The following is a 57,809-nucleotide window of genomic DNA, read 5'->3' as shown; positions in this document are numbered from 1 at the left end:
ACACAAATAAATTGCATTGCACATTAATTAAAAAACATCATTTCATTTGCCTTTTGCAAAAATGAATTATAATTGATTGCAAGTCAATCAATATCAAGCAACAATATGCCTTTGTTTGTCTTTCTCAATGAAATCGATTTGTATTTATGAAGTTACCTCGATTTGTATCGCTGAAGTTACCTCAATTTATACTTTACTAAGTCTAAACATTGTGTCGATTTGTTTGTTGTTTTTCTTTTCTGCCTTTTATGAATCAGTCATTTTGTAAATCGCGATAGGACATATCATTCATATAGACAAAGCTCGTAAAGGCAAATCGTAATAGGATATTCAAATGGATTTGGTGGGATGAGATGTATTTGATTGTCAGATGGGTTTAGGTAGGGGAGTGATTGGATTGGGTTGGATGTGAGACCTATTTAGCTCTCATCAAATTTAAACCCAATCTAAACTATTATATATAGAGAGAGATACAAATTTACATATATATATTTTAATTAAATTTATTTGGGTCTCAAATGAACCCAAAAGTTATTATATTTAAGTATGATCCATTTGGAATTTAGATAGATCAAAAACTTATTATATTTTAGTAAAATTCACAGTACACTAAAATGATTCATTTAGATCATAAGTGAATCCAATTCTTTTTTTCTTAAGTAGGAGTTATTTGGACCTCGAATTGAATTCAGATTTAAACAAATTCATTTTACCTTCATGAGAACCATTTAGGTCTCAGGTAGATCCAAAAGCCTTATTTACTTACTGGAATCCAATTGGATCTCCAAATGGGTCTAAATGTTAATATACATAATGAGATCAAATTGAGTCTTTAAGTAGATTCGATATCTTATTTTCTTAGTAGGATCCAATTTGGTCTATAAATGGATCTAAAATACTTTTACATTAGATTAGATTTATTTGGGTCTTAAACGGATCCAAATCTCTTATAGGTCCAGTCCAAACCCTGATCTGAGTCTAAACTATTTCCATATCCATGATGGTCATGTATTGTATCTAAGCCAAACCATTGATTATGCTGTATTATAACTAAATACTCATATTTTTTGTAAATGAATGTGGTTGTAAATCACATCGATTTGTAGTTATGAAGTTACCGCGACAATGATATGTCTTTGTGAACGAAATCAATTTGTATTTATAAAGTTACATTGATTTGTATCATTGAAGTTAACTCGATTTGTTCTTTACTAAGTCTAAACATCGTCTCGATTTGTTTATTGTTTTTCTTTTTTTACCTTTTATGAATCAGTCATTGTGTAAATCGCGATATGACGTGTCGTTCACTTAGACAAAGCTCGTAAAGGCAAACCCAATCTAAACTATTATATATATATATATATATATATACACATTTACATATATATTTTTTAATTAAATTTATTTGGGTATCAAATAAACCCAAATTTTTTTTATTTAAGATGATCCATTTGAAATATAGATAGATCCAAAACTTAAACCCCAAACCCCAAACCCCAAACCCCAAACCCCAAACCCCAAACCCTAAAGCCTAAACTACAAACCCTAAAACCTAAAACCCTAAACCCTAAAACACTAAACACCAAACACCAAACCCTAGACCCTAAACCCTAAACCTTAAATTCTAAAACCCTAAACCCTTAAAACACAAAAACCTAAACCCTAATCGTGATAGGGCATATCATTCTTATAGACAAAGCTCGTAAACACAAATCACGATAGGACAAATCATTTTTGCTTTATGTTCATGGGTGTACAGATCGTGATAGAACACTTCTTCTATAAAAAACAAATTGTGATCTCTTATAGAACTGATTGCAAGCCAATCGGTATCAAGAATTATATATTAAAAAAAGAATTATATATTTATAGAATGTCACATTACAAAAAAGAATTATAGAATTACAACAAAGAATTATAGAATTACAATAAATAATTATCGGGATACAAAAATCACATAATGTTTATTCAGTAGCACTTGACGACTCAGATGGACTATGATATACAAATCGTCTCTTTCTTTTCCTTGGTGGACTCTCTTTTCTCGGTGGCCTCTTGGTTTCCTCGAACTTATTCAAACCACTGGTAATCATCTCTACCAGTGTACCATATTGTGATCGCATTTATCTCTCCAAATTCTGCACCTACTTCCGTAACTCCTTATTCTCTCTCTCCAACATCTCTAACCTTGTGACAAAGACTACCTTCTTTTTTGTGAGTTGTGTTTGCTCCTCACCGTGTACTACAACTGAGGGAATCGTTGTTGTAGGCAGAGGGACACGATGAACATTTTCCCAATATTTTCACGTTGCTTCTTCTCAATCTCCAGATTTTGATGCATGGGTTCCTAATATTTTTTAAAATAGTTGAGGTCATATTGTCGTTCTTTATAATCATATGCTATGTTACAAACACCTCATTTGTTCCAGCTATCCAATTGTTTCCTAAATCGTTCGTGCTAATTCTCGTTCCTGACCCCACCACTATTCATCTTCCTTCTCACTTCCACAAGCTGCTTTGGGGTAGACTGTCCCAAGCCAGCTTACAGGAGAACTTGACTACCATGCTGCAACTTGGCTTCAGATTTGCTAAATAGCCAAATATTGCAGCCAGACAGTCTCGCAGCCTCAGCAATAACCTCTTGGTCCTCGTCCTCCCCATCTTCATACAGTCTCCACACAACCTGTACATTGGAGATTATGGTTTAGGTATAGGCATAATTATTCATGCTAATGAATGCTAAATATTAAAATGATTTATAATAACGAGTGCTAAATATATTACAACGATTGTTGCTAATGAATGTTTTGTATTAAAATGATTTACACTAATGAATGCTACATATTACAACAATTTACAATAATGAATGCTAAAACGATACCGCTTTGTACTAACGAAGACAAAATCATTCAACGATCATTACTTAAGAATGTTAAAGATTATAACGATTTACACTAATAAAAGTTAAATGCTAAAGCGATAACGATTTATACTAAGGAATACAAAATCCTGCAACGATCATTACTTAATAATGTTAAACATTAGAACGATTTATACTAATGAATGCTAAATGCTAATACGATAATGATTTGTACTAACGAAGACAAAATCTTACAGCGATGATTACTTAAAAATGCTAAACATTTCAAAGATTTACACTAATAAAAGTTAAATGCTAAAGCAATAACGATTTGTACTAAGGAATACAAAATCTTATAAGCAATCATTACTTTAGAATGTTAAACATTAGAACGATTTATACTAATGAATGCTAAATGCTAATGCGATAATGATTTGTACTAACGAAGACAAATTCTTGCAGCGATGATTACTTAAGAATGCTAAACATTTCAACAATTTATACTAATGAATGATAAATGCTGAAACGATTATAAACGATTTTAAACCATTTACCTCATTTAATTGCAGACCATCTAAAATGAACTTAGCATTATCCTCCTTGACATTTATTGTAGCCTATCGGTCGATCTTGGAAAAACCATAAATCGCAGGGCCACACTGAGGACAAAAGGCGACAATATGCTCTCATGCTCAGGCCTACAAAAATAATATATTAGTAAGACTATAACCTTCAACGACATTAGTCTATAACTACCAAATATGTAATAAATAATTACCTTAACAAATGGCTAAAACCCTTCGACGGTTTTTGTACCCTTACTCACACGGTAAAGTTGACTGCATAAGAATGCAAGAATAGTATCACCCCATGCATAGTTGTCTACTTCATCGAAGTCTTTCAAGAACTGCAGCCATAGGTAACTTAACCTTGAACCAGACAAATCCGAAAATAGAGTAAGTCCAAAAAAATAAAGAAGGAAGCTGCGCAACTCTTGGTCAGCTCTTTCAGATGCATACAAAATAGATGGCAGAAAATAATTTCACAACTTTGCCACGGATATCATTAGAGCTGCCTCTAAACTGACACACTCAATTCTACTGCATCACGCTCTTGATTTTTAGCCAAACAAGGATGGCAGTGGACCAGGGAAAATAGGGCCTCATCCCGCCCCACCTTGCCTCATTTGAATTGGGGATGAAAGATATGAAATAGAGATAGAAATGGAAATCGAGGTTAAAATCAAAATCCATGCAAAAATAAGGCGGGGATGAAAGGCAGAATTTTGAGACGAGATGGGGTGAAGATCTTGTCCGCTTATCCACCCTGATTCACTGCCATCTCTAGTAGAGATGGCATTGGACCGGGAGAAAGCGGGGGCCCACCCTGCCTCATCCAGTTTGGACCGGGGATGAAGGGTATGAAACGTGGATGGAGGCGGGGCTGAAGGTTAAAATCCATCCCCGTTCGGGGATGAAGGCGGGGATGGACTTACACTTGTTTCCACCACACCTAGCCCCCGCCCCACCTCATCTCCGTTTGAACCGGGGATGGAGGACATGAAATGGGGATGAAGGCGGGGGTGGAGGTTAAAATCCATTGAGATACACCAACACATTTACATTTTGAGAGAGATGGTCCCAGTCTCCGATTTCTTGGGATCTGAATTTAAATTTTGTTTTGTTGTTGTGATGCGACTCAAGATTAAATAAACCCACCATCAAAGCATTATCCCCGGTCTCGAAGAAAGGGATTGATGATGGGCTCGTCCCGTAATCGATGGTGAACTGGTGGGGTCTGTTTTAGAAGTCAGAGGTGTGGAGTTTAAACTGTTTAAGAGAAAAAAGTTTGTTCGGTTCTGAGTGCCAAACGTGTAAGCCTGTTAGGTTATTAGTGGACAGGGTCACACGCATTTACTTTTTTTTCCCTTTTTTTCGACAGTACCATTGGGATTCGAACTTACAACCAACACAAGTGACGTGCACTAACTGCTCTTGCCAGATAAGCGGATCTCCCGTTGGTATCTATTTTTTTTCTATTATATTTTTTTATAATCCAAAGAAGAATAAAAAATCATCACCGACGGCAGATTGTCGGTCCCTCATATTTTGCTTGCACTCTGAGACTAGGCCATGGGTTAGATTTAGATGGTGCATTCATTTATGTGAATCCATTGGCATTCATAAACGATAGGACGAACTCGGTCTGGATTCAAGTGGGTCCGGCGTCCTACTCTGTCCTTGAGGGACCTTTTACCAGACTGGCTTTTGAGAAAGCTACGATTCCGAGTCGACCAGACGTTGGCTGCATGGATTGTCAAAGTTGGGCCGCATTTAAAAAATGTGACGTCTCTTTTTCTAGTCTTTTGGCTACGATGAAACAAACATTTAGCGGCGTTTTCTTGTCAAGGAATAGGGTTCTGCGGCACTTCTTTAGTGGATTCCTCTGCGGCGGAAACTAAATGGGACCCACATGAGAACAGTTTTTCGAGAAAAATGAGAGTTAAGTGTGTAAAATGACACACCCGTCGAGGCATTTTTCCATACGCCATGTTTGTTTTGGCATTGTAAGTTCTGCAGAAACGCACGCCCATCGATGCATTTTTTGCGAAAAAACTTGAATTTTCCATGACACACAAACACCCCCTTAAACATCACAGTTAAAATTGTCATGTTGGCATCGGTGAGTCTCAGTTTTTTTTTTGTTACCTTTTCTTTCTTATTTTTAATAAGCAAGATGGGGTTAGGCCGGCTCCACCCGTTACACTACATACCATTGGGTTTTGAACTTGCAACGTTCCATCACATGGTGACTTGCACTAACAGCTCCTACCAAACAAGCAGAGCCCCCGTTGGTTACCTTTTATTAATCCTTTCATACTTCTCTCAATTAAATTGAACTGGCAAGAGCTTTTAAAAATCGATGCCTATTTTTGTATGATAGATCATTCCCATCCATGAAAATGGAACAAACAGGTCTTTGAAATATAAAAAACATTATTTTTTGACAAAATATTATTATGTAATATTTACAAATTGGGGTCTCAGGTTCATGGCGTTATCCCTCAACTTGCTCATCAAACAGCAAAAAAAAATAAAAATAAAAAGACAATTCTCCCTCAATCAACACAGCTTATTTGTCTCTTCTGGTTCATTTTTATGTTTGTAAATGTAGCTATGAGAAACTCAAAGTTAACCAAGCAATGTGTCAAGTCAAGCTAGATGATGGGTTCAGGGCTAGTCAAACTCTTCCTATTTATTTCTTGTCCTAAGTAAGATTATGTTAAGACGTTGCCAAAATACATATTTGCTCCTAATTAAGTGAGTCATTAGTAGCCAAAGCTGTGTTGTTGGTAGGAGCTGTCAGTGCATGTCTCCTTGTAGTGGGAAGTTGCAGGTTCAAAACCCAATGGTAGGTTGAATAACTGATGGGGTCTGCCAAACCCCACCTTGCCTTTCAAAAAAAAGAAGTGAGAGCCATTAGTCTCTTAGCCTAGTTGATCATGTCTCATTAATTTATAACCTTAGGGAGACTGGTCATGCCCTTCAACGGACAAGATGGCGTGGATGCCAATTCCTTGGGTGGTAAGTCATGGATACAAATATAGTAAGTAGCAAGTCATGGAGACGTGGATTGGTAGCCCCAAAGGGTTTTGTGTAATGGAAGGGCCCTTGGCTGCTAGGCGGGTGGTTAGAGTTTCTCACAAATGTCAGCCCCTTGCATTATGAAGGGTAAGGGTATCATGCCTTTAGCTCGTGCCGAAGCAAGACGACTCCCTAAAGACAAGGTGTGTCTCAGGGGGTTTACACCGTGGTATCAACGGCTGAATGTGCGATATGCATAGCCAGCGCAGGGTCTGATTTCGCAGGTGGTTTCAACATTCCTCATAAAAAAAAGACTTCTTGATGTTTAATAGAGTCTTCCTTTTATATATATATATATATAGTTAGTTAGTTAGTTAGTTAGTGGAGATGTGCATACAATATATACATAGTTAGTTAGTGGGGATGTGCATACAATATTAATGAGTTGAAATGAGCAATATCTCATAGCTCGTGTTATTTTATGTGAATCTTTATAGATATGATCTACATGGTCTATTTGGTTGGGATCAAATTTTTTGTTTCATGGGAATCCAGTTTATGCAAGTGTTTTTTTTGGTGATTCAAAAATCAATGGTCACAAATGCTCAATTTTTTCATAGCTTAAAAAAAGTTTCTTTTGTTGAAAAAATGTGATCGATATAAAACTCGGTTGTTAGAAAAAGAACACCGTGGATTATCATGGGTTGTAGATTTTGGACCTTCTTTTAGTTGGACGGTCCCTCTTCCTATATATAGAGCACCTACTCCCATCTAGTAAAAGGTTTGGGTTTTCCAAATCTTGTAGTTTTTTTTTTGTTGATAAGACCTTATAAATGTGATCTATATGCATTTTTAAACAGAAAACAAGTTTTAGATCATGCGATTGTAATCATTGTATAGGTTTTTTAAGACCTTAAAAAAATCAACGGCCTAAAATGTAGCAAAGTTTCATGATTTAAAAAATCTTATTTTATGTCCAAAAACATGATCCGGACATGATTCTTATCAAATAACTATGTTGAACACGGAGTCCGATTGAGAAGATACTACATCTATGATTTTACTATGTGTGTAGGTAATCCCGAAGCAGCTTAGCATTACTTTATATATATATATATATATATATATATATATATATATATATATATATATATATATATATATATATATATATATATATATATATATATAGGAAGATGGGTCCGTGCTAAACCCATTTGGTGCTAAACCGCATGCTAAATGGGTTTTTGGGCTTCTTCGGTGCTTTTTATGCAGTTTTAGCTCTATAAATGTGTTGGGCATGGTGGATTTACTAAGGATCCACACCTGGCTCTTGTGTTTTCAATAATGTTTGGAGCCTAAAAATTTTACAAAGATTTTGGACCGTTGTTTTTTTGAACCTTATAAAAACCCACCCATATATTGGAATCAAATGCTTCAAGAGCTGATCCCTATAAATCAAGTACATAGATCACATTACGGTCAGAATTTAAAAGTAAAATGAAAAAAAGGACAAAAAAACCCATTTAGCATGTGGTTTAGCATCAAATGAGTTTAGCACAAACTCATTAATATATATATATATATATATATATATATATATATATATATATATATATATATATATATATATATATAACCTTGGTTCCATTCGCAGGTAGATCATAGATCAACCACCAATGGGGTAAAATTCTGAGGTCAAGACTTTCGCCCTCGCGCCTATGCTGGGCTTTGGCTTAAGTAATTCTTGTTTGATTAAATTTCACAATTTATCCCCTACTGTTTGGTGCACTGAAATCTATTGTCAAACAACCGAGGCATAGAAAGTAAGGTCGTAGCTCTAGATCATAGGGTTTTATTGTTGTTGTAACTTGCAATTAATGGGAAAAAATCACAATCACATTAGAAACGGTTGAAGGCATACATGTATACATTATGTTTACACTTTAAAGTGATAATTTCTTACTAAAATTCTAATATATGATACAAAAGGGCAGCCTTTAATTTTGCTCCCAATACATCACTAAGCCATGCCTGCGTATGTCAAATCGACCTCTTTCACTTTCTTACTAATATTATATTTCCATGCCTCTCTCTCTATTTGGTAGATTTTTTTTTCTATAAACTTGAGTAAGGCCCTGTTTGGAAGCTGTCAGTATGTGGCAGGAATGGAAATTTTTGTGTGTATATTGTTGGGGTTAAAACGGATGTACTGGGTCTCCCCATGAGTGTGAATTGATGGAAACAATACGACGATGACACTGGTAGAAAAATAAACCAAAACAAACCAGTAGCGAAAATAAAAACAGCACACAACGATTTACGTGGTTCTCTCTCAACTGAGGTACGTCCACAGCGACCAATAGGTCAACAACTTTTACTATCTTCAAACAAAGATTACAGAGTGGCCAAAAGGCATAAGCCTTACAAATACACAAGGTGTAACGAAATGAACAAGAGGATATACCTCACTGAGGAACAAAGAACGAATGATCTGAAGAATCAGCTTGACAAAGTTGTCTTGAAAGAAGTATCGTAGCACTTCTTGCTTTTTGTTCCCTCCGCACCTTTTCGGTGCCCTAAAAGTGTTTCTCACACTCTCTCCCTAATGTTCTGCCTTTTTTGCTCTCTTCCGCTGCTTTTGTTCTCTCATCCATCCCCTAAATAGAGGACGAGACTCGCATTAAATGTGGAAGACTAAACGTCCTGCATAACTTACGATGTGCCTGAAGCGCCTTATCACAAATCGCTATCCAGTGATAACCACAATTCGTCATCCAGCTGAAGCACATAACGTTAACCACAAATCGCTATGCAGCTGAAGGCACTCACCACAAATTGCCATCGACAACTCGCTGAACCTCAAACTCTGAACAACTAAAGCATCATTCAGCTGAGAGGACTTCTACAAATCACTATCCAACGAATACTCCAAATCGTCCTCGAAAAGATCAAGCATCGTGCTTAGAATTCTGCAGCGATACTGAATGTGCATCGAACCAATGGATCCCACAAAGGAGGAAACCCCAACAATTCTCCCCCTTCCCGACTTATATGGAAGCTTCTTCCATTCCTGCTAGGAATCGACACTTCTCATGCTTGTCCTTGGTCAGCATATCTGATGTATTTTTTATCTCTCCTTTTTCTAGCGAGGTTATCTTGGGTTCTGGTTCGGGAATCAAGCCTTGGACATAGCCCCAAAGTCTTTTTCTTTTGATGTGAGCTTCCATATTTCTGGCCCAAACATGATAGTTGGACCCATTGAGTTTGAACCCAAGAGAGAAATGAGAGTCTTTTTCACCTATTAGAGAGGAAAGATGATGAAAAACAATACGTACCTTAAGGGTTTCTCAAGTCTTTCTTGATAAAAGAGGCTTCTAAAATATTGCCCGAAGAAGATGATCCACTCCAAAAAACAATAGCTTGAAGGCACGTTTTTTGAGGCACTAAAAAATGAACAAACGCACAATCCTTCTTCAAACGAGGCTCTGATACCATGTGAAAGTATCTTCAACAAGATACTATGATCAAGACCTTAATATTCTTGATAACAAATATGTGCACACATGTACAATAATTCCATTATTAATATTATTAGTGTTTATGCTCCTCAAGTAGGTTTAGATGATTCCATTAAGCGTCAATTTTGGGAAGATTCAGATGGAGTAGTACAAGGGATATCTTATGGAGAAAGGCTTTTTATCGGCGGTGACCTTAATGGGCATGTAGGCATTAGTAGGGATGGTTTTGAGAGTATCCATGGAGGCTATGGTATAGGAGAAATAAACGAAAGTGGAGAAAGGATTTTAGATTTTGGTTTGTCCTATGATATGATCTTAGCAAACACTTGGTTTAGGAAGAGGGAGTCTCACTTAGTAACATTTAAAAGTGGGGTTAATATGAGTTAAATAGAGTTTTTCCTACTTAGAAAGAGAGATAAGGGTTGTTGCATCGATTGTAAGGTTATACCGGGAGAAAGTGTAGCTACACAACATAGTCTTAATTTTAGATCTTAGAATTAGATAATGCCGCAAAAGGGATAGACATAGGATAGATCCTAGAATTAAGTGGTGGGCACTGAAAGGAGCTAAACAGGGAATGTTTGTAGAGCAGGTAGTTAAGGAAGCTGATTGGTATCTCGGGGAGGATTCAGAATCAATATGGAATAAGATAGCGGGTGGCATGAGAAATGTGGCTAAGGAGGTATTGAGTGAGTCTAAAGGCGGTGCACCGCTAGGTAAGGATACATCGTGGTGGAACGAGGATGTCAAATTAGCTATTAAAGTTAAAAGAGAGTGTTATAGAAATCTAAGAGTCGTGATAAAGAGAATTTGGAGAAGTATATGATAGCAAAGAAGGAAGCTAAAAAAGTAGTTCGGAACGCGAGGGATAAGATATATAAAGAGGTTTATGATAAGTTGGATACCAAAGAAGGCGAGAAGGATATTTATAGGCTTGCAAAGATGAGAGATGCTTGGGAGAGAAAGGTTTAGAATGATTGACAAATCTTTTTAACAAGATTTGGCGGACAAATAAGATGCTTAATGAGTGGAGGAAGAGTACTTTGGTGCCTCTATATAAAAATAAGGGTGATATACAAGATTGCACAAACTATCGTGGTATAAAACTCATGAGTCATACTATGAAACTTTGGGAGAGGGTGATTGAGTCTAGGTTGAAGAAGGTTGTCATGATATCGGAGAATCAATTTGGTTTTATGCCTGGAAGATTAACTATGGAAGCTATACATCTTCTTAGACAACTTATCGAGAGAAATAGATAGAGGAACAAAGATTTGCATATGGTTTTTATTGATTTAGAGAAGGCATACGATAGAGTACCTAGGGACGTTCTTTGGTGGACAATGATGAAGAAAGGTGTTTCTCTCAAGTACATTAAAATAATTAAAGATATGTATGAAGGAGTAGTAACCAATGTCCGCACTTGTGGAGGGGTGACAACCAATTTTCCTATAACGGTTGGGTTCCATCAAGGATCTGCTTTAAGCCCTTTCCTATTTGCTATAGTGATGGATGAGCTTACGAGATCAATTCAAGAAAATGTGTCGTGGTGTATGTTGTTTGCTGATGATATTGTTTTGATTGATGAGTCTAGAGCTGGGGTTAATGCTAAGTTAGAATTATGGAGACAGACATTGGAAGCAAGAGGTTTTAAGTTGAGTAAGAGTAAGACAGAATACATGGAATGTCGGTTTAGTAAGCAACAAAGTAATGATGGGAGTGTAGTGAAGCTTGGTGAGCAAGAAATATCGGTGGATGATTGTTTCAAATATTTGGGATCTATCATTCAAAAGTATGGAGAAATTGATGGAGATGTAGATCATAGGATAAAGATTGGGTGAATGAAATGGAAAAGTGCAATTGGAGTGTTGTGCGATCGTAGAATGTCATTGCGGTTGAAGGGAAAGTTTTATAGGACGACTATTAGGCCCGCTTTACTATATGGTACGGAATGTTGGGCTGCCAAGAGACATCATATTCAAAAAATGAGTGTAGCTGAGATGCGTATGCATAGATGGATGTGTGGAAATACAATAAAAGATAAGATTCGGAACGAGGAGACATGTAAGAAGGTAGGTGTTGCACCCATTGAAAATAAGATGAGAGAGAATCGTTTATGGTGGTTTGGACATATTCGGCGAAGGCCTAATGATGCTCCAGTTAGTGTAAATTTTACCTATGAACAGACGTGTTCTGTTCAGATCGAGAGAGAGAGAGAGAGAGAGAAAAAGAAGCTTCTGCAATCGGCAGCCTCAATTAACTTGTTAGCTGCAACAATACATCATTAGGTTTAATAGGGTTACAATCATTTTACAATGACGAAGGTGCCCTTCATTAGTTGCACATGTTACATTTAAAATACAAAACAGAACTCGTGAATGGATATGGATCCTTTATCGGATCCATATCCATTCTATATTCTAATACCCTCCCTCAAGTTGTGCATGGGAGTGAACCATGTGCAACTTGTTCTTCAGATTCCAGAAACAGTGTCTGGTAAGACCTTTTGTAAACATATCGGCAACTTGGTCTTCTGAAGGCACATAAACTGGTTCAATCTCTTTGTCTGCTATCTTTTGTCTGATGAAATGTTGATCAATCTGAATATGCTTAGTCCGACTGTGATGGATAGGGTTGAATGCAATTTGTATAGCACTTCTATTATCACACATAAGTGTCAAATTTGATATATCCTCTCCCATCTCTGCAAGTAGATGCCTAATCCAGGTCACCTCTGCTGTGGCAGCTGCCATAGATCTATACTCTGCCTCTGTGCTAGATCTTGCTACAACCTTCTGTTTTCTGCTACTCCATGAGACAAGATTTCTCCCAATGAAAACGCAATATCCTGAAACAGACCTTCTCTCATCTGGATCCCCTGCCCAGTCTGCATCTGTATAGGCCAGTATGTCATGTTTTGGTGTCTTCCATGAAGATTGAATATATATGAGTCCATCACCCACCGTTCCTTTTAGATAGCGAAGGATGCGTTTGACAGCATCCATGTGACCAGTTTTTGGTTCATGCATGAATTGAGACACTTGATTAACAGAGTATACAATGTCTGGTCGAGTAAAAGGTATTGCAACATACCCACTAAACTGCGATATTTAACTGCATCAGGATATAACTCACCATCACAAATACTGAGCTTTTGGTTGACAACACTGGGTGTGGGTAGAGGTTTACAATCTGTCATTCCTGCTTTAGCCAGAAGATCAAGAGTGTATTTGTGTTGAGTTAATGACATTTTTTCATCTTGTCTGTCCACCTCTACACCAAGAAAATATCTCAGTTCCCCAAGGTCTTTCATTTTGAACCGCATACTCAACAAAGCTTTAATTTGTTGAATGTGGTCAGGAGCATTACCAATGATCACAATATCATCAACATATATGAGTAAGAAAACCACAGTGGTACTATTCCTGTATATAAACAGAGAATGGTCAAGTTGGGAACGAAAGAAACCATGTTTCTGAATTTCTAAGGAAAAGCTTTCAAACCATGACCTAGAAGCTTGCTTCAACCCATACAAAACTCTGGTTAATTTGCATACATATTCTTTTGTGTCTCCCTCTGCATAACCTTGAGGTTGCTCCATGTAAACCTCTTCCTTTAAGTCCCCATGAAGAAATGCATTCTTAACATCAAGCTGACTAAGGGTCCAACCTTGTTCAATTGCCAAACCAAGAATAATGCGAATAGTTCCCATTTTTACCACTGGGCTAAATGTCTCGTCATAATCCTGACCATATTCTTGAGTGAAACCCTTGGCAACAAGACGTGCCTTGTACCATTCAATACTACCATCCGGTTTATATTTAATTTTATATACCCATTTGCATCCAACGACATTTTTATCTGAAGGACGGCCAACTATCTCCCATGTTTGACACTCGTGAAGTGCCTCAATCTCCTCATTCATCGCTTCAATCCATTTGTTGGATTGGATAGCTTGATGAAAACCAAGTGGTTTATCGTGTTTTTCAATCTTGGATAGGAAAATTTGAAAGTCCATAGAAAAGTTGTCATAACTAACCCATTTTTCAATAGGATGCCTTATCCTGCCTGATCTTCTCGGTGCTTCTCTGTTATTGGACGATGCAATGTGTTCTTCAACAGGTTCATTTGTTCGCTCTTTGGGTCTCCTGGTATACACATTACCTTTGTATCTCAGACATTCTGTTTGTGATGCATCATCCGAAACCGTCTCCCCATGTATGCTTTCAGGGGTTAAAGTAGTATGTTCGGCAGTTTGTGAAATAAGTTCTGCACTAAGCCATGGGTCATACCAATCAGCAACTGCACCAATATGTTCACGATTGGCGTCTGCTTCTTTTCCCAGAAAACTATTTTCATCAAAAACAACATTTCTGGAAATTCTTATCTTCTTGTTGACGGGATCATAGCACCTGTAACCCTTGTATTCATCTGCATAACCTACAAATTGGCAAATAGAGGCTTTGTCCTGGAACTTAGTCCTCATGGATTTGTCAATATGTACATAACATGTGCATCCAAAAACTCGTAACTCATTATAATCGGGATGTGCCCCAAAGAGAACATAATAGGGAGATTGATTTTCAAGAATGGGCATAGGAAGGCGATTTATCACATGAGTGGCAGTGTGAAAAGCTTCAGTCCAAAGACTAATGGGTAAGTTACTCCCATGTATCATACTCATTGCGCTTTCCACAATATGTCTGTGTTTACGTTCAGCAATTCCATTTTGTTGTGGAGTGTACGGGCAAGAAACTCTACGATGCATCCCATTATTTTGGAGAAAATCAAAAAATTCTTTGGAGGAATACTCACCACCTCCATCACATTGGAGAATTTGAATATTTTGAGAGAATTGATTTTTAACATAGGCATGAAAGTGACGAAAAATGAGAAAAACCTCTGATTTGTGTTTCATGAAAAATATCCAGGTAAAACGAGAGAAACTGTTAATGAAGGATACATAATATTTACTTCCAGAAGAAGAAGAATTGGGGGATGTGCCCCAAACATCTGAACATATTATTTCAAAGGGCATGGAGGCTCTTTTATTTATTTGATGAAAAGGAAGTACATGACTTTTGCAAACCTGACAACTAGGACATATTTTATCCTTCACTGAAGGTGAAACAGACTCTGAAAGAAAACCATTTGACACTAACTTTTCAATAAAGACTTGACTACAATGACCAAGACGAGAATGCCAGAGATCTGACTTATTGCATTTGGATGTACTTAGGATGCTTTTAGAGACGAGATCAGACTTGAGCTTCATGATACTGGAGGCTGGATCTTCATTAAAGACATACATGTCTCCACGTCGCTCTCCTTTAGCGAACATCTCCTTCGTTTGAAGATCCTTGACAAAGACAGAAGTAGGAGTAAATTCTACAGATGAATTGGTAGAATCAACAAGTTTAGAGACAGAGACAATATTTTTCTTTATATTTGGTACATGAACAACATCAGATAAAGGGATAGATGACTCAGACAAAGGAATGAGGACGTTGCCTATGTTTGAAATAGGGTGGTGAGTCCCATCTCCAGTTACAATGTTAGATTTTCCAAAATATGGAGTCAAAGTAGAGAACTTACCTGCATTGCCAGTCACATGGGTTGCTGCCCCAGAGTCAACATACCATATTCCATCATCATTTTGCTTCAGATTCAAGTTGGCCATTGCAGATAGTAGAAGATCCTTAGCATCATCACTGACCCGAAATGTACCTGCAGTTCCTGATGTACCAACATTTCTAGTGTTTTGCATTCTATTCCGATTTTGTGGGTTGAACCAGCAGTTAGCTTTGATGTGACCTCGTTTGTTACATTGGTAGCATGTGGGAACATTCCTTGAAAAACTAGCAGTGGAATTTGGTGGTGTAGGTAGTAACCCACGTCCACCCTGGATTGGATTTCCCTTGCCTCTGCCCCGTCCTCCTCGTGCACGATCAACTATCACCCCTGTGGCAAGAACCGCATGCGTAGATGATTGTCCCGTTGAAGCTTCAGACATGCTTTTCAGTGTCATCTCATACTGAAAGAGTTTGGCGCGTAATTCCTCAAAACTGAGCAACGTAGGCAAGCACAATAAGGATGTAACAAGAACATGATATTCTGAACCCAGTGCATTTAGTGTCTGTTGCACCTTTTCTTTATCTGATACTGGATACCCAGCCATAGCTAATTGATCTGTGATGCTTTTGACTTGATTCAAGAATTCAATAATGCTCATTGTACCCTTTTTTAACATTTGAAATTCGCGTTTAAGAAACAATACTTTAGCCTCTGATATCTGAGAGTAGGTCTAAGCTAAAGCCTCCCACAAAACTTTAGATGTGCAATCATCAGGAATGAAAATCAGGACTTCTTGTGACAATGTGGAAGTGATGTACGCGACGAGGGCCTGATCGCGCTTCATCCAAGCAACAAATGCAGGGTTGCGAATAATCTTCGGCAATCCTCCATCATCTTTGTCTTCAGTTGTGAAAAATTCTAGAGGCATTGGAGTGGATCCATCCAAGTGGCCTGAAAGATCTTGGCTCCGAATAAAAGGAGCGATCTGCCTTTTCCAAGTCAGATAGTTGTTGGTGGTTAGCTTTTCTGAAACTAATTGCCCCAGGAAACTGGAAGAGAGACCCGAATTGACGGAAGAGTCCATTTGAAGATTTGTTGACAGGAATGGAAACGAAAAACACTAGTGGCTGAAGTTGGCCTGTTTTATCATAAACTGACAGTTATGACAGAATATGTTGGGACAGGCGTGGCAGCAGTAACGACAATCAGATCTTGGCAAGTGAGAGTGAAATCAGATCACTAACGTGACATATAGAAGCAAAGAAAATTTTTGGGCAAGAAACAGAAATGAAAGAATGTTTTAGAATAGGCGTGACGACAAAATCCAGATTAACACTAATGTGAATCTGGTTTCTTTCGTAGGAGAGTGGAACCAGATTCACTCAGGAAGGGACTTGGGTTTATGAAACTAAAGGTGAACCCGACTTTTGCAGGAAAGGGAATCTAGCAATTCCAAAACAGCTGTGACAGAATTCCAAAACAGCTGAAGATAAAAAGTAAGAAGAATCCAGCAAAAAATGGGGATAGGAAGAAAATAAAAGACAACAAAGATATTTTCAAAAGAATATCAAGAATTGCAAAGCAGCTGAAGATAGAGAATAAGAAGAATACCAGAAAATGGGGACAGGATGGAAGTAAAAACAGCAAAGAGACCTGTTGGCAGCAAGGAGAAGTAGACTTTTACATCGACTGGGCAAGCCTGTCACGCAGCAGAAGTTTCGTGGCTCGTTGACGGTAAGAACTTGATCTTCACGTCGACTGAGCAGAACCCTTCACGCCCAGAGGAAAAATCTGTCACGCAGCAGAAGTTTCGTGGCTCGTTGACGGTAAGGAGAACTCGATCTTCACGTCGACTGAGCAGAACCCTTCACGCCCAGAGGATCCTCTGCTCTGATACCATGTAAATTTTACCTATGAACAGACGTGTTCTGTTCAGATCGAGAGAGAGAGAGAGGGAGAGAGAGAGAGAGAGAGAGAGAGAGAGAGAGAGAGAGAGAGAGAGAGAGAGAGAGAGAGAGAGAGAGAGAGAGAGAGAGAGAAGCTTCTACAATCGACAGCCTCAATTAACTTGTTAGCTGCAGCAATACATCATTAGGTTTAATAGGGTTACAATCATTTTACAATGACGAACGTGCCCTTCATTAGTTGCACATGTTACATTTAAAATACAAAACAGAACTCGTGAATAGATATGGATCCTTTATCGGATCCATATCCATTCTATATTCTAATAGTTAGAAGGATGGAGAAATGGGAAAATATATTAGTTAAAAGAGGTTGGGGTAGGCCTAGGAAGACATGGATGGAGGTGATAGGAAAGGATATGAATGCTTTGAACCTCACCAAGGACATGGCATTGGATAGAAATGATTGGAGGAGAAGGATTCATGTGGAAGACCCATAATGATTTTCTTTTTTGGTTGATATCGCCGACCCCAATTATTTTGGGATGAAGGCGTAGTTGTTGTTGTATGCACAATAAGAACACTTGTGCATAAAAGCACAAAATCATAAACTCTCACAAATGCACCAAAGGCATAAAAATAAATATTTGAACTTTATTAGGAGCTTGGGCTTTGACTCAAAGCCATGAGAATACAAGAGGGGAGAGGCCCCTATTTATAACCAAACAAGGAGCCACATAGGGGACTCCCAAGAGAGTCGTCCCAACAGTCATATATGTGACCGTTGGAGGCTCCACAATGACTCTTTGGGGAGCCTCCATATGTGGCACAAAATACAAAAAATAAAAAAGAAAGAATGAAAAAGAAAAAGAAGAAAAATAAAAGAATTAAAAAAGTTACAATCATATTCCAAAATGGAATATGCGTAAAATAAGTATTTATAGAATTACCCTTTTCGGGTGAACAATGAGACAAAAAAGAAATATATATGTATATGTATATGTATCTCTCTCTCTATATATATATGAGTATATATATATATACGAGATTACAAGGTTGATATACATAATTTAATAGGTTCAACCTTCAAAATAAGGGAAAAACCCTACAAGCAGAGGCTAAGAGGGATGGAGAAGTAAAGGAGTTTTTATTGGCAGCCTTGGCATGCTTGAACATGAAACAAAATGATAAAGGTATTTGGTATGTTGACTCCGGAGCTGCGACCCACGTTTCGGGTGATGCGGGTAAGCTCTTGAATCTTACTCCTTATGTTGGAAAAAATAGCATAGTCACAGGAGATGGTTCTCATCACTCCATCTCACATATTAGAAATGCCATTATACCTATGTCCAAATCGTCTCTTAATCTTTCAAATGTTATTCATGCTCCTAATATTCAAAAGAATATTGTTTCTGTCTCAAAACTTGTTGATGATGTTAATGCCTCAGTTGAATTTACTCCCTCTTCTGTTTATGTCAAGGATCTTTGCACGAGGGAGACATTCGCTGAGGGAAAGAGATGTGGTAACATGTACATCTTCCAAGAAGATCCCTCATTCTCACTTTATTCTGCCTGTTCATCCTTGAAGCCTCATCAGCATCCATCTTTTGTTTCTTTCGATTATGTGTTTGCCATTTCTGAATGTAATAAGCCAACTCTTTGGCATAGTCGTTTGGGTAATTGTGGTCGTCATTTTATTGAAAAACTTGTCTTGAATAATTTCATTCCCAGGTCCAGTCTGAGTCCAAAAGTCAGTGATACAAAGTGTCCTAATTGTCACTTATGTAAGAGTCGTGTTTTGCCTTTCAATTCAATCAATAAGAGAGCTTCAATGCCCTTTGAGGTCATATGTTCTGATGTCAGGGGTCCTGCCTCAATTGCTTCTGTTTCTGATAGTAAATATTACCGTATTTTCATTGATAGCTATTCACGCTATACTTGGATATTTTTTATGAAACACAAATCAGAAGTTTTTGGATTGTTCCAAAAATTTCACTCATTTGTCAGAAATCATTTCTCTACAATCATTCTAAATTTCTAATGTGATGAAGGAGGTGAATTCTCTTCTAACGATTTTGTTAGTTTCCTTCAGCATAATGGGATAAAGAGAAGAGTGTCTTGCCCACATACACCTCAACAAAATGGGATTGCTGAGAGGAAGCATCGACATATTGTTGAGAGTGCAATGAGCATGATGCATGAAAGTAATTTCCCTATCACCCTATGAACATAAGCTTTTCACTCCACAGTCTATGTGATAAATCGGCTGCCCATGACCATTTTAGAAAACAAGTCACCATTTTTCTTCTTATTTGGCGTTCATCCCGACTATCATGAATTACGTGCATTTGGATTAGTTTGCTATGTTCACATCAATGGTTCATTAAGACATATGTTTCAGGACAAAACCTTAAAGTGCAGGTTCTTGGGATATGCTGAAGACTACAAGGGATATAGGTGCTATGATCCATTAAGCAAACATGTCAAAATATCAAGAAATGTCGTGTTTGACGAGATGAATTTTGACAATCAACCTGCTAATCCAAACCTTCATGTTGCTACTCCAAGTCCCAGTGTTGAGGTGTACTATCCATGGTTAAATTCAGAATTCTTCTCCAATACTAGGGATGATTGTTCTACAGGTTGCAGTTTGGGAATCAACAGATGACTCTCAACCAGAAGAGGTTACTACACAAAACTTGGAGCCAGTAAGGTATAAGGGTATTGTCTACACCCGGGGTTTAGTCGGTCTCTTCTTGACCATTCTCTTTTCATATTTAAATGCAAAGATATAATTACCCTGTTATTGATATATGTTGATGACATTATCATTACAGGTAACTCTAATGAACATATTGAACAGGTTAAAGAACTTTTGAATCATAAATTCAAGATGAAGGATCTTGGTAAACTGCGATACTTTCTTGGAGTAGAAGTTGACAGGACTCCTTAAGGCATGACGCTTACTCAGCATAAGTATACCATTGATGTTCTTAGCAAGGCAGGTATGACAAATTGTAAGCCCCTCAGCACACCCAATGTACTTCATCAGAAACTCAGTTGCTAAGATGGAGATTTGTACGAGGATCCTACAGGATATCGCAGGATAGTAGGAATGCTTCAATATCTTACCTTCACTCGGCCTGACATTGTCTATTCTGTCAATCAGGTATCTCAGTTCATGCATGAACCACATATTGGGCATATGAAAACCTTTAAATGCATTCTTCAATATTTGAAGGGTACTATTGGAGATGGTATTCTGTACAGAAAGAGTATGCCTGGTCATCACATGCATGAACTCCTTACTTACACAGATGAAGATTGGGCAGGAGATCCAGATGAACGTAGGTCTGTCTTAGGATACTGCATTTTCATTGGGCTAAATCTTGTCTCCTGGAGCAATAGAAAACAAAAAGCCATAGCCAGGTCGAGCACAGAAGATGAATATAGATCAATGTCAGCTACTACAGCCGAAGTAACATGGATCAGACACCTGTTGACAGAAGAGAATCGATTTCTAAAAGTATTCTCTTGTGTGACAATCAAAGTGCTATCAACATGTCATTCAATACTATCTACCACAGTCGTGCCAAACATATTGAAATTGATCAACATTTTGTAAGACAAAAGGTTGAAGAGAAGGAAATTGAACCAGAATACGTGCGGACTGCTGATCAAGTTGTTGACTTGTTTACAAAAGGACTTATCAAGGACAGATTTTGGATGTTCATGGTCCAAAACCATGTACAACTGGAGGGGGGGTGAAAAGATACTGTCATTTAGTATAAGGTCTGGAACTCAGAATCTAGACCCAATTCCTTTCATTTTAAACACATGCTCATTAATGTTTCATTAATGGCATGCTGTAATTTTATCATAACATGTAATGGGCATACCCTAGCTATTGTATTTGTGTGTATTTAATCAGAGAAGCAAAAATGAATACCCTGATTAGGGATTTTTGCTACAGCCACATTCTCTCTCCCCATGTTGTGCTGTTGCTTGTAGATGAAGAAAGGAACCCATGATTTCTATCAAGGCGGGTCGACCCGTTTATTAAACGGGTTAGTTTAAGCCCAACCTGAACCCGCCTAAAAGGCGGGTTGGCGGGTCGGGTTGGGAGGTCGTGTCAGGTTTTGCCACCCCTAATCTCAATATTTGTCATATTTTATGACAAAATCTTTGCAGTTTGTAGTTCTACTTTTAAAGGCAGTGACATTTTTTATTGATAAAAATATAATTTACAATCAAGCTCCTTTACCACCGGAGAAAATTATTAACACTATCACAGTTCACTATACATGGAGTTCACAAAACTATACTAGTCATCAATAACTTCACTTTTCATATTCTTTATATATTTTATATTTTTCACTCCATTGTTCTCTAAAATGCCAAAATTACTTCTGTAATATCACATAAGGGCATTTTGTGAAGCACATTCTTGTACCATTTCTATATTGAGGGATCTAACATTTCTCCATCAATGCAAGATTTCATTTTCTTGTTATTCAATTGCAATGAACATCTAGTCAGTCTTTTCCCTCAAGACATGTTTTATTTAGAACACAAGATCTTGTTGGCTTACTATGCCTGACTCAACATTGAGTAGTAATTTTAGCTAGTGTGTAAATTGCCTACCCCATCAAGGTGCAAGATTGAATTGAAATATATTCATTTCAGTGATCATATTGGATAATAGAAAGACACATCATCATGTTCTCCAGCCTAGTTGCAATCATAAGTCATCAAGAAAATCAGCTTCAAAAAGATGGTGCAAGCACACAAACCACAAGATATAAAAATAAAGGCAACTACTACATGTACATGAAGAAATGGTGCTACCTTGTTATCAAAGGCAAATGTGGTGAGCTCTCCTTCCACCACTGCAAAACATTTAATTTGAGAGTTCTCCCTTCTCTGTAACCTTCCTGCACATCCAACTCCTTGCATCCATCGGACAATCACCCCATCATAACTGCTAGATAGAATAATATTCTGGCTGCCTTCAGAGGTGACTGCCAAACCAGTGACGCTCTTCATGTGCCCAGAAAATGATACTGGCATCTTTTCTAGGTCATTGGCTGAATATATACTAATAGTGCCACCAAGGGAAACAGTGACAAGATGATTATTCTGCCACAGGCAACCAACTAGCATTCCATCCAGTCCAGAATCAGATGAAGTAAGTGTCTTCTTCACCTTACCGTTTCCATTTTCATCAATCTCCCACACTTTTGCAGTTTTATCTGCAGACACTGTTAGCACCTGAAACAGCAGGATAAGCTTTCGCAGTAAGATATGAGAGTTGGCTACTAGAGAAATAAATATATAAAACAAAGAATGAATAGGTATCTTTCTGTTGAGTCACACCAAAAGAAAAAATCATAATCAGCAAGTGCATTCTCTTTGAAGACCTAAAAATAAGAAAAAACAATGTATCAAATATTGCATTAACACTTTCCTTTAATCCACCTGTAAATTTGCAACAGGCAATTCAGTCAAAACCAGAAATCCAGCAGTAGCCGATGTGATTCGAAGCTAACAAGGAAAATGAAGGGCTTTTCACCATCTCTATTTCTCATAGTGACATAATCACTTCAACAGATTAAGTTTGCAAACTAAAGGCTATTAAGATACAGCATACAATGCAAACTACTTGTCTTAGATGTTCAAATGATATAACCCAAATATTGTTAAGATATATATATATACATATATATATATATACTTGTATATATATTATGTACTTTAAAGTTAAGTCAACTGTGGTTGACTTAGACTAGTTGTTGGACTGCTGGTCCAACGGCTAGAAATCTAGCCATTGGACTAGGTCCAACAGCTAGTCAAACTAATGTGGACTCCCTTTTTCTCTCCTTTAATCTCTTTTCTTCCTCCGTTTCTCTATAAATATGGGTGCCTTTGTAAGGTAAGAGAGTGATGGGTAGTTTTAAGCTTCTTGTGTGTTTTTTAGTGTATTGTAATGATGATTAAAATGTATTTTTCTTTGTATTTTTAATGTTCTTTATTAATGAAGTTATTCATTCACATTCTATTGTGTTTTATTTTAGTTATTACGTTTTTATCCAAATGCATTGTGTTTTTATTCTTGGAGTTCATTATAGAGTGCATTGAGGTCCATGCCATTTTGTGACATGGTATCAGAGCAAGGCATCATGGTCTTGAAAAAGATTCGTATTAATGAATAGCATGGATTCGAGGATTTTGCATTCCGGTATGTATCTTTAGCTTTTCTATCTTCATATGTATGGTAGGTGTTTTGAAAGGGTTATATTAAAAATGAATGTCTTCTTTTGAAATTAGAATATGTAGAAATTGTTAGAAGTCAAGCACCTTCGACCAGATCTTCATCCACAGCAGAAGAGAAAGGGATTTGCAAGAAGGAGAGGCGGCAATGACTGACACGATTCTCAATGAGAGGTTGTGCCCTATATTCAATGTTATATATATGATACAAGTTGGATTGGGTCTGTCAACCCAGACCCGATAATACCAACCATGTAAATACAATACAAAAGAATCATTTTGGGTCTAGAACTAGACCTGTACACTACATTCTCAATACCCTCCTTCAAGTTGTGCATGGTTTTGCAACATGGACAACTTGTTCTTCAAGAACCAAAAACGCATATTGGTACGACCCTTAGTGAACAAATCTGCCACTTGGTCAGCCGTAGGAACATAAGTAGGTGCAACTTCTCTATCTTCAATCTTTTGCCGAATGAAGTATTGATCAATCTCTATATGCTTTGTGCGACTATGGTGAATAGGATTAAAAGCAATTTGTATGACACCTTGATTATCGCGCAAGAGAGTGGTGGGTAGCATAGATTCTCCAACTTCAGTCAAAAGATGTCTCAGCCATGTGGCCTTTATTGTAGCAGCCACCATAGATCGATACTCAGCTTCAATACTAGATCGTGCAAATGCACGTTGTTTCTTGTTACTCTACGCCATCAAGTTCCCATCAAGAAAAGCACAATATCCAGAAACCGACTGCCTGTCATCTGGAACTCCAGCCCAATCTGCATTTGTGTATACATCCAGTCGATGTTGCTCCCCTTTAGTCTTGGATTGATGATAAACTAGACCATCTCCAAGAGTTCCTTTTAAATATCGAAGGATTCTCTTGACAACATTCATATGCTTTGTTCGTGGGTCATGCATGAATTGTGAAACTTGATTCACTGCATACACAATGTCTGGTCTAGTGAAGGTGAGATATTGGAACATACCCACAAGACTCAGATATTTCTTGGAATCTTCATATGCTTCCCCATCCCGGGATCCAAGTTTATGATTAAGGACACTAGGGGTGGATAGAGGTTTATAATCCTTCATGCATGCCTTATCCAACAAATCCAAAGTATATTTATGTTGGGTTAGTGAAGTGTTTCATCCTGTCGATCCACCTCAACCCCTAAGAAATAACGCAAAACCCCCAAATCTTTCATCTTAAACTGTCGACTCAATAAGATCTTGGTAGCTTCTATGTGTTCATCGGAGTTCCCAGTAATAATAATATCATCCACATATATAAGAATTAAGGTGCGTACCTGACAATCTCGAAAAATAAAAAGCGAATGATCAAGATGAGATCGAACCCATGTCTCTGAACTTCAATAGAGAAACTATCAAACCATGAGCGGGAGGCCTGCTTTAGCCCATAGATGGCTCTTCGTAGCTTGCAAACATGTGTGTTGGGGCTATGTTTGGTATAACTAGAGGGTTGCTCCATATACACCTCTTCCTTGAGAGTGCCATGCAAAAAATACATTTTTGACATCAAGTTGACTTAGAGTCCATCCATACTGAACTGACAAGGACAGAACTAATCGAATAGTTTCCATCTTGATCACAGAACTAAATGTTTCGGCATAATCTTGCCCGTATTCTTGAGTGAACCCTTTCGCTACTAGCCTCACCTTATAGCGTTCAATGGATTCATCGAGTTTATACTTGATTTTATAGACCTATTTAGATCCTACAACATTCTTGTTCGATGGTCTAGGAACAATCTCCCAAGTCCCACACTCATGTAAAGCTTTCATTTCCTCATTCATGACCTCAACCCATTTGATTGACATAGATGCTTGTGAGAAACTGATAGGTTCATCATGCTTTTCAATCTGGGAGATGAACAGTTGTAAGTCTGTAGAGAAGTTGTCATAACTTACCCATCTTTCAATAGGATGGTGAATCCTCTCAAGCCTCCTGGGTTGCACAATAGGTCGTTGAACTTTGTCTTTGTTTCACTGCACATAGGTAATCCCTTAAAACTTTGTAACATCTGAAATGACAGGCATAGTAATATCTTGTGTGTTTGTCGACATTTCCTTTTCTGGGTGTACAACTGTACTATTTTGTTCTGCAGATAGTGTATGACATGAGGGTACGTCATGCATCACCATTTGATCAAGCACCTCAGCAACAAGCCATGGCTGATAACTTTTAGCATCCTTACAGTGTCCCTCTGTACTTCCTGAATCATCAGTATGAGTCTCGTCAAACACGACATTCCATGAAACTCTGATGCGACTGGTAGTGGAGTCATAGCAGTGATATCCTCTATATTGATCAACATATCCAACAAACCTACACCTGCATGCCTTTTTCTGAAACTTATCACGTTAAGAACTGTCAATATGAACATAGCATATGCAGCCAAACACTCGCAACTCATTATAGTCAGGATGAACCCCCAATAGTGTAAATAGCGTAAAATAAGGGGATTGATCTGCTAACAATTTCATTGGCAGTCGATTTATGACATAGACAGCTGAATGAAAAACTTTCATCCACAAGTTTAAAGGAATGTGAGTGTTATGCAACATACTCAGCGCACTCTCTACAATGTGCCAGTATTTTCTTTCAGCCGCACCATTTTGTTGTGGTGTGTGTGGACAAGATATTCGACGACCTATTCCATTATCTTAGAGAAATTCAGTAAATTCCTTTGATAAGTACTCTCATCCACCGTCACAATGAAAATATTGAATTTTAGTTGAAAATTGATTACAAACTAAAGCACAGAATGAGCAGAAAAGCTTGAAAACTTCAGATTTATATTTGATAAAATAAATACAGGTGTATCTAGAGTAACTATCAATGAAAGTAATGTAATAATGATTGCCCAATAAAGAAGACTGCGGGGCATGTCTCCAGACATCAGAATAGACAATTTCAAAAAGCATAAAATCTCTTTGATTTATTGAATGAAATGGAAGAACATGACTTTTACATAATTGACAACGGAAACAAAGAAGAAAATCAGCCTCGACATTCAAACTAGACTGCGGAACAAGTCCACTAGACACAAGCTTCTCAATAAATGAATGATTACAATGACTAAGACGACGATGCCAAATCTCTGGCTTATTACATTGAGATAGACTAAAACAAACTTTGGATGACACTGGACGAACTGGTTGTGAATTTATTGATGCATCATGAACTAGAAGAGACTCCTTGAAGACATACATGTTTCCCTGTCGTTCTCCTTCAACGAGTGTCTTCTTCGTGAGAAGATCCTTGACACATACAGAAAGAGTAAATTCGACAAAAGAATTAGTATCATCGACAAGTTTAGAAACAGAAACAATGTTTTTAACAATACTAGGAGAATGGTAAACATCAGATAAAGGTAATGAGGAATTGGGGAGTAGAAGGAAAATATTTCCAACATGAGAGATAGGATGAAGAACACCATCTCCGGTTTTAATAAATCTTACCAATATCACATGTCACATGTGCAGCAGCCCGGAGTTAATGTACCAAGTCTCCTACTCAGTTTGCTTGAAGCTCAATTCTGAAAGAGCGAAAATCAAAAGATTCTTCACATTTTTCTTTTCATCTCCTTTACGGTCGTCTCCTGCTTGTCCCCTAGTAGAAGGCCCAGCACCATTAAACTTGCCTTTGTTTTGCGGATTATGCCAGCAATTTGCTTTAATGTGCTCCATTTTATTACACTGAAAACATGTCGGGATGTTTATAGGGTTCCCTGGATACAAGTTATGTGACATGTAGGGTATGGGAAAAAGCCCACAGACTCCTTGATTACCTCTTCTATGTCCACGCCCGCCTCAAAAGCCCCCACGTCCTCGCCCTAATACTACTCATGTGACAAGTACCTCATGGTTGTTGGAATTCAGGGTCATCTTCTCGCCCCTAATGGTAACTTCATATTGTAGTAGCTTAGTCCGTAGATCTTCAAAACTGGGCAATGAAGGGAGGCATGGAAGAGAGGTGACTAACATGTGGTAGTCAGAACCCAGACCATTCAGTGCCTGTTGAACCTTTTCTTTGTTAAGAATTACGCAACCCACCATGGCTAGTTGATATGTAATACTCTTGATTTTGTTCATGTATTATGTCACTGATAAACTCTATTTCTTCAAAAGCTGAAATTCTCTCTTTAAATGCAAAATCCTAGCTTATGAAATCTGTGAATAAGTCTGCGCCAATATTTGCCACAACTCTCTGGCTGAACATTCATCTAGGATGGCCACTAATATCTCATGGGAAAGCATAGAGGTAATGTAAGCCACAACTGCCTGATCTTTTCTTCTTCATGTTACAATTTTTGAATTATGAATCAATTTGTTGGAAACCTCCCCTTTATCATCTCGCTCTTCTTGCAGGATGAATTCTAGTGGTGCATGGATAGTTCCATCAAGATATCCAGAGAGATCCAGACTCTTAATAAAAGGAAAACTTTGTCGCTTCCAGGTTAAGTAGTTATATGAGTTGTCCAAGGAAACTGGAAGGGAGAATCCATGTAAAAGGACAACAAAAGAACACTCTGACCAGCAGTTTGATTTACCAGCAATGTAAATCTGTTTTTTTTTCTTTTTGCTACGAAAATAATATTGCAGGGAAACAAATAATCAGTAGAACACGACAAATTAATGATCTGAATTTTTTTTTTATATGGACCAAAACTTTGATTTGGTTTTGGAGAATAAGATTTGACTTGAAAGACAAAAGAGAGATCTAGGTTTAAATGGAAACACAAATCTGATCTGATACGATCAGATTTGATTTAACGCTGCTGAAGGGAAGAATCAATATGCCATGGCCAGATCTAATTTAGTCTGGCTTGGAACGAAAACACTAGATCTGGAACGATCCGATCCAGCATCAAAGAGGAAAAAAAATAATCAAGATTTAAGAAAACAGATCTAGTTTGACGTGACCAGACTGTTTGACGTGAACAGATTCAGTTTTAAGAGATCGAAAACTTAGAGAGGAAGAAAGATGTTTAAAAATTTTAAGAAAGAGATTTTTAACCCAATATGATAAGATCAATTTTCAGGACAGAAGGAGAATAGAATCTGATCTGATAAGATCAGATCTTGGATCAAAGAAAGGAAGAAGAGAACTCGACCTAGTATTTACTTCTCAGCTGTGAACACCCCAAATTTTCCAAAAAAATCCAAAAATGACCTTTTTTGCCCCTGACTCCATCTTCTGAGAAAATCAAAGCTAAAATTCAATCATTCTTCAAATTTTCTGGATTGAATTCCATATTGATATATTCAAAATCAACTTCGGATCCGAATCCAGTACTTTAAATCCATATTTCCTCAAAATCCGGATCAAAAACCCATTTCTAAGGAAATTTTCTCAAAATAGCTTTTAATTTCTCAGAAAAACTCCCTTTTGTAAATATTTTTGCAAAAACACAAAAAATTAGTTTTAATCTTTTATTTTCTCAAATCTTAGGACTTTTACTTAAAAATACAAAAAAATTGGAAAAATAACACCAAAAACCAAAAATTGGGAAAATTTCAAGAAAAACGAATGAGTTTGAGACTTTTAAAAATCGATATTTTGCTAAAAGCCTCAGGAGCCCCCTCTTTGTAAATTTTCGAAATAACAAGGGGCCCCTTCTGCAAAACAGGTTTTTCTTTAGGGTTTTTTTTTACCCTTCGTAAGGAAGGAGATGGGAGAAGAGCGCAGCCGCCTCTCCCGAAACCCTCTTCGTCGCCCAAGCCCTCCATGGCCGACCTCCCTCCACCCTCCATCACGAAACCGTTGGGTCTCTCTCCACCCTCCATCACGGAACCGCTGGGTCTCTCTCCACCCTCCATCACGAAACCGCCACCTTCACCCTTCATCTCTAACCTCCTCTTCCTGAATCTTCCCTGCTCCTCCTTAAAAGGGGATTCAAGGAAACCCTAAGATCCACCGCTTCTTCACCTCCCCATTCGCATCTTCTTCCTCTTTCGTTTTGAAGGGAGTCTGACAGCAGACCCATCTCCTATCCCTTCAGTTGTCTTCTTTGCTTCTTCTCCTTCCCTTGGTTTATTTTCCCCGTCAACTGGAGGAAGTCGACTCTGCTTCAGAAATCTCAAGCGATCTGATGAGGGCTTCTCCAACATTCATTCCTTCGACCTTATTCAAAAGAAATTCGGTAGCTCCCCTTTCATCGAGAGCCTCTGCATCTAAGAGGAGTTGACCAATCCTGAAAGTTACAGCCTACAGAGGGACGCCACTCCCGCTTCAGTTGAAATCTCGCAATCGGGAGTCTTAATCCTGAATCATAAGCCACAAATTTCTTCCCTGTCAACTGAAGTTTGATCTCATAAGCCGAGAATCACAAGCAAGACAAAGCTCATGCTTCGATCAGCGAACCAGGTAAGCATCGGTTGTTTCCTCTATTTTAATTTCGTCTGATAGTAATATTCTCTTTTCATCGTTTTTTTTTTTCCTTTTCTTCCTTCCCCTTTTTCTTTCTCTTTTTATGTTGTCTCTGATTTCATTAATCTTCTCATGCGTCGCCCCTTTTGAAAGCACCATAGGTAAGATCGTGTTGTCTATAGCAACAGTGATCTACCTATGTGCTATATCAATGGAATCCTAAATTCCAACATCTTTTTCCTGCATTGCAAATTTTGTTTTCTTCAGTTCGTTTAGCATCCAACATTTTTTTTTATAACTCGTTACTATATCTCTGCTGCTAGAGATAATCCACCTAAGCCTTGATTTATCAACATTCTCATCTATCTGTTTAAGATTCCATGATCCATGTTTGCTGCATTTTCCTTGATCCCTACCTCCATCTTATAACATTCCAATTTGAGTCTGTTTTGTTTCATATTTTTTTTTTTTTTTTTTTGTGGATTATTGACTTGCTGGTTTATATCCTGGGTTTTTCTTCTAAATTCCGATTTCCAATTTGCATCATAGTCATTCCTCTTGGATATTTGATTTCCTGTTTTCATCCACCATCATTTTGATTTCGTTTGCATTTTTTTTTTCCTTTCATATCCGTCTTGACCTCTGATTGATACTTGATTTGTTGTTTTCACGTTGGCCATTGTATGGTACCTATCTAACCAGCATCTGCATGTATTTTTCTGTAACATTTGAACATCATCAGTGCATCCCTCTGGTAGCTACTCCCCATCTCTGCATATGTAAGAGTTTAAAGAGACCCCCCCTTTGAACTGCCTACATAAGGCCGTAGAAGGTTACATATAGTAAGGACACCTGATCTGCTTTAGTATCAGATTAGAGCCATTGTGTAACAATCCTTCATCAATCTTAGATTTCATCCTCCAATTTTGTGTCATTATTAAATCCTATTAAAATTTCCCTTTTACGGTATATTAGCTTTGCTAAAATATCTGCATTTCTTAGATCCTCTTGTTTTATTCAATTCTCATACTAGTTATGTTGGATTCTCCTTGCTTCCTATGATTCCATCTTCTTTCCTTTTCCCTTTTAGCTTATGGGTATGCGTGATTTTGCGTTCTAATGGCGAGCTTATTGATTTGTTCTCTGTGGCATTGATGGGTTTTTGTTGTTTTAGCAAATTTACTTCCAGCACCCTGGTTCTATAGCATGATGGTTTTTGCCTATTGGAGGCATTCTAAGATTTAGATTGTATGCCCAAAAGTTGGGCATAGCTCCACATGAGTTATGGTAAGTAATCTGCCTAATCCAACAAAGGACTTTTGTAGCCAGATTTCACAATTATTGTTACTTGCTTCAGAATCTGCCTGGTAGTTGCAGTCAGGTGCCACCTGCGTCATCTATTCTGTTCAATCCTCTGTTGCTCCAGGTGAGTGGTGACCTCTTCCCCTGTAATCTGCCAAACAACATTTTGGAGGTAGGTGTTTATATTTTCCTTGCAAAAACTCTTGAGATATCTACTATGATGGACTGTTATGATAGTTTTAATGCATTAAATTCTGAATGTATGATTTTGTTAATGATAGTAAAAAAAAAAATTGGAAGCCATCAGCTTCTCTTGTTGTATTTCCACGTTGCCTTGCGGTTGTTGCATATTTCCTCTCATATTTCACAACTTTTGCACTATAATATCATCGTCCCTATATATTTTCATGACATCCATGATTTCCTTGTTGTTGCACCATATATTGTTTTCTTTATGCTACTTTCTGTTTCGTTATATCTTATACCTTGTCATAAGAATTCATAACAGGTCATTGCACCCTTTGCCCACGTCTATTGAAGCCTCCTTATAGCATCTACGTCAGCATTCTTACAATGTTGCAGAAGTTACACCTGCAGAAGTCAAGAAAAGTGTTGCCAGAGTTGACGAATTCGATACAATCTGATGTTACCTGTGGCTATAAAGAAACGATGCTGAAGTCCTATAAAATTTCATCATTAGACTGTAGCTAAGGAATTTTATTGTTGTGAAAATATTATGCGCTAATGTCCCTTATGCCATAGTTTTGTGGTCATGTGCTAGTAACTATCTAGTCAATACCTACCTTTACTAAGAATGAAGGGTCTGAATGCCAAAGACTCTCATCAGAAAAACCATGCTGTCTTCGAGAAAAATACACCGAAGATGAAGCTTTTTGAGTTGTGTGAGGCTGCACCTACATTACCATCAGTACATAACTTTCAACATCCATATGCTGTCACCCTCCACTAAGAATCCACTCATCTGCTGTAGCACCCCGACAACACCTATATTCTCCTGTATATAAAAACCTTCACCCTATCCTATCCATTTTCCAGCATTTCCATTTTACAAATGTGTACTCCATCCCATTCATCTACAGTAACATTTCTGGGCTTTAAACACAGCCCACCTTCAGCCCACCACACTCCAGCAACACCTAGGCACCAACTGCTGTTTACACTACTGATTGTAGTTTTTACTTTAACCATTCATTTCATTTTGCTTCTATCATCTGTGCATTTTGTTCATATCTGGTGGCATCATTTGATATTACTTGTTTCCTTATGTTTCACCATTTTACACATAACAGATCATCTGTGCATCAATCATTGGCATAAATGTATATTTGTTGTTCATTGTCATCATATATGTGTTATAACATGCATTATCTCATTAGCTCAATATGTCATTTTAGCATTCATTTCTTTTTCAGTTCAATGCATCATACATACATTCCAATATGCATTTTCTCATAAACATTTAGCACATGCACTTTTTTTTATTTATCAGTGTATACATTCCAGTTTCAATATAGCATCTTAAATCCTCTCTATGTTTCACCTTTGTTTCATGCTAACATCATTTTACAGGAGACATGTGAAAAGGTCTATTGTATGAAGTTGTAAACTTGATTCAATGAGTTGTAATATCTAGATTTAAATAAAAATTTACATTTCCTGCTTTAGGTAGAATGAATGAGCATTGTAAAATATCATGAATTGCTTGTTTTCATGCATTTTTTTTATTTCTCAAATTCTCACCAATGGTGAAACACGAATGGCACGTGCACAATTTCGTAAGAGGTAATCGATACTAAGTTGATGATCCACATCAATGGCCATAGTCAGGGTGTGGACAAAACTTAGCATTTTTATCTTTTACAAAATAACACTGGATCCACTTTCAAAATTCATCATAGTTTCTCAAAATATTTTCTTTCTTTTATCAGAATTTAACTTAGGATTAATTCGAAATCTATACCAATGGCCATAGTCAGGGTATATTTAGAGTTAATCCCATTTTAACTTCTATAAAAGCACCAAAAGTGTTTCATTTTTCTCTTGAATTTAAATATAGATTAGTATATAATACATTCAATGACCATAGTCAAGGATGTATTATATTTTCAATCTTATTTTAATTTATTTAAAGAATGAAATAGCTTTTCAAATTCCAAATTTCAAAACTTAGTCAAATTCATTCATCATATAGGGCAGAATTGCATCGTATTTTCAAAAACTCCTTTTCAAAATCCCAAGTGTTTCTTCTTCTTTATCAGATCTCTATTAAAATTCTACCTAATTTTAAGATTCAAAATTTTGATTTCAAGGTCCTACTTGGACTTCTCAAAACCCAAAATCCAAATCCTAGTCTCAACTTGGATCCAGATTTCCAAGTATAAACCCCATTTCGCCTCGGATCTCCAATCACAGATCCAAGTTCTATTTTAAATCCAGGATCCTCATTCCACTTTGGGTCTCAGATTCAGATCCAAATTCCAATTCTTAGGATCCAGAGCCCAATTCTACATTGGATCTCGGACTTCAGATCCAAATCCATTCTAGGATCCAGATCCTCATTCTACCATTGGATCTCAGATTCAGATCCAAATTCCAATTCTTAGGATTCAGAATCAAACCCTACTTTGGGTCTCAGATTCAGATCCAAATTCCAATTCTTAGGATCCAGAGCCCAATTCTACATTGGATCTCGAACTTCAGATCCAAATCCATTCTAGGATCCAGATCCTTATTCTACCATTGGATCTCAGATTCAGATCCAAATTCCAATTCTTAGGATTCAGAATCAAACCCTACTTTGGGTCTCAGACTCAGAACCAAATTCCAATTCTTAGGATCCAGAACCCAATTCTACATTGGATCTCAGACTTCAGATCCAAATCCATTCTAGGATCCAGAATCCAATTCTACTTTGGACCTCAGGTCCAGTTCCATCTTGGGATCCAGAATCCAATCCTATCTTGGATCTCAGATTTTGAATCCAAATATCATCTTGGATTCAAAATCTTGAATCCGATTCCACTCAAAATTCCAAATCCAAATTTCACTTTAAATTCCAATTCTTAAAACCAATTCCATTTCATTCCAGATTTCAGATCAAGTTCCCATTTCAGATCCTAAATCCAAAAATCAACTCAAAACTCTATTCAGAATCCAGAACTTGGATTCGGATTTCATCTTGAAGTTCCAACTGTTACAAATCCCATTCCTCGATTCCTTTAGATTTCCCACATTTCCTTCTAAAATCAAAACTTCAAAAGTGGAATTCAATTCCATTCCAAACATTCATCCAAGTTCAAAACTTCTAAATTCAAAGTCCATTTATGACTTTGAAAATTTCCTTCATTCTCTTTTTATTTCAAGACTTCAAGATCAATTTCCAAATTCCAAATTTATTTTCCCAAGCTCTTGATTATTCTAAAAACTTAGAACTTTAATCTTAAGTTCTAAGTTAGAAAACATTTCTTCACTTTATTGGATTCACTTGGGAATTCTTCAAAACATTTTCTAAAAAAAGCATACATCTTTGCATTTGCACAAGCATGATTCATTGTGCATTTTAGACTTAGGATAAATACTTAGATAATTTTTTAGCAAAGCAAAAGGCATTGATTCGACCCTTGGTTCGATTACCTCTGGTAAAGGCGCCAGGAACGGTCGAACCTCGTACCGATGAGCGGATCCCGTCTCCCAATTTTCCCGCAAATATTTCAAAAACGGAGGCGAGTTATTTCAAAATATTTTTCAAAATTAAGGTCAAGTGAGACCCGCAAAAGAGTTCCTCTTCTCTTCTCTTCTTTCTTTTCTCTTCTCTCTTTCTTTCCGTTTTTTTTATCTTTCTCCCTTCAAAAAGGAGGAAAATAAGGGATTAGAAAGGAAAAGAGAAGGAAGAGAGAGAATATTACGAGAGGAAAAATTTTGCGATGATCACATCAGCCTGCTCTGATACCATGTTAGAAGTCACGCACCTTCGACCAGATCTTCATCCACAGCAGAAGAGAAAGGGATTTGCAAGAAGGAGAGGCAGCAATGACTGACACGATTCTCAATGAGAAGTTGTGCCCTATATTCAATGTAATATATATGATACAAGTTGGATCGGGTCTGTCAACCCAGACCCGATAACACCAACCATGTAAATACAATACAAAAGAATCATTTTGGGTCTAGAACCAGACCCGTACCCTACATTCTCAATAGAAATTATTGTCTTTTAATATATTTTTTAGATTATGGATATGTATATTGAAAAAATTATATTTTGCAAAAATATGTGGTTTCTTAAAATCTTATGTGTTTCATGTTTTGCAAAATATTAATTTTTTACATTTTTTTTTGTGTCTCTTAATGTATGTATTTACATAGATTATCTTTGGGATTTTTAATATATAGTGATGTTTCTTTGGTGATTCTAACTATGTGACCATGCATGATTTTAATTATGTAGCCTTTGTGATTATTATTGGATGGCATAAGCATGATTTGTCATCATGAACTCGAATGCATATTTTAATTTCTCTATTATGCATTATATTTTTTAGTGGGTTCTTGTGTATGCTTCTTGAGCATTTTATGAATAAAACTTATATTTTTTAAAAGACTCTTGTATGATTGTTGCTTAGCCCTTAGTAGTTTTATGTGCTTTTTGGTAGCTTAGTGACTTGAGTGTTTGTGCACTTTTGTAACCCTTAGTGGTTTCTTTCTTGTGCATTGATACTTCATTGCATGTTTCTTAAAGATTTTATATTTGTTACATTGTGATAAAATTCTTTGTATGATATATATGAGTTCATGGTTGTTGATAGTTATATAGCTCTTTGTGAATCTCTATAAGTTTGTCATCAATTGTCTAATAGTAGACTAATGATTTAGATCTAGCTTCTTAGAAGCTTTTCTTTAATAAAATCATATACTTTTGTCTTTTTATTGAGATTCATTGGATCTTTTGTATATGATGTGCCTTAGTGCACTTGTTTCTTGATTGGTGGATTCATGATTCCATTATCTTTTGAAAGATACTCTAACATCATAATTTCATCACATCTATGTAGATTATTTATATTGGGCATGATTCTTGTCCATTATTTGCTTGTCAAAGTTTGTAAAATTTGTCATGAGACATCTTGTGTTGGAAGTGATTGCATCAATTGACATATTGTTGTGCATATGATTGAACTATATTCATTCTAAGTCTTCATCTACCTTTATTGGATTTGATTTAAAACTTTGTTTTTTCAAATCGGTACTTTTATATATGAACTCACTTATTTGAAAATCAATTTCCGTGAGTATTTTTTGCCTTCTTTTGGCATTGTTTTTTGTCCATCATAGATTTTTCTAGGATGCGCCATTTATTTTTGGCCTTGTTGTTGGGTCAGAGTTAGCCGTTGAGGTGAGTTATGTGTGCACCTCATGTCATCTTACTAGTCTAGATTCCCAAAGGTTATGAGTGATGTGTTGTCACTTGTCTTGGGTTTGATTGGTATCTACATCCATGTTGCTTTTGTTGAACAAGAGATGCTTGTTGGGGTGAGTTGTGTGCACCTTGGTTTTCTTATCAGTATAGATTGTCGCCTTATAGTTTGGCTCTAATTGACGGTTGTTTGATCTCTAGTTCTATGAGTGTGTTATATCACTCATTTGTTTATTTGGACAATGTTATTATGAATACTTATAATTATGTTTATCTGTGATGGTTATCTATTTTGAAAATATGGTGTTTGAAAGATTGTTAAAATTGATACATTTATCCTTCTTGATGACATTAGTTTGTTTTTATTACAAGCTCTCTTACTTCGTGTCTTCTCCTATTATGTCTCTTATTTAAAAGATATTTTTGTGGTGAGTTATATGCACCCATTGGTTATTCACATTTTGTGTGTTTGTATTATACTCTTATTCTAGTAGCTGATGCACTTGAATATTGAGGTTTGTCTCTTATTTAAGTATCATTTTACGTAGACAAGAAAGATTTGTTTGCAATGAGTTAGGTGCACCCATTGGTTATTCATACTTTTTGTGTGTTTGTATTATGCTCTTTTTCTAGTAGCTGAAACATTGAGGTTTGTCTCTTATTTAAGTGTTATTTTATATAGATGAGATGTTCACACTTTTTGTGTGTTTGTTAAGCTCATAAGTGGCATTGTCATTGATCTCTTGTTCTAGCAGCTATTACACTTGAATTTTGAGGTTTGAAGGTCAAGCGAGGTAAATTGCTTATGGTGGTCGAACTATTGTGAAGGTTTGCAAAATATCATTTCTTGATATTTGTGGGATTTTCAAATCTCTCCACAAAATTTCTAAAAAAAAATCACTCATTTACCCTTGTCTGGGAAATGGTTATTGAAAATTCTTCATGCATTTTGCATTGAATATGTTTTAATTGCATGCTTAAAGATATTTTAAATGTGTTCCATGATTAGTTATCTTGGGTGATTTACATCATGATATGCCTTGGTTGCATAGGATGCAATATTTTGAGTGTATTTATAGATATTGTTTCTATTGTTGAGATTTAAATTGTTATTAATATTTGTCATTATTACAAAATATCTCTTGTTATGATTTGTACGTGGGATTTTGAACTTCCCCATTATTTCTGTTGTACATTTAATATGGCTACTTGTTTTGAAAAACCCTGCTTTATGAATATTTTTTGTGTGGGTTAAACTCTTTTGTGAGTTATTTATTCATGGTATTGATGTGGTTTGAAAATTCATATTTCATGCATTAATGTGCTTTTCGAGATAGATGTGTGTATTGACTTTCAATAATGCATGTTTTCATGAATGTTTAAAGTGATGAATGATTTATACGTTTATCTTTGAGATATTTTATGCATGCATCTCTTCTTTTGATAATATGCAATTGTGTTCTCTTATAAATCAAGAACTATGATTTCGTAAAATTATCTATTGAGGTGAGACTCTCAATGAATATTGTGTATAAAAATTTAATGACTTTCAAAATTGATGTTGAAAAATTTTCTTACTATTAAAAGATTTTGAAAATTATTAAAATGTCTTATTAAATATGTATTGTATTTTTGGCGTGTTTGGTCATTTATATATATATATATATATATATATATATATATATATATATATATATATATATATAGAGAGAGAGAGAGAGAGAGAGAGAGAGAGAGAGAGAGAGAGAGAGAGAGATGGGTGTGTACGAAATGAAATATGCGAATGAAATGTGCTAAATGGGTTTTTCTGCTCTTTTGGTGTGGGTTTTTTTTTTGCAGTTCTGACCCATAAATGTGTTGGGCATGGTCAATTTACGAGGAATCCACACTTGGATCATGTGTTTTCGATGAAAAAAATGATATTTGGAGCCTGAAAATTAACAAAGATTTTGGAATGGTGATTTTTTAAACGTTATAAAAACCCGCTCATGTGTCAGAATCGAACACTTAAAGAGTTGAACCCTATAAAATCAAGTACATAGATCACATTTGTACGATTAGAATTTAAAAATAAAACAAAAAAACCCTGAAAAACTCATTTAGCATGTTTCATCTAGCATATTTTATTTAGCACGTACCCATTACTCTCTCTCTCTCTCTCTATATATATATATATATATATATATATATATAGTTATTTTTAGTTGGATTGTTCCTTTTGCACTCTTTAAAATATTGGCATTATTGATGATTCTAGAGACCTTTCGAGCATATCAAGGAAGATCTAGAAGCTCCTTCAAGAATTTGTATTATAGAAGAACATGTCGATATCTTGTGTAATGGGATTCCTTTTGTAATTGCAAACTTATAGTGAGTCAATGTAAGTTTGAGCGGGGGCGTTAACATATATCATGGTTGCCAGTCGAGGAAGCAGGAGCAGGAAGCGTGGCACTTTCAAAATTTTAGGAAGCGAGAAACGTGAGACTACTTAAAAGCGAATCAAGAATCATCTTGAAAGCGACCTAGGAAGCGAACCGGAAGCGACCTACGAAGCGAGGGGGAAGCGAAAAAATAAAAATAAAAAAAAATGAAAAAAGGGAGGAAGAGCATGAGAAGCGCGGGATAAGCAACGGGAAAGCACGCTTCTAAAAAAAAATGGCGCTTCCCAACGCGTTTCGGAAGCACAATATTTCGTGCTTCCACTAGGCTAGGTGCTTTCGGTAACTCTGATATATATACTTTAAAGTTAAGTCAACTTTGGTTGACTTGGACTAGTTGTTTGACTTATGGTCCAATGGTTAGTGTGGTCTCCCTTTTTCTCTCCTTTAATCTCTCTCTTCTTCCTTCTTTTCTCTATAAATATGGGTGGGTGGGTGCCTTTGTAAGGTGAGGGAGTGATGAGTAGTTTTAGGCAGAGTTACTCGAAGCACCTAGCCTAGTGGGGAAGCATGTTTCGGAAGCGTAAAACGTCGCGCTTCCAAAACGCACTGAGAAGCGCCAATTTTTTTGAAAAGCGCATTTCCCATTTATGGGAAGCACGTTTCTCTTTTATGGGAAACATGCTTCCCATTTATAGGAAACACACTTCCCATTTATGGGAAGCACGCTTCTCCTTCGCTTTCCCTGCATTTCCTCCCTTTTTTTGTATTTTTATTTTTATTTTATTTTTCGCTTCCCCCTCGCTTCCTAGGTCGCTTCCAGATTCGCTTCTGGTTCGCTTTCGAGACGATTCTTGATTCGCTTTTAAGTCGTCCCATGCTTCCCGCTTCCTAAAATTTTGAAAGTGCCACGCTTCCCGCTTCCACTTCACATATCGCTTCCAGCTTCCTCGACTAGCAACCATGGTTTTAGGCTTCTTGTGTGTTTTTTAGTGTATTGTAATGAGGATTAAAATGTATTTTTTTTGTATTTTTACTGTTCTTTATTAATGAAGTTATTTACTCACATTCTATTGTGTTTCATTTTAGTTCTTATGTTTTTGTTCAAATGCATTATGTTTTGACCCTCGGAGTCCATTATGGAGGGTATTGGGATCCGTGCCATTTTGTGACAAATATAACCTCAACCAGGTTTATCCAACTGCACAGAAAATATGAAAGAATTTCTATCAATACCAAAGTAAAGCAGACTAAAGCACACAATGAAACTTTGGATTAACACTTCCACTCACACCTGTAATACAGACAAGTACAGCCCCATCAGAACCAGTATGGTGCTGGAGACCATTAGAATATAGGTAAACCAGATTGTATAAAACTTTCATTCAACAGATAAATGAATGTGCTTCTTCGATCAACCAAAAAACAAAAAAGTAGAAGAAAAACTCTCCATTAGTCAGGCATTTGATTATATAAGTAACATTTAAATTTAATTGTGTTCCAATTAAAATGTTCATATTATCAATCTAAGAATCTGAAAAAGGAAAAAGTAGATATCATTCAATGTAGATATTTGCATCCTAAGTCCACCACTGGAAGTATAATTATTAATCAATAATGAAAATAGCATAGGAATATCATAAATACCGCTTTACTGTCAGGACTCCAACTAACAGCATAGATGCTACCATTGTGACCTTCAGCAGATAGCTCCCCAATCTTTTCTCCTGTCCTCCCATCATATAGTATACCTTTCTTATCTGAACTTACACTGATAAACTTGCTTCCATCAGGAGAAAACCTTACACAATTGACAAAGTTGGAATGTTCCCTGCACTTCAAACAATAATGTTTCCTTTACATACTACCTCTGTTCGGTAAGACACAATCAAGAACATCTTCCTCAGCACATTATATTTTATTATGGCCACAAGCCTACATTGCTACAATGTCATGAATGAGTTTTTTATCATTGACATAAAATTAAAATAATGACTACATTTCTCCTACAAGAAATTTTGAAAAAAAAAAGAAAAAATACCAAGCACTCGATGTTAATTAATATGAACCCTAGAACATTTTTCCAGAAGTTTTGCATTGGACTCTGCAAATCAAGGACACGACTGTTGCTCCAAAATAAAGAGTATGCTTCAACAATTAATGGGGAAAGGCATCTTGTAAACAATGTAGCCAAATCACACCAATGCACAATATTTGATGGGCCAAACAAGCAATGCAAGGAAACTTGAATAAATGTTATGTTTCTGCGTTCTATCTTGAACCAAGAGGCTACCATGAATTAAAATCTTAGAAGGATGAAGACATCTAACACTCAATCCAATTGCATCGATCAGAAGATGGCAGGTTTAGTGGATACTTAAGGGAAGTTTTCCACTTTTTCACTTTTTCTGTTTTGGTTAGCCTAACTGGAGTGCAGACCAGTGAATTAATGAGGTAACAAAAATAAAGGGTTCATATACATCATGATGACCAGTTTAGAGGTTTATCCCAGGGTTACCGGAAGTACCATAGGACATGGGGAAGCATGCTTCTCCGAAGCGTATTTCGGAGGCGCGAAACGTGGCGCTTCCAAAATGTATCTTTTTTTCCTTTTTTTGTTTTTTCCTTTTTTTGTTTTTTCCTTTTTTCGCTTCCCCCTCACTTCCCGCTTCCGCTACCCGAATCGCTTCCCCAACTGGCAACTCTGGTTTATCCTTTGAAGTACAATATGTTATAAGGAAGCATTACATGAGAGTCAAAATTGATTGGCTAGTGAAGTCCTTTTTTGTATTCAAGACCCAATAGGTCAAAAGATATAGTTATGAAGGGCATTTTTGTAAACTGACTTAAATTACCTTTATAAGGGTCAATATGAGAGGGATAGGGAACGATTCCAGCCCCTATTCTCTTTCTCCCTTGTCTTTTCTCACTTCCTCTCTTTTCCTATATCTTCTTCTTCCTCCTCACTCACTCATTTCTCTCACCTTGTTTCACAGTTCGCACACACCACATATTCTTTCACACATCAAAGGAACATAATCATGTTACCATCAATCTGAAGATGGTATCAGACCAGATGAAGATATGAAGGGAAATTTTGAAGCATACATCAACCACAAAATGACAAGGGGATTCATGACCTGCCACATGGGAGCTCCAATCAGTTTTGGTTGCATTCATGCAGATAATATTTCAGAAGATTTTGGTTAGGGAGCTCCAAAATCCAAAATTCAGTTTTTAAACATTATAACAAAAAGTATTCTTAGGTATTTCCAAAAAATCTATGTAGTATAAACCTCCTTCTTTACAGCCTTCTCCAATCAGCTTCCCTGAGAGACGATCCCGCACTCATAAACCAATAGAAGAGAAAGAAACATTATACCAAAGGTCACATAATTAAGAGACAAATAAAAGATTTAGGCTTAACTTGGGAATATATCTAATTTTTTGAATAAAAAATCTCTTTAAAATATTTTCAAAATTTCTTATTCCCTTTATCTCAAGAGATATTCTATCAACAATAAAAAACATTTGACTCGCTTGAGTTATGACATCCAGATAAAATATCACAATTTAGTGTCATATGAAATGAGGCACATGAGCCAAGAAGCCAAAGAGACTTACTGGGATCAAAGATGCCAACAGAAGAGACCGTAGTTTCGGTTGGTGAAGCTCCTTTGAATAGAGGTTGAAGAGCTTCTACAATTTGAGTCAAGGACATGCTCTCAATAGTTGATTCTTGTGTAGCTTTGAATTCACTTGACTCTTGAGCAACGGAGGCTACCTTCTTCTCATAGGGTATCTTTAGTTTAGGACAATATATCTTGACATACCCCAGTTCACGACAATAATAGCAAATAATTTATTTTTTTTTCAAACTCATTGTCTTGCTTTCCATAGCTATCATTGTTTGGTCTCTTATAATGTGATAGTTATAATGTAGTAGTTGGTAAGCATGGACATGGTTTCTCAGCCTAGACACGGCTATGACCAAATTATCATCATCTTTAAATGTCTTTTTTTTAGTCTATTTTCTTTTATACTTAGCTCTTCAATAGAGAGAACTTCTCCTTTATGAAGAAAAGCCGATTTAGTAGACTCAAACTCCGGTCTTAGACCATTGATGAATTGCTAGAAATGTTTCACATCAATTTGTCTTTGACGGAGTTCTATGTCTTTGGGATAATGTCCTTGTGACTCAAGAAGAGCAAACTCATTCCAAAGGTCGAACAACTTACTAAAATATTCTCTAATACATTTTTCTCCTTGAATCATAGTGTGTACCTTGTCTTACAAGTTGCAAATGTGGGTAATATCTTTAAGACTATGTCACAGGGACTCTTCAACTAGGTGCCGCACTCACATCGCACCCGCACCCGATGCGATCAACCTGACCCTGGGTGCAGTCAATGCACCCAGGGTCATTTATGTCCAATTTTTTGCCGCATCCCCGCACCCAAGTTTTTTTAAAGTGTCGCACCCCTGCCCCTGCACCTGCACCCATGTGACATAGATTTAAGAGAATACATTTTCTTAAGATAGTCTCATGCAAATATTTATTTGCATGTTCAAATTTAGCTAGACTCAAGCACTTCTTGATATCAAGACTACTAATGACCCAAGACATAATCTTGGCATGCCCCATTCTCCATTCTTTCCATTTTTTCTCATATGTGGCCATAGCCATAAAGATTCAAATAGAGATACATGTTTAAATTACTTTGAATAGAAAGCTAATCTAGTTTGATCTAATTTCAAATCTAACAAATATGTTAATCAAATCCTCAAACTGTATGAATCCATATGTATATATGAAACTTAAACCTTTATGAATGTGCAATTAGATTTTCTAGAGAAGCGTCATTTGTTAGTAGCCTTTTCCCTTATCGGTTAACTTACTCTTTTATCATTTATATATCCATAACCTATGTTAACTGTTAAGAAAAGGAAAGTTTGCCAAGCCCCTCATGTTCTTGTCATATTTTCTGCTTTTTGCCATTTTTATAACCTTCCAGCCTTAAACACAGAGGGAGAGAGACCTAAATTAGTAAGTGTTCCTGATGTGCTCAGACTAAATTCATAACTATATCGCTCTCATGAAGGGGGCTTGGCAGTTATAATGTATTTTGAAGCAATATTATCAAGATATGAACTGTGATCTGGAAACCAGCAGGGCCCATCCTCTAGGACAGAAAAGCTCTCTAGTTATGGCTTGAAAAATCTGTTTAGATTTTTGGTAGAAAAAGTGGTAGTCCTGTCCCTACAAGAACAAAGATCAATTATATTAAAACATTTACCTAGACGGTGCAGTTAATTTAAACCTGTGTTGGCCATTTTAGGAATAATAGTTTAAATGTTATCTTCAATACCCTGATATATTCCCCTTGGATGTTATTAGTTAATTCTCTTACTAGTTTTAAACAGACTACACATCAGATAAAGGGCAGGTATACATCTCCCTCACTAGAGCACATAATTCCTTACAATTTGGAGAAAATATTATTTACATCATGTGCATTGCTTTTGGAAAATGTCATTCAAGCATGAAGATACTAGGAACACTTATTTATACCATGATTTTATATTCCATTGCAAGTTAAACGTTATAGTAATGTTTCAAGCCAGAGTGCACTCCTAAAGTTTGAGAATGGTCATTATTTACTTAAAAGCTAACACATCATATACTGAATAGCTATTAGAATTTCATTTGCTTCGACAGGCTAACATGTCACGCTTCAGTTCCTGCATTGGATCCTCATACCTTTACCAAAAAAGAAAGACAATGTACCAAAGGATTCTTCATACAAAACAATTATGTTAAAACAGCTGAACCTTTAGCAAATTTGCACTATCCTTGACCTAATATAGTATAAATCAATCTCTTAAAACCATAAACAAGACTAACCTTTGTGACAGTTTGAACCTAAATGGTGGTCCCTCATAGAAATTCACCAAGTAATCTTCTCCACATGTAACAATACGAAAAGGTCTTGTAGGCTTGAATGCACAACTTAAGACACGTCTTGAATGACCGTCAAACTCACCAACAGTTGATCCTGAATCCCACCTACAAACAAAAACAAAAAATACAACAAAGAGAAGGAGATCAACATGACAAAGATGGATTAAACTATAAATTGTGCAAAGCACAAAATACAACCGAAACAAATTTAAATGTAAAATATCAAGGCAATCTCAATCAAACTTCACATATGGTAAATAATGCTAGAAAAAAAAAAGATATTATCTCTATCATAAACAGAATGTCAATGATAGAAAGACAAAAAAATCACCCTTTCCTTACTCTTTGAGGTATCAAAAGAAAATGGAATTAGCAACATTATGCATGCTTGCTTTGTCATTTTTTAATTGTGTGCAAATGATTCAATTATAAATAATAAAAAAACTACATGTGACGTGCACTAAATGGAATTAGCAACATTAAACTATTTAAGAGAAAAAAGTTTGTTCGGTTCTGAGTGCCAAACGTGTAAGCCTGTTAGGTTATTAGTGGACAGGGTCACACGCATTTACTTTTTTTTTCCCTTTTTTTCGACAGTACCATTGGGATTCGAACTTACAACCAACACAAGTGACGTGCACTAACTGCTCTTGCCAGATAAGCGGATCTCCCGTTGGTATCTATTTTTTTTCTATTATATTTTTTTATAATCCAAAGAAGAATAAAAAATCATCACCGACGGCAGATTGTCGGTCCCTCATATTTTGCTTGCACTCTGAGACTAGGCCATGGGTTAGATTTAGATGGTGCATTCATTTATGTGAATCCATTGGCATTCATAAACGATAGGACGAACTCGGTCTGGATTCAAGTGGGTCCGGCGTCCTACTCTGTCCTTGAGGGACCTTTTACCAGACTGGCTTTTGAGAAAGCTACGATTCCGAGTCGACCAGACGTTTGCTGCATGGATTGTCAAAGTTGGGCCGCATTTAAAAAATGTGACGCCTCTTTTTCTAGTCTTTTGGCTACGATGAAACAAACATTTAGCGACGTTTTCTTGTCAAGGAATAGGGTTCTGCGGCACTTCTTTAGTGGATTCCTCTGCGGCGGAAACTAAATGGGACCCACATGAGAACAGTTTTTCGAGAAAAATGAGAGTTAAGTGTGTAAAATGACACACCCGTCGAGGCATTTTTCCATACGCCATGTTTGTTTTGGCATTGTAAGTTCTGCAGAAACGCACGCCCATCGATGCATTTTTTGCGAAAAAACTTGAATTTTCCATGACACACAAACACCCCCTTAAACATCACAGTTAAAATTGTCATGTTGGCATCGGTGAGTCTCAGTTTTTTTTTTTGTTACCTTTTCTTTCTTATTTTTAATAAGCAAGATGGGGTTAGGCCGACTCCACCCGTTACACTACATACCATTGGGTTTTGAACTTGCAACGTTCCATCACATGGTGACTTGCACTAACAACTCCTACCAAACAAGCAGAGCCCCCGTTGGTTACCTTTTATTAATCCTTTCATACTTCTCTCAATTAAATTGAACTGGCAAGAGCTTTTAAAAATCGATGCCTATTTTTGTATGATAGATCATTCCCATCCATGAAAATGGAACAAACAGGTCTTTGAAATATAAAAAACATTATTTTTTGACAAAATATTATTATGTAATATATACAAATTGGGGTCTCAGGTTCATGGCGTTATCCCTCAACTTGCTCATCAAACAGCAAAAAAAAATAAAAAGAAAAAGACAATTCTCCCTCAATCAACACAGCTTATTTGTCTCTTCTGGTTCATTTTTTATGTTTGTAAATGTAGCTATGAGAAACTCAAAGTTAACCAAGCAATGGGTCAAGTCAAGCTAGATGATGGGTTCAGGGCTAGTCAAACTCTTCCTATTTATTTCTTGTCCTAAGTAAGATTATGTTAAGACGTTGCCAAAATACATATTTGCTCCTAATTAAGTGAGTCATTAGTAGCCAAAGCTGTGTTGTTGGTAGGAGCTGTCAGTGCATGTCTCCTTGTAGTGGGAAGTTGCAGGTTCAAAACCCAATGGTAGGTTGAATAACTGATGGGGTCTGCCAAACCCCACCTTGCCTTTCAAAAAAAAGAAGTGAGAGCCATTAGTCGCTTAGCCTAGTTGATCATGTCTCATTAATTTATAACCTTAGGGAGACTGGTCATGCCCTTCAACGGACAAGATGGCGTGGATGCCAATTCCTTGGGTGGTAAGTCATGGATACAAATATAGTAAGTAGCAAGTCATGGAGACGTGGATTGGTAGCCCCAAAGGGTTTTGTGTAATGGAAGGGCCCTTGGCTGCTAGGCGGGTGGTTAGAGTTTCTCACAAATGTCAGCCCCTTGCATTATGAAGGGTAAGGGTATCATGCCTTTAGCTCGTGCCGAAGCAAGACGACTCCCTAAAGACAAGGTGTGTCTCAGGGGGTTTACACCGTGGTATCAACGGCTGAATGTGCGATATGCATAGCCAGCGCAGGGTCTGATTTCGCAGGTGGTTTCAACATTCCTCATAAAAAAAAGACTTCTTGATGTTTAATAGAGTCTTCCTTTTATATATATATAGTTAGTTAGTTAGTTAGTTAGTTAGTTAGTGGAGATGTGCATACAATATATACATAGTTAGTTAGTGGGGATGTGCATACAATATTAATGAGTTGAAATGAGCAATATCTCATAGCTCGTGTTATTTTATGTGAATCTTTATAGATATGATCTACATGGTCTATTTGGTTGGGATCAAATTTTTTGTTTCATGGGAATCCAGTTTATGCAAGTGTTTTTTTTTGGTGATTCAAAAATCAATGGTCACAAATGCTCAATTTTTTCATAGCTTAAAAAAAGTTTCTTTTGTTGAAAAAATGTGATCGATATAAAACTCGGTTGTTAGAAAAAGAACACCGTGGATTATCATGGGTTGTAGATTTTGGACCTTCTTTTAGTTGGACGGTCCCTCTTCCTATATATAGAGCACCTACTCCCATCTAGTAAAAGGTTTGGGTTTTCCAAATCTTGTAGTTTTTTTTTTAGTTGATAAGACCTTATAAATGTGATCTATATGCATTTTTAAACAGAAAACAAGTTTTAGATCATGCGATTGTAATCATTGTATAGGTTTTTTAAGACCTTAAAAAAATCAACGGCCTAAAATGTAGCAAAGTTTCATGATTTAAAAAATCTTATTTTATGTCCAAAAACATGATCCGGACATGATTCTTATCAAATAACTATGTTGAACACGGAGTCCGATTGAGAAGATACTACATCTATGATTTTACTATGTGTGTAGGTAATCCCGAAGCAGCTTAGCATTACTTTATATATATATAGCATACATCAACGAACCTACTGCCGAAGCATAGGAAATTTTCTGCATCTTTGTTCCTTCTTCATCATTTGTAGGACATTGTCTTGAGCTAAGTTTGAAATGGCCTGCAAGTGGACAATTAACAGGCTTTGCTTTGTCCATGTTGAACCTCTCAAGAACCTTTCTGATATACTTTTCTTAAGATAACCATATCATCTCATGTGATCTGTCATGAACGATTCTCATCCCAAGAATCTGCTTTGCTGGACCTAAATCCTTCATGGCAAATGTCTCACTTAGCTCCAACTTTAACTTGCTAATCTTGCTGATGTCTTGGCTCACAATCAGTATATCATCCATATAAAGCAAGAGAATGATAAAATTACCATCTGGAAATTTCTTCACAAACACACAATGGTCTGTGGAGGTTCTTGAGTATCCATGCTCATTCATAAAGAAATCAAATTTCTTATACCACTGCCTTGGTCTTGCTTCAATCCATACAAGCTCTTCTTCAACTTGCAAACTAGGTGCTTTTTACCCTTGTCAATGAAACTCTCAGGTTGCTCCATATAAATTTCTTCTTCCAAGTCACCATATAGAAATGCAGTCTTCACATCAAGCTGCTCAACTTCCAAATTCATGCTTGCAGCTATATCGAGCACAGTTCAGATGGAGGGCATCTTCACAAGTGGTGAGAAGATCTCATCAAAGTCAACTCTTTTCTTCTGAGCAAAACCTTTCACAACAAGACGTGCCTTGTATCTAGGTTGAGAGTTGTTTTCATCAGTCTTCTACTTGAAGACCCATTTGTTCTTTAACACCTTCTTCCCTTTAGTTGTCTTTACCAGATCAAAGGTGTGATTCGCATGCAATGAATCCATTTCTTCTTTCATTGCCTTAAACCACTCAGACTTGTTTTCATCCTCCAAAACTTTTTCAAAAGTTTCTGGCTCACCTTGATCTGTAATCATCACATACTCATTTGATGAGTATTTTCTGGATGACTGTTTTTCTCTAGTGGATCTCCTTATCGGAGTCTGAGGAAGTGACTCTTGGGGTGTTGGCTCCCCCTCAATTTCTGACTCAACACTTCCTTCCTTTGCATCATTGCGAGGAGGTGGAATCTCCTCCACGAAATCATGAACAGTCGGCGAATCTAGGGGATCTAAATCAATAAGATCACCTGTACTGGACTCTGATGGCTCAGACTCACCAATGTCTTCAATGGTCTAATCTTCCAATAAGACAACATCTTGACTTCTAACCACCTTTTTATCAATAGGGTCATACAGTCTGTAGCCAAATTCTTCATGTCCATAGCCAATGAATATGCATTGCTTGACTTTTGGATCAAGCTTGGACCTCTCTTCCTTCGGAATGTGAATAAATGCTCTACAGCCGAACACTCTTAAGTGTCCATAGAAAGGTTCTTTTCCTATCCAAACTTTCTCTGGAACATCTCCCTTCAAGGGAATAAAAGGAGACAAGTTGATAAGATCAATTGTTGTCCTCATTGTCTCACCCCAGAAAGATCTTGGCAATTTAGAGTGTGACAGCAAACATCTGACTCTCTTAAGAATGATGTGCTTCATCCTCTCAGCAACCCCATTCTATTGAGGTGTCATCCTTATAGTTCTTTCATGCTTGATGCCATGATTGGTGCAATAATGATTAAATGGCCCAATGTATTTGCCACCATTATCCGAGCGAACACACTTCAACTGCCTGCCAGTTTCTTATTTAGCCATGGCCTGAAAGTGCTTGAATACATCTAGAACTTGGTCTTTAGTCCTCAGTGTATAAGCCCAGACTTTCCTAGAGTGATCATCAATGAAAGTCATAAAGTACAATGCACCACCAAGTGTCTTGACCTTTAAAGGTCCACACACATCAGAATGTACAAGATTTAGAACATGAGATTTTCTAGATGCAATGCATCTATGGAAAGAAACTCTATTTTGTTTACCATGGAAGCAATGAACACAAGGTTCCAAAGATGTACCTGCTGCACCTGTCAGGAACTCTTTCTTAACTACGACTTGCAGCCCCTTCTTGCTCATATGCCCAAGCCTTCTATGCCATAATTTTGTGGACGAGCCAGTCTCCACAACATTCACAACACTCTTCCAGATCTTCGCTTACAAAGTGTAAAGGGAACGAGCCTTTGTTCCTCTGGCTATCACCAATGAGCCTTTGGTTAGCTTCCACCTTCCATCACTTTAGGTGTTGTTATAGCCCTCATCATCTAACTTTCCAGCAGAGATCAGATTCAATCGGATGTCTGGTACATGCCTCACATTTTTCAGCAACAACTTACAGCCTACACTTGTTTCCAAGCAAATGTCGTCCATGCCAACAATCTTTGACACATCTTCATTTCCCATTCAGACATTACCGAAATCACCTTGCGAGTAGGAAGTGAAGAAATCAACCCGTGAGGTAACATGAAATGAAGCTCCAGAGTCAATCACCCAATCGGTCTCCTGATCGATCAAATTTATGCTAGTGCCATCACAGACAACCATGAGCTCTCCATCTGTGACTGTGGCACCTTATTTTTCTTCTGAGCTCTTCTCTCTGTTCTACTCCTTAAGCTTGAGCTTCCTGCACTGTCGCTTCATATGCCCCTTCTTGTGGCAATAATAATACTCGACGTCTTTCTTTGAGCTCGAGTGTGAGTGGCCTCTGGATTTGCCATGGTAGTGCAGAGCCCCGCTCTTACTTCTGCTTCTCCCCTTGTTTTCAATCACAAGTGCCTTTGAGGTAGAAGGACCTAATGACTTTCTCCTGGACTCTTCATTCAACAGACTGCTGGTAACTTGGCTCATCGTTACCATTCCATCAGGTGCAAAGTTACTGACTGTGACCACCAAGGTTTCCCAACTCTCAGTAAGGGAAATAAGAGCAACAAAGTTTGTAACTCATCATCAAAAGTGATTTTCATTGTGGCCAACTGATTTACAATGCTTTTGATCTCATTCAAATGCTCTGCAATAGAGCCGCCCTCTTTATACTTGAGGTTCACAAGCTTTCGAAATAGAAAGGCCTTATTCACTGCTGCCTTTCTATCATAAAGGCTCTCTAGTTTGGTTCAAAGACCATGCGTCAAAGTTTCTATGGATACATGATGAAAGACACTATCATCTATCCATTGTCGAATGAAACTGATCGCCTTTCGGTCTAGTTTTTTTCATTCGACATCTTTCATCTCTTCTTGTTTGCCTCTCACACCGTCTATGGGTCCATCCAAATCTTTATAACCCAAGAGGTCTTCTATTTTAGTTTTCTATGCCATCCAGTTTGTGCCATTCAAACTGATCATACGCCCAATGTTATTCTCCATGACTTCACACACAAATATACTAACCAAATCTCTGATACCATATGTTGGGGTTAAAATGGACGTACCGGGTCTCCCCACAAGTGTGAATTGATAAAAACAATACGATGATGATAGTGGTAGAAAAATAAACCAAAACAAACTAGCTGCGAAAATAAAAATAGCGCACAACGATCTACGTGGTTCCCTCTCAACTGAGGTATGTCCACGACGACCAATAGGTCAACAACTTCCACTATCTTCAAACAAAGATTACAAAGTGGCCAAAAGGCATAAGCCTTACAAACACACAAGGTGTAACGAAATGAACAAGAGGATATGCCTCACTGAGGAACAAAGAACGAATGATTTGAAGAACTAGCTTGACGAAGCTGTCTTGAAAGAAGTGTCGCAACACTTCTTGTTTTTTTTTTCCTTCGCACCCTTTCGGTGCCCTAAAAGTGTTTCTCACACTCTCTCCCTAATATTCTGCCTTTTTTGCTCTCTCCCATTGCTTTTGCTCTCTCATTCATCCCTTAAATAGAAGACAAGACTCACATTAAATGCGGAAGACTAAATATCTTGCATAACTTACGATGCGCCTTATCACAAATCGCTATCCAGCGATACCACAAATCGCTATCCAACGATAACCACAAATCGTCATCCGACTGAAACACATAACGCTAACCACAAATCGCTATGCAACTGAAGGCACTCACCACAAATCGTCATCGACAACTCGCTGAACCTCAAACTCTGAACAGTTGAAAAGTCATTTAGCTGAGAGGACTTCTACAAATCGCTATCCAGCAAATACTCTAAATCATCTTCGAAAAGATCAAGCATCGTGCTTGAAATTCTGCAGTGATACTGAATGTGCATCGAACCAATGGATCCCACAAAGGAGGGAAACCCAACATACATCTCATCAAAGGGTGTTATTCTATAATATCTGCCCAACAGGTCTCCCGCTAACTCGAGTGAGCATTCAAATATTTGTCCCACATTCGTTCGTGAAGGTACTCTTAATGGATTGAATGCCATATCAACTGGTGTCCCATTTTGCAAATAAGACATATCCGGTCTAGGCAATTTTTTTGAAATGAAACCTTTTTTCCTATGACTTCCGACTACTTTATCGCCCACTTTGATTTTACGGGAGATTTACCACTTCCACATGTGCATCTGTTTGGAATGCAACTAAAAAGTTGGAAATAATACTGAAAGAACATTAGGAAGGTTGTTGAAGCAGTTACCTGTGTGAGATCTGGTGTAGTATTTGGTAACTACCACCTCATGTAAGTGGGATGTAAAATGTGGAATTGGACGTGTCAAATACCATCTCACTTGCATCATTTCTTACAACTCCATCCATCACCAACAATTCTGGTGTTGGTATTCCCACTCTGGCTACTTCTGACAACTAGTTTCCAAACATCGCCTAAATCTATGAAACCCATCCATTTGGATGGGCAAAATTTCATGTTTATGCATCCGCACAAATATACGTGTGGTGTTGTAGTTTCAGTTTGGGTTACAAACTCTGTAGCGCATGTACAAGAGAGAGAGAGAGAGAGAACATTCACCATTCAACATTACCAAAATACATCCAACAGAATATTGGATGGGAGAGACAAAAGAGAAACATAAGAGCAAAACAGCCACAATCTAGATGGCGATTGTACATAGTTCAGAGTACAAGCCGATCAGCCCCTCCCCCCTACTATGTAATTTAAGAGCCAGATACACATCAGACATGACCTGTTGTCGAAGCCTTTCGAAATCGAATTTGATGCCCCTGAAGAAGATGTCGTTTCTTTCAGTCCATATGACCCACCATGCTGAAAGCAACCAAACCCGCCACAGTAATCTCCATTTTTTTTGTGTCGTACAATCCTGGGACCAAGCAAGAGGTCCCAAATAACGGAGCACAGACGAGTTTGAACAAGTGGCGCACCCCAAGTTTAAAAAAATAAGTCTAGAATGACCGGGCAGAGCCAAAATAGGTGAGTCGTGTCCTCTACAACCTTCTCGTAAAGAACACACATGCTTGGAAATTGAATCCCCCGTTTCCTGACATTAATTTGGGTTTGAACACGATCCAGAGCCACAAGTCATGCCAAAGCTTTTGCCCTTGGAGCTGGCCCCTTACCCCACATACAATCACTGGGAAACCAGTTCATCCCGAATGGCAACAAGGAATGGTAAACTTGCTTAATGGAGAACCTATCTCCGCTCGCCATGGCCCAGTGAAGCCATGTCATGCCATGGACAGGCCTAAAATCTCTGCCACTGAAGGATCGAAGTGTCTTCCGCCACTCTAGCCAGAGGGACGAATGACACACTGAACTGGGCGTGGAAAGAAGGGATTCATGTAGACTACCATATTTTTGCCTAACAATCATAGCCCAAGAAGATTGAGATATGGAAGCTTCCCAAGCCCACTTCAAGACTAAAACGATGCTCCTCTTTCTCATAGTTGGAATCTCTAAGCCACCTTGGTGCCTCGGAAGCATGATCTGTTGACAAGAAACAAGCAGGTACTTTTTGTGCGACACATTCCCAGACCAAAGGAAGTGCGAAAGCAAACGATTGATCGTCTGCTCTACTGTCGTCGGTATAATAGACATGCTCATTCGAAACTCTGGTAATCGGGCTAAAACATGGCGAATGAGCATCACTCGTCCCGCAAAAGATAAATATTGAGCCTTCCAAGCCTGCAATCTTCCTTGCACCCGCTCTATGGTAGACATCCAAGTAGAAGTTCCCGCTGATTGTAGAGAGTGCAACGATGGACCCAAGAAATTGACAGGAAGTCGGATATTGGGCAGTTGAAGATCCTTGCAGCAGCCGATTGGAGAAGAGGGTCAGCATTGAGTAAGACCAGAGCGCACTTACTCTCGTTCAGGCGAAGGTCTGAAATTGCAGCAAAGACTTTAATAATGAAGTACAACCTAGACATTTGATTAACATTCGCATGTCCAAATATTAAAGTATCGTCTGCATATTGAATTGTGTGACAAACAAAACCAGGAATGCCCAAGGATTCCAAGAAGCCTGTTTCTTCTGCCCTTTTCATGAGAATAGGTAAACCATCTACCGCGATATTAAAAATGATAGGTGCTAGAGGACAACCCTGTCGTACACCTCTAGCCAACTTGAATTCTTCCCCTCTCATTCCATTGATGCAAACTGATGATACGGATTTTGTGACCAACTCCTTAACCCATGCTATAAATCGGCTGCCAAGCCCCATATTTGTTAGAGATTCAATCAGAAAATCCCATGCCATTCTGTCATAAGTCTTGTGAAAATCCAATTTTAGCATGAAGTGCGGTGATCCAGTCGACTGTAAAGAGTGAAGAAGCTCAGTTGCACAAATAAAGGATCCTTGCAAACTTCGACCTGGAATAAAAGCACCCTGGTTCGGACAAAACAAGTTGATCAATGACAGCGCGCAACCGATTAGCCAACACCTTAGATATAATGCGATACAGAGCACCCATCACCGAAATCGGCCTAAAGTTGGATATGTCTGATGCCCCTTGCCTCTTAGAAATCAAAGAGATGACTGCCACATGATATGGTTTAGGCAGCCTCGCATTACGATAGAATTCATCGAACAAGTGGAGCAGGTCAGTTTTTACAGTTGACCAAAATGCTTTAAAGAAGTCAATGTGAAAACCATTAAGGCCTGGTGCCTTCCATCCCGATAGTTCGCTAATAGCATTCGAAATCTCCACTTCAGTGAATCTAACCTGCAAAGAAACAAATTGGTTTGCCGCCAACTGCTTATAGCACATATCGCCGATGACCCCCCTGACGCCTAAGTCAGCCGAATACAACCTGGAGAAATAAGAAGTAATAGCTGGCAGGCAATTGTGCGGACCAAACTGGCATCCATCGATCTCGATCGAGAGTATACAGTTCTTACTGTATTTATTTGATGCGTTCATATGAAAAAAATGTGTATTATCATCGCTATTAGCCAACCATGCAACTCTAGCCCTCAACTTCCATCTAAGCTCATCTCGTGCTCTCCATTCTGCAACGAGAGTAGAGAGTACGACGATACGCTCCTGCAATTGAAGCACTTGACCCTTCGGTACACCAACAAGATCGACCTGACGTTGGGCCAAATCAGAGAGCTCAGCTTCCCACTGGCCAATGAACCTAAACTTGTTCAGGTTATTAAAACTTAGCCATTCCTTAATACGTTTCCGAAGACGAAGAAGCTTAACATGGATGCGGATGGCCACCCAAGATCCCGTAGCAGGTTGCGCCCACGATTGACCTACCAACTGCTGAAAGTCTGGCATCCGAAGCCACCATTCCTCAAAGAAGAACCTACGACATGCCTTGAAGCCTGCGCCCCACGAAACAGTCATTTGTCCATGATCGGACATGGTCCGTGGCAGCAGACAAGCAGTGACATCCAGAACTGCGTGAAATAGTTCTGGGGAGAGAAAAACGCGATCAAGTATCCGCAAGCAAGGGCGAGACCTCATATTTGACCACGAGAATTGCTCCCCTACAAGAGAGAGAGAGAGAGAGAGAGAGATCTAAAATGGTTTACAATTTAAGTACTTGATTGCCAAATTATTCGAGATCTAAAATGGTTTACAATTTAAGTATTTGATTGCCAAATTATTCTAATGGCTGGATGACATGGTGAGTTGATTCACTTTCTGGGAAGCATATTGATTTTGTCAGTTATCAAGTTTGAACTGAAAAGTTTACTTCAACGATAGGGTCGCGAGATCGAAACTCAGAGGAATTGACAGGGGCCTGCACAAGATTTGAATTGCTTATCCGGTTCGGGCGTCAGGTGTACGGGGGACATAAAAACAATGAAAATATCAGATACAATATAATTGCACCAACATTAAGCACCTGATCACCCTCCATCTTAAGGACAGCCTGTCAGTTGTGGGGCCCAGGGCCTGATGGAGGGCAGTCAAGTGCATAATGCACAAATTTTGTGCCATGTGATTGCACCCGATCAGAATCCACAAAATAGGGTGGTTGTGTCTTAATCTTTGAGGGTCTTATATCGCAGTGGGCCGAGCCCATTAAGCGACCTGGTCTTCGATACGGGTTTTCTTGTCATTAAAAAATAAAGTTTAGATTAAAATATTGTTAAATTGTAAAATAGATGCCGTCATTATCCTAAAGAATTAAACATTAAAATTTTTTAAATATTTTCTAAATAGTCACTTTTTGAGCGCACAATGGTGAAATTTGTCCTTAGCGACCTGTTCCAGCACACAGAGACAAGGTCCTACCCCAGAACTACCCAACAATTAAGCGCACACTCTATCCTACTGAGAAAGTGGAAACTCACTATGACACTTTAGTGATTGGATGTCATCCAAGAAAGTTTGCTCACAAAAAAACCAGGACCATTTTATGGGACAATATTTGCTACCCCTCGTGGGTAAGGAACCCCTCAGTGAAAAACTGTAATATTTTTATTATTTTTTGCACATTTGACACGATCTACATGTTTAGTTTAGTAGAAAAGGACCTTTGAAACATGTTATTATAACATGCATGTGAGATTTTTTCAGGGTTAAAAAATCAACGGCCTACAATGTACCAAACTTTCAACCTTCAAAAAATAATATTTTTACATAAAAAAATATGATCTAAGTGTTCATTCTTACGAATTCGACCATGTTGAATACATTTGCTCAAACCAACCTTCTCCTGTGAGTTCCAATTAGAGGGTCAAATGCTTTCCCCATCTTATATTGCCCTTCGTAATGATGCATCTACTCATTCAGGAATCATGTCAGCCTTTTACATTAATGTTAGATCGTGGTTGTTTTTACTTTAAGCTTACGACATTGTATGTAAGGGTGTCAATAGGTCGGCTTTGGTTCGACCTAGGTGGAACCAAACTTGGATCATATTTTTGGGTAGGATACCGGGTCTAGACCCAGGTCTAATCGAGCCTA

At 37.6% G+C, this 57,809-nt stretch overlaps 1 protein-coding gene across 1 annotated transcript; it reads right to left on the bottom strand.

Annotated features, from left to right (window-relative positions):
- Positions 1-22,132: 22,132 nt before the first annotated feature.
- On the bottom strand, positions 22,133-57,596 carry LOC149829710 (actin-interacting protein 1-2-like). Its single transcript, XM_090015272.1, has 5 exons — positions 57,553-57,596; positions 45,129-45,290; positions 40,871-41,054; positions 22,292-22,714; positions 22,133-22,174 (listed from the first exon to the last, which is right to left on the bottom strand). The coding sequence occupies exons 1-5, from the start codon at positions 57,594-57,596 to the stop codon at positions 22,133-22,135; spliced, it is 855 nt and encodes a 284-aa protein (XP_089871398.1).
- Between the last annotated feature and the right edge of the window lie 213 nt (positions 57,597-57,809).

This window comes from Nuphar pumila, chromosome 8, assembly GCF_984573655.1.
Source record: "Nuphar pumila chromosome 8, dmNupPumi1.hap1.1, whole genome shotgun sequence".
Lineage (NCBI taxonomy): Eukaryota > Viridiplantae > Streptophyta > Magnoliopsida > Nymphaeales > Nymphaeaceae > Nuphar > Nuphar pumila.
Note: the sequence above shows the minus strand (reverse complement) of the source record. Positions and strands in the feature narration are given on the sequence as shown.

What these genes read in the sequence shown, in the direction of transcription:
- LOC149829710 (XM_090015272.1), bottom strand. Translation starts at nt 57,596, where the DNA reads ATGGGGAAAGCATTTGACCCTCTAATTGGAACTCACAGGAGAAG. An exon ending in AGGTTCAAACTGTCACAAAG is followed by an intron (nt 41,055 to 45,128) that starts GTTAGTCTTGTT and finishes TTTGAAGTGCAG; the next exon opens with GGAACATTCCAACTTTGTCA. An exon ending in GGAGTCCTGACAGTAAAGCG is followed by an intron (nt 22,715 to 40,870) that starts GTATTTATGATA and finishes CTGCTGTTTCAG; the next exon opens with GTGCTAACAGTGTCTGCAGA.